Source organism: Diuraphis noxia, unplaced genomic scaffold, assembly GCF_037042655.1.
Source record: "Diuraphis noxia isolate RWA-SAM2 unplaced genomic scaffold, SU_Dnox_SAM2 contig0004, whole genome shotgun sequence".
In the NCBI taxonomy this organism is placed as follows: domain Eukaryota; kingdom Metazoa; phylum Arthropoda; class Insecta; order Hemiptera; family Aphididae; genus Diuraphis; species Diuraphis noxia.
The window spans coordinates 74,202,438-74,274,526 of NW_028301714.1; positions in this window are offsets into that span (position 1 = coordinate 74,202,438).

Consider the following 72,089-nt stretch of genomic DNA (forward strand, 5'->3'; position numbering starts at 1 on the left):
ATACTTTTTATATTTTTATCGTTAAGTTCACATTATTTTACATCTAAAACACGTCTTTACAATACATTTGGGTGAATATAAAAGGTCGTAAAAAAATTTTGAAATACAGTTGATGAATCCGCTAAATATCGTCTTAAGTCATTGCTATTAAACTAATCATACTTTTTATATTTTTAACGTTAAGTTCACATTATATTACATCTAAAACACGTGTTTACAATACATTTGGGTGAATACAAAAAATAGAAAAAATATTTGGTAAAAAATGGTGATAATTCCGCTAAATATCGTTTAAAGTCATTTGTATTGAACTAATCATACTTTTTATATTTTTATTGTTAAGTTCACATTATTTTACATCTAAAACACGTATTTACAATACATTTGGGTGAATACAAAAAATAGAAAAAAAATTTGGGAAAAAATTTGGTAAAAAATGGTGATAATTCCGCTAAATATCGTTTAAAGTCATTTGTATTGAACTAATCATACTTTTTATATTTTTATCGTTAAGTTCACATTATTTTACATCTAAAACACTTCTTTACAATACATTTGGGTGAATATAAAAGGTCGTAAAAAAATTTTGAAATACAGGTGATGAATCCGCTAAATATCGTCTTAAGTCATTTCTATTAAACTAATCATACTTTTTATATTTTTAACGTTAAGTTCACATTATTTTACATCTAAAACACGTATTTACAATACATTTGGGTGAATATAAAAGGTCGTAAAAAAATTTTGAAATACAGGTGATGAATCCGCTAAATAACGTCTTAAGTCATTTCTATTAAACTAATCATACATTTTATATTTTTAACGTTAAGTTCACATTATTTTACATCTAAAACACGTGTTTACAATACATTTGGGTGAATACAAAAAATAGAAAAAAAATTTGGTAAAAAATGGTGATAATTCCGCTTAATATCGTTTAAAGTCATTTGTATTGAACTAATCATACTTTTTATATTTTTATCGTTAAGTTCACATTATTTTACATCTAAAACACGTATTTACAATACGTTTGGGTGAATACAAAAAATAGAAAATAAATTTGGGAAAAAATTTGGGAAAAAATTTGGTAAAAAATGGTGATAATTCCGCTAAATATCGTTCAAAGTCATTTGTATTGAACTAATCATACTTTTTATATTTTTATCGTTAAGTTCACATTATTTTACATCTAAAACACGTCTTTACAATACATTTGGGTGAATATAAAAGGTCGTAAAAAAATTTTGAAATACAGTTGATGAATCCGCTAAATATCGTCTTAAGTCATTTCTATTAAACTAATCATACTTTTTATATTTTTAACGTTAATTTCACATTATTTTACATCTAAAACACGTGTTTACAATACATTTGGGTGAATACAAAAAATAGAAAAAATATTTGGTAAAAAATGGTGATAATTCCGCTAAATATCGTTTAAAGTCATTTGTATTGAACTAATCATACTTTTTATATTTTTATCGTTAAGTTCACATTATTTTACATCTAAAACACGTATTTACAATACATTTGGGTGAATACAAAAAATAGAAAAAAAATTTGGGAAAAAATTTGGTAAAAAATGGTGATAATTCCGCTAAATATCGTTTAAAGTCATTTGTATTGAACTAATCATACTTTTTATATTTTTATCGTTAAGTTCACATTATTTTACATCTAAAACACTTCTTTACAATACATTTGGGTGAATATAAAAGGTCGTAAAAAAATTTTGAAATACAGGTGATGAATCCGCTAAATATCGTCTTAAGTCATTTCTATTAAACTAATCATACTTTTTATATTTTTAACGTTAAGTTCACATTATTTTACATCTAAAACACGTGTTTACAATACATTTGGGTGAATACAAAAAATAGAAAAAAAATTTGGTAAAAAATGGTGATAATTCCACTAAATATCGTTTAAAGTCATTTGTATTGAACTAATCATACTTTTTTATATTTTTATCGTTAAGTTCACATTATTTTACATCTAAAACACGTATTTACAATACATTTGGGTGAATACAAAAAATAGAAAAAAAATTTTGGAAAAAATTTGGTAAAAAATGGTGATAATTCCGCTAAATATCGTTTAAAGTCATTTGTATTGAACTAATCATACTTTTTATATTTTTATCGTTAAGTTCACATTATTTTACATCTAAAACACGTCTTTACAATACATTTGGGTGAATATAAAAGGTCGTAAAAAAATTTTGAAATACAGGTGATGAATCCGCTAAATATCGTCTTAAGTCATTTCTATTAAACTAATCATACTTTTTATATTTTTAAAGTTAAGTTCACATTATTTTACATCTAAAACACGTGTTTACAATACATTTGGGTGAATACAAAAAATAGAAAAAAAATTTGGGAAAAAATTGGGTAAAAAATGGTGATAATTCCGCTAAATATCGTATAAAGTCATTTGTATTGAACTAATCATACTTTTTATATTTTTAAAGTTAAGTTCACATTATTTTACATCTAAAACACGTGTTTACAATACATTTGGGTGAATACAAAAAATAGAAAAAAAATTTGGGAAAAAATTGGGTAAAAAATGGTGATAATTCCGCTAAATATCGTATAAAGTCATTTGTATTGAACTAATCATACTTTTTATATTTTTATCGTTAAGTTCACATTATTTTACATCTAAAACACGTATTTACAATACATTTGGGTGAATACAAAAAATAGAAAAAAAATTTGGGAAAAAATTTGGTAAAAAATGGTGATAATTCCGCTAAATGTCGTTTAAAGTCATTTGTATTGAACTAATCATACTTTTTATATTTTTATCGTTAAGTTCACATTATTTTACATCTAAAACACGTCTTTACAATACATTTGGGTGAATATAAAAGGTCGTAAAAAAACTTTGAAATTCAGGTGATGAATCCGCTAAATATCGTCTTAAGTCATTTCTATTAAACTAATCATACTTTTTATATTTTTAACGTTAAGTTCACATTATTTTACATCTAAAACACGTGTTTACAATACATTTGGGTGAATACAAAAAATAGAAAAAAAATTTGGTAAAAAATGGTGATAATTCCGCTAAATATCGTTTAAAGTCATTTGTATTGAACTAATCATACTTTTTATATTTTTATCGTTAAGTTCACATTATTTTACATCTAAAACACGTCTTTACAATACATTTGGGTGAATATAAAAGGTCGTAAAAAAATTTTGAAATACAGGTGATGAATCCGCTAAATATCGTCTTAAGTCATTTCTATTAAACTAATCATACTTTTTATATTTTTAACGTTAAGTTCACATTATCTTACATCTAAAACACGTCTTTACAATACATTTGGGTGAATATAAAAGGTCGTAAAAAATTTTTGAAATACAGGTGATGAATCCGCTAAATATCGTCTTAAGTCATTTCTATTAAACTAATCATACTTTTTATATTTTTAACGTTAAGTTCACATTATTTTACATCTAAAACACGTATTTACAATACATTTGGGTGAATACAAAAAATAGAAAAAAAATTTGGGAAAAAATTGGGTAAAAAATGGTGATAATTCCGCTAAATATCGTTTAAAGTCATTTGTATTGAACTAATCATACTTTTTATATTTTTATCGTTAAGTTCACATAATTTTACATCTAAAACACGTCTTTACAATACATTTGGGTGAATATAAAAGGTCGTAAAAAAATTTTGAAATACAGGTGATGAATCCGCTAAATATCGTCTTAAGTCATTTCTATTAAACTAATCATACTTTTTATATTTTTAACGTTAAGTTCACATTATTTTACATCTAAAACACGTGTTTACAATACATTTTGGTGAATACAAAAAATAGAAAAAAAATTTGGGAAAAAATTTGGTAAAAAATGGTGATAATTCCGCTAAATATCGTTTAAAGTCATTTGTATTGAACTAATCATACTTTTTATATTTTTATCGTTAAGTTCACATAATTTTACATCTAAAACACGTCTTTACAATACATTTGGGTGAATATAAAAGGTCGTAAAAAAATTTTGAAATACAGGTGATGAATCCGCTAAATATCGTCTTAAGTCATTTCTATTAAACTAATCATACTTTTTATATTTTTAACGTTAAGTTCACATTATTTTACATCTAAAACACGTGTTTACAATACATTTGGGTGAATACAAAAAATAGAAAAAATATTTGGTAAAAAATGGTGATAATTCCGCTAAATATCGTTTAAAGTCATTTGTATTGAACTAATCATACTTTTTATATTTTTATCGTTAAGTTAACATTATTTTACATCTAAAACACGTATTTACAATACATTTGGGTGAATATAAAAGGTCGTAAAAAAATTTTGAAATACAGGTGATGAATCCGCTAAATATCGTCTTAAGTCATTTCTATTAAACTAATCATACTTTTTATATTTTTATCGTTATGTTCACAAAATTTTACATCTAAAACACGTCTTTACTATACATTTGGGTGAATATAAAAGGTCGTAAAAAAATTTTGAAATACAGGTGATGAATCCGCTAAATATCGTCTTAAGTCTTTTCTATTAAACTAATCATACTTTTTATATTTTTAACGTTAAGTTCACATTATTTTACATCTAATACACGTATTTACAATACATTTGGGTGAATACAAAAAATAGAAAAAAAATTTGGGAAAAAATTTGGTAAAAAATGGTGATAATTCCGCTAAATATCGTTTAAAGTCATTTGTATTGAACTAATCATACTTTTTATATTTTTATCGTTAAGTTCACATTATTTTACATCTAAAACACGTCTTTACAATACATTTGGGTGAATATAAAAGGTCGTAAAAAAATTTTGAAATACAGGTGATGAATCCGCTAAATATCGTCTTAAGTCATTTCTATTAAACTAATCATACTTTTTATATTTTTAACGTTAAGTTCACATTATTTTACATCTAAAACACGTGTTTACAATACATTTGGGTGAATACAAAAAATAGAAAAAATATTTGGTAAAAAATGGTGATAATTCCGCTAAATATCGTTTAAAGTCATTTGTATTGAACTAATCATACTTTTTATATTTTTATCGTTAAGTTAACATTATTTTACATCTAAAACACGTATTTACAATACATTTGGGTGAATATAAAAGGTCGTAAAAAAATTTTGAAATACAGGTGATGAATCCGCTAAATATCGTCTTAAGTCATTTCTATTAAACTAATCATACTTTTTATATTTTTATCGTTATGTTCACAAAATTTTACATCTAAAACACGTCTTTACTATACATTTGGGTGAATATAAAAGGTCGTAAAAAAATTTTGAAATACAGGTGATGAATCCGCTAAATATCGTCTTAAGTCTTTTCTATTAAACTAATCATACTTTTTATATTTTTAACGTTAAGTTCACATTATTTTACATCTAATACACGTATTTACAATACATTTGGGTGAATACAAAAAATAGAAAAAAAATTTGGGAAAAAATTTGGTAAAAAATGGTGATAATTCCGCTAAATATCGTTTAAAGTCATTTGTATTGAACTAATCATACTTTTTATATTTTTATCGTTAAGTTCACATTATTTTACATCTAAAACACGTCTTTACAATACATTTGGGTGAATATAAAAGGTCGTAAAAAAATTTTGAAATACAGGTGATGAATCCGCTAAATATCGTCTTAAGTCATTTCTATTAAACTAATCATACTTTTTATATTTTTAACGTTAAGTTCACATTATTTTACATCTAAAACACGTGTTTACAATACATTTGGGTGAATACAAAAAATAGAAAAAAAATTTGGTAAAAAATGGTGATAATTCCGCTAAATATCGTATAAAGTCATTTGTATTGAACTAATCATACTTTTTATATTTTTATCGTTAAGTTCACATTATTTTACATCTAAAACACGTATTTACAATACATTTGGGTGAATACAAAAAATAGAAAAAAAATTTGGGAAAAAATTTGGTAAAAAATGGTGATAATTCCGCTAAATGTCGTTTAAAGTCATTTGTATTGAACTAATCATACTTTTTATATTTTTATCGTTAAGTTCACATTATTTTACATCTAAAACACGTCTTTACAATACATTTGGGTGAATATAAAAGGTCGTAAAAAAACTTTGAAATACAGGTGATGAATCCGCTAAATATCGTCTTAAGTCATTTCTATTAAACTAATCATACTTTTTATATTTTTAACGTTAAGTTCACATTATTTTACATCTAAAACACGTGTTTACAATACATTTGGGTGAATACAAAAAATAGAAAAAAAATTTGGTAAAAAATGGTGATAATTCCGCTAAATATCGTTTAAAGTCATTTGTATTGAACTAATCATACTTTTTATATTTTTATCGTTAAGTTCACATTATTTTACATCTAAAACACGTCTTTACAATACATTTGGGTGAATATAAAAGGTCGTAAAAAAATTTTGAAATACAGGTGATGAATCCGCTAAATATCGTCTTAAGTCATTTCTATTAAACTAATCATACTTTTTATATTTTTAACGTTAAGTTCACATTATTTTACATCTAAAACACGTCTTTACAATACATTTGGGTGAATATAAAAGGTCGTAAAAAATTTTTGAAATACAGGTGATGAATCCGCTAAATATCGTCTTAAGTCATTTCTATTAAACTAATCATACATTTTATATTTTTAACGTTAAGTTCACATTATTTTACATCTAAAACACGTATTTACAATACATTTGGGTGAATACAAAAAATAGAAAAAAAATTTGGGAAAAAATTGGGTAAAAAATGGTGATAATTCCGCTAAATATCGTTTAAAGTCATTTGTATTGAACTAATCATACTTTTTATATTTTTATCGTTAAGTTCACATAATTTTACATCTAAAACACGTCTTTACAATACATTTGGGTGAATATAAAAGGTCGTAAAAAAATTTTGAAATACAGGTGATGAATCCGCTAAATATCGTCTTAAGTCATTTCTATTAAACTAATCATACTTTTTATATTTTTAACGTTAAGTTCACATTATTTTACATCTAAAACACGTGTTTACAATACATTTTGGTGAATACAAAAAATAGAAAAAAAATTTGGGAAAAAATTTGGTAAAAAATGGTGATAATTCCGCTAAATATCGTTTAAAGTCATTTGTATTGAACTAATCATACTTTTTATATTTTTATCGTTAAGTTCACATAATTTTACATCTAAAACACGTCTTTACAATACATTTGGGTGAATATAAAAGGTCGTAAAAAAATTTTGAAATACAGGTGATGAATCCGCTAAATATCGTCTTAAGTCATTTCTATTAAACTAATCATACTTTTTATATTTTTAACGTTAAGTTCACATTATTTTACATCTAAAACACGTGTTTACAATACATTTGGGTGAATACAAAAAATAGAAAAAATATTTGGTAAAAAATGGTGATAATTCCGCTAAATATCGTTTAAAGTCATTTGTATTGAACTAATCATACTTTTTATATTTTTATCGTTAAGTTAACATTATTTTACATCTAAAACACGTATTTACAATACATTTGGGTGAATATAAAAGGTCGTAAAAAAATTTTGAAATACAGGTGATGAATCCGCTAAATATCGTCTTAAGTCATTTCTATTAAACTAATCATACTTTTTATATTTTTATCGTTATGTTCACAAAATTTTACATCTAAAACACGTCTTTACTATACATTTGGGTGAATATAAAAGGTCGTAAAAAAATTTTGAAATACAGGTGATGAATCCACTAAATATCGTCTTAAGTCTTTTCTATTAAACTAATCATACTTTTTATATTTTTAACGTTAAGTTCACATTATTTTACATCTAATACACGTATTTACAATACATTTGGGTGAATACAAAAAATAGAAAAAAAATTTGGGAAAAAATTTGGTAAAAAATGGTGATAATTCCGCTAAATATCATTTAAAGTCATTTGTATTGAACTAATCATACTTTTTATATTTTTATCGTTAAGTTCACATTATTTTACATCTAAAACACGTGTTTACAATACATTTGGGTGAATACAAAAAATAGAAAAAAAATTTGGTAAAAAATGGTGATAATTCCGCTAAATATCGTTTAAAGTCATTTGTATTGAACTAATCATACTTTTTATATTTTTATCGTTAAGTTCACATTATTTTACATCTAAAACACGTCTTTACAATACATTTGGGTGAATATAAAAGGTCGTAAAAAAATTTTGAAATACAGGTGATGAATCCGCTAAATATCGTCTTAAGTCATTTCTATTAAACTAATCATACTTTTTATATTTTTAACGTTAAGTTCACATTATTTTACATCTAAAACACGTGTTTACAATACATTTGGGTGAATACAAAAAATAGAAAAAAAATTTGGTAAAAAATGGTGATAATTCCGCTAAATATCGTTTAAAGTCATTTGTATTGAACTAATCATACTTTTTATATTTTTATCGTTAAGTTCACATTATTTTACATCTAAAACACGTCTTTACAATACATTTGGGTGAATATAAAAGGTCGTAAAAAAACTTTGAAATACAGGTGATGAATCCGCTAAATATCGTCTTAAGTCATTTCTATTAAACTAATCATACTTTTTATATTTTTAACGTTAAGTTCACATTATTTTACATCTAAAACACGTATTTACAATACATTTGGGTGAATACAAAAAATAGAAAAAAAATTTGGGAAAAAATTGGGTAAAAAATGGTGATAATTCCGCTAAATATCGTTTAAAGTCATTTGTATTGAACTAATCATACTTTTTATATTTTTATCGTTAAGTTCACATAATTTTACATCTAAAACACGTCTTTACAATACATTTGGGGGAATATAAAAGGTCGTAAAAAAATTTTTAAATACAGGTGATGAATCCGCTAAATATCGTCTTAAGTCATTTCTATTAAACTAATCATACTTTTTATATTTTTAACGTTAAGTTCACATTATTTTACATCTAAAACACGTGTTTACAATACATTTGGGTGAATACAAAAAATAGAAAAAATATTTGGTAAAAAATGGTGATAATTCCGCTAAATATCGTTTAAAGTCATTTGTATTGAACTAATCATACTTTTTATATTTTTATCGTTAAGTTAACATTATTTTACATCTAAAACACGTATTTACAATACATTTGGGTGAATATAAAAGGTCGTAAAAAAATTTTGAAATACAGGTGATGAATCCGCTAAATATCGTCTTAAGTCATTTCTATTAAACTAATCATACTTTTTATATTTTTATCGTTATGTTCACAAAATTTTACATCTAAAACACGTCTTTACTATACATTTGGGTGAATATAAAAGGTCGTAAAAAAATTTTGAAATACAGGTGATGAATCCACTAAATATCGTCTTAAGTCTTTTCTATTAAACTAATCATACTTTTTATATTTTTAACGTTAAGTTCACATTATTTTACATCTAATACACGTATTTACAATACATTTGGGTGAATACAAAAAATAGAAAAAAAATTTGGGAAAAAATTTGGTAAAAAATGGTGATAATTCCGCTAAATATCATTTAAAGTCATTTGTATTGAACTAATCATACTTTTTATATTTTTATCGTTAAGTTCACATTATTTTACATCTAAAACACGTGTTTACAATACATTTGGGTGAATACAAAAAATAGAAAAAAAATTTGGTAAAAAATGGTGATAATTCCGCTAAATATCGTTTAAAGTCATTTGTATTGAACTAATCATACTTTTTATATTTTTATCGTTAAGTTCACATTATTTTACATCTAAAACACGTCTTTACAATACATTTGGGTGAATATAAAAGGTCGTAACAAAATTTTGAAATACAGGTGATGAATCCGCTAAATATCGTCTTAAGTCATTTCTATTAAACTAATCATACTTTTTATATTTTTAACGTTAAGTTCACATTATTTTACATCTAAAACACGTGTTTACAATACATTTGGGTGAATACAAAAAATAGAAAAAAAATTTGGTAAAAAATGGTGATAATTCCGCTAAATATCGTTTAAAGTCATTTGTATTGAACTAATCATACTTTTTATATTTTTATCGTTAAGTTCACATTATTTTACATCTAAAACACGTCTTTACAATACATTTGGGTGAATATAAAAGGTCGTAAAAAAACTTTGAAATACAGGTGATGAATCCGCTAAATATCGTCTTAAGTCATTTCTATTAAACTAATCATACTTTTTATATTTTTAACGTTAAGTTCACATTATTTTACATCTAAAACACGTATTTACAATACATTTGGGTGAATACAAAAAATAGAAAAAAAATTTGGGAAAAAATTGGGTAAAAAATGGTGATAATTCCGCTAAATATCGTTTAAAGTCATTTGTATTGAACTAATCATACTTTTTATATTTTTATCGTTAAGTTCACATAATTTTACATCTAAAACACGTCTTTACAATACATTTGGGGGAATATAAAAGGTCGTAAAAAAATTTTTAAATACAGGTGATGAATCCGCTAAATATCGTCTTAAGTCATTTCTATTAAACTAATCATACTTTTTATATTTTTAACGTTAAGTTCACATTATTCTACATCTAAAACACGTGTTTACAATACATTTGGGTGAATACAAAAAATAGAAAAAAAATTTGGGAAAAAATTTGGTAAAAAATGGTGATAATTCCGCTAAATATCGTTTAAAGTCATTTGTATTGAACTAATCATACTTTTTATATTTTTATCATTAAGTTCACATAATTTTACATCTAAAACACGTCTTTACAATACATTTGGGTGAATATAAAAGGTCGTAAAAAAATTTTGAAACACAGGTGATGAATCCGCTAAATATCGTCTTAAGTCATTTCTATTAAACTAATCATACTTTTTATATTTTTAACGTTAAGTTCACATTATTTTACATCTAAAACACGTGTTTACAATACATTTGGGTGAATATAAAAGGTCGTAAAAAAATTTTGAAATACAGGTGATGAATCCGCTAAATATCGTCTTAAGTCATTTCTATTAAACTAATCATACTTTTTATATTTTTAACGTTAAGTTCACATTATTTTACATCTAAAACACGTGTTTACAATACATTTGGGTGAATACAAAAAATAGAAAAAATATTTGGTAAAAAATGGTGATAATTCCGCTAAATATCGTTTAAAGTCATTTGTATTGAACTAATCATACTTTTTATATTTTTATCGTTAAGTTCACATTATTTTACATCTAAAACACGTATTTACAATACATTTGGGTGAATACAAAAAATAGAAAAAAAATTTGGGAAAAAATTTGGTAAAAAATGGTGATAATTCCGCTAAATATCGTTTAAAGTCATTTGTATTGAACTAATCATACTTTTTATATTTTTATCGTTAAGTTCACATTATTTTACATCTAAAACACGTCTTTACAATACATTTGGGTGAATATAAAAGGTCGTAAAAAAATTTTGAAATACAGGTGATGAATCCGCTAAATATCGTCTTAAGTCATTTCTATTAAACTAATCATACTTTTTATATTTTTAACGTTAAGTTCACATTATTTTACATCTAAAACACGTATTTACAATACATTTGGGTGAATATAAAAGGTCGTAAAAAAATTTTGAAATACAGGTGATGAATCCGCTAAATAACGTCTTAAGTCATTTCTATTAAACTAATCATACATTTTATATTTTTAACGTTAAGTTCACATTATTTTACATCTAAAACACGTGTTTACAATACATTTGGGTGAATACAAAAAATAGAAAAAAAATTTGGTAAAAAATGGTGATAATTCCGCTAAATATCGTTTAAAGTCATTTGTATTGAACTAATCATACTTTTTATATTTTTATCGTTAAGTTCACATTATTTTACATCTAAAACACGTATTTACAATACGTTTGGGTGAATACAAAAAATAGAAAAAAAATTTGGGAAAAAATTTGGGAAAAAATTTGGTAAAAAATGGTGATAATTCCGCTAAATATCGTTCAAAGTCATTTGTATTGAACTAATCATACTTTTTATATTTTTATCGTTAAGTTCACATTATTTTACATCTAAAACACGTCTTTACAATACATTTGGGTGAATATAAAAGGTCGTAAAAAAATTTTGAAATACAGTTGATGAATCCGCTAAATATCGTCTTAAGTCATTTCTATTAAACTAATCATACTTTTTATATTTTTAACGTTAAGTTCACATTATATTACATCTAAAACACGTGTTTACAATACATTTGGGTGAATACAAAAAATAGAAAAAATATTTGGTAAAAAATGGTGATAATTCCGCTAAATATCGTTTAAAGTCATTTGTATTGAACTAATCATACTTTTTATATTTTTATTGTTAAGTTCACATTATTTTACATCTAAAACACGTATTTACAATACATTTGGGTGAATACAAAAAATAGAAAAAAAATTTGGGAAAAAATTTGGTAAAAAATGGTGATAATTCCGCTAAATATCGTTTAAAGTCATTTGTATTGAACTAATCATACTTTTTATATTTTTATCGTTAAGTTCACATTATTTTACATCTAAAACACTTCTTTACAATACATTTGGGTGAATATAAAAGGTCGTAAAAAAATTTTGAAATACAGGTGATGAATCCGCTAAATATCGTCTTAAGTCATTTCTATTAAACTAATCATACTTTTTATATTTTTAACGTTAAGTTCACATTATTTTACATCTAAAACACGTGTTTACAATACATTTGGGTGAATACAAAAAATAGAAAAAAAATTTGGTAAAAAATGGTGATAATTCCACTAAATATCGTTTAAAGTCATTTGTATTGAACTAATCATACTTTTTATATTTTTATCGTTAAGTTCACATTATTTTACATCTAAAACACGTATTTACAATACATTTGGGTGAATACAAAAAATAGAAAAAAAATTTTGGAAAAAATTTGGTAAAAAATGGTGATAATTCCGCTAAATATCGTTTAAAGTCATTTGTATTGAACTAATCATACTTTTTATATTTTTATCGTTAAGTTCACATTATTTTACATCTAAAACACGTCTTTACAATACATTTGGGTGAATATAAAAGGTCGTAAAAAAATTTTGAAATACAGGTGATGAATCCGCTAAATATCGTCTTAAGTCATTTCTATTAAACTAATCATACTTTTTATATTTTTAAAGTTAAGTTCACATTATTTTACATCTAAAACACGTGTTTACAATACATTTGGGTGAATACAAAAAATAGAAAAAAAATTTGGGAAAAAATTGGGTAAAAAATGGTGATAATTCCGCTAAATATCGTATAAAGTCATTTGTATTGAACTAATCATACTTTTTATATTTTTAAAGTTAAGTTCACATTATTTTACATCTAAAACACGTGTTTACAATACATTTGGGTGAATACAAAAAATAGAAAAAAAATTTGGGAAAAAATTGGGTAAAAAATGGTGATAATTCCGCTAAATATCGTATAAAGTCATTTGTATTGAACTAATCATACTTTTTATATTTTTATCGTTAAGTTCACATTATTTTACATCTAAAACACGTATTTACAATACATTTGGGTGAATACAAAAAATAGAAAAAAAATTTGGGAAAAAATTTGGTAAAAAATGGTGATAATTCCGCTAAATGTCGTTTAAAGTCATTTGTATTGAACTAATCATACTTTTTATATTTTTATCGTTAAGTTCACATTATTTTACATCTAAAACACGTCTTTACAATACATTTGGGTGAATATAAAAGGTCGTAAAAAAACTTTGAAATACAGGTGATGAATCCGCTAAATATCGTCTTAAGTCATTTCTATTAAACTAATCATACTTTTTATATTTTTAACGTTAAGTTCACATTATTTTACATCTAAAACACGTGTTTACAATACATTTGGGTGAATACAAAAAATAGAAAAAAAATTTGGTAAAAAATGGTGATAATTCCGCTAAATATCGTTTAAAGTCATTTGTATTGAACTAATCATACTTTTTATATTTTTATCGTTAAGTTCACATTATTTTACATCTAAAACACGTCTTTACAATACATTTGGGTGAATATAAAAGGTCGTAAAAAAATTTTGAAATACAGGTGATGAATCCGCTAAATATCGTCTTAAGTCATTTCTATTAAACTAATCATACTTTTTATATTTTTAACGTTAAGTTCACATTATTTTACATCTAAAACACGTCTTTACAATACATTTGGGTGAATATAAAAGGTCGTAAAAAATTTTTGAAGTACAGGTGATGAATCCGCTAAATATCGTCTTAAGTCATTTCTATTAAACTAATCATACTTTTTATATTTTTAACGTTAAGTTCACATTATTTTACATCTAAAACACGTAATTACAATACATTTGGGTGAATACAAAAAATAGAAAAAAAATTTGGGAAAAAATTGGGTAAAAAATGGTGATAATTCCGCTAAATATCGTTTAAAGTCATTTATATTGAACTAATCATACTTTTTATATTTTTATCGTTAAGTTCACATAATTTTACATCTAAAACACGTCTTTACAATACATTTGGGTGAATATAAAAGGTCGTAAAAAAATTTTGAAATACAGGTGATGAATCCGCTAAATATCGTCTTAAGTCATTTCTATTAAACTAATCATACTTTTTATATTTTTAACGTTAAGTTCACATTATTTTACATCTAAAACACGTGTTTACAATACATTTGGGTGAATACAAAAAATAGAAAAAAAATTTGGGAAAAAATTTGGTAAAAAATGGTGATAATTCCGCTAAATATCATTTAAAGTCATTTGTATTGAACTAATCATACTTTTTATATTTTTATCGTTAAGTTCACATTATTTTACATCTAAAACACGTGTTTACAATACATTTGGGTGAATACAAAAAATAGAAAAAAAATTTGGTAAAAAATGGTGATAATTCCGCTAAATATCGTTTAAAGTCATTTGTATTGAACTAATCATACTTTTTATATTTTTATCGTTAAGTTCACATTATTTTACATCTAAAACACGTCTTTACAATACATTTGGGTGAATATAAAAGGTCGTAAAAAAATTTTGAAATACAGGTGATGAATCCGCTAAATATCGTCTTAAGTCATTTCTATTAAACTAATCATACTTTTTATATTTTTAACGTTAAGTTCACATTATTTTACATCTAAAACACGTGTTTACAATACATTTGGGTGAATACAAAAAATAGAAAAAATATTTGGTAAAAAATGGTGATAATTCCGCTAAATATCGTTTAAAGTCATTTGTATTGAACTAATCATACTTTTTATATTTTTATCGTTAAGTTCACATTATTTTACATCTAAAACACGTATTTACAATACATTTGGGTGAATACAAAAAATAGAAAAAAAATTTGGGAAAAAATTTGGTAAAAAATGGTGATAATTCCGCTAAATATCGTTTAAAGTCATTTGTATTGAACTAATCATACTTTTTATATTTTTATCGTTAAGTTCACATTATTTTACATCTAAAACACTTCTTTACAATACATTTGGGTGAATATAAAAGGTCGTAAAAAAATTTTGAAATACAGGTGATGAATCCGCTAAATATCGTCTTAAGTCATTTCTATTAAACTAATCATACTTTTTATATTTTTAACGTTAAGTTCACATTATTTTACATCTAAAACACGTGTTTACAATACATTTGGGTGAATACAAAAAATAGAAAAAAAATTTGGTAAAAAATGGTGATAATTCCACTAAATATCGTTTAAAGTCATTTGTATTGAACTAATCATACTTTTTATATTTTTATCGTTAAGTTCACATTATTTTACATCTAAAACACGTATTTACAATACATTTGGGTGAATACAAAAAATAGAAAAAAAATTTTGGAAAAAATTTGGTAAAAAATGGTGATAATTCCGCTAAATATCGTTTAAAGTCATTTGTATTGAACTAATCATACTTTTTATATTTTTATCGTTAAGTTCACATTATTTTACATCTAAAACACGTCTTTACAATACATTTGGGTGAATATAAAAGGTCGTAAAAAAATTTTGAAATACAGGTGATGAATCCGCTAAATATCGTCTTAAGTCATTTCTATTAAACTAATCATACTTTTTATATTTTTAAAGTTAAGTTCACATTATTTTACATCTAAAACACGTGTTTACAATACATTTGGGTGAATACAAAAAATAGAAAAAAAATTTGGGAAAAAATTGGGTAAAAAATGGTGATAATTCCGCTAAATATCGTATAAAGTCATTTGTATTGAACTAATCATACTTTTTATATTTTTAAAGTTAAGTTCACATTATTTTACATCTAAAACACGTGTTTACAATACATTTGGGTGAATACAAAAAATAGAAAAAAAATTTGGGAAAAAATTGGGTAAAAAATGGTGATAATTCCGCTAAATATCGTATAAAGTCATTTGTATTGAACTAATCATACTTTTTATATTTTTATCGTTAAGTTCACATTATTTTACATCTAAAACACGTATTTACAATACATTTGGGTGAATACAAAAAATAGAAAAAAAATTTGGGAAAAAATTTGGTAAAAAATGGTGATAATTCCGCTAAATGTCGTTTAAAGTCATTTGTATTGAACTAATCATACTTTTTATATTTTTATCGTTAAGTTCACATTATTTTACATCTAAAACACGTCTTTACAATACATTTGGGTGAATATAAAAGGTCGTAAAAAAACTTTGAAATACAGGTGATGAATCCGCTAAATATCGTCTTAAGTCATTTCTATTAAACTAATCATACTTTTTATATTTTTAACGTTAAGTTCACATTATTTTACATCTAAAACACGTGTTTACAATACATTTGGGTGAATACAAAAAATAGAAAAAAAATTTGGTAAAAAATGGTGATAATTCCGCTAAATATCGTTTAAAGTCATTTGTATTGAACTAATCATACTTTTTATATTTTTATCGTTAAGTTCACATTATTTTACATCTAAAACACGTCTTTACAATACATTTGGGTGAATATAAAAGGTCGTAAAAAAATTTTGAAATACAGGTGATGAATCCGCTAAATATCGTCTTAAGTCATTTCTATTAAACTAATCATACTTTTTATATTTTTAACGTTAAGTTCACATTATTTTACATCTAAAACACGTCTTTACAATACATTTGGGTGAATATAAAAGGTCGTAAAAAATTTTTGAAGTACAGGTGATGAATCCGCTAAATATCGTCTTAAGTCATTTCTATTAAACTAATCATACTTTTTATATTTTTAACGTTAAGTTCACATTATTTTACATCTAAAACACGTAATTACAATACATTTGGGTGAATACAAAAAATAGAAAAAAAATTTGGGAAAAAATTGGGTAAAAAATGGTGATAATTCCGCTAAATATCGTTTAAAGTCATTTATATTGAACTAATCATACTTTTTATATTTTTATCGTTAAGTTCACATAATTTTACATCTAAAACACGTCTTTACAATACATTTGGGTGAATATAAAAGGTCGTAAAAAAATTTTGAAATACAGGTGATGAATCCGCTAAATATCGTCTTAAGTCATTTCTATTAAACTAATCATACTTTTTATATTTTTAACGTTAAGTTCACATTATTTTACATCTAAAACACGTGTTTACAATACATTTGGGTGAATACAAAAAATAGAAAAAAAATTTGGGAAAAAATTTGGTAAAAAATGGTGATAATTCCGCTAAATATCATTTAAAGTCATTTGTATTGAACTAATCATACTTTTTATATTTTTATCGTTAAGTTCACATTATTTTACATCTAAAACACGTGTTTACAATACATTTGGGTGAATACAAAAAATAGAAAAAAAATTTGGTAAAAAATGGTGATAATTCCGCTAAATATCGTTTAAAGTCATTTGTATTGAACTAATCATACTTTTTATATTTTTATCGTTAAGTTCACATTATTTTACATCTAAAACACGTCTTTACAATACATTTGGGTGAATATAAAAGGTCGTAAAAAAATTTTGAAATACAGGTGATGAATCCGCTAAATATCGTCTTAAGTCATTTCTATTAAACTAATCATACTTTTTATATTTTTATCGTTAAGTTCACATTATTTTACATCTAAAACACGTATTTACAATACATTTGGGTGAATACAAAAAATAGAAAAAAAATTTGGGAAAAAATTTGGTAAAAAATGGTGATAATTCCGCTAAATATCGTTTAAAGTCATTTGTATTGAACTAATCATACTTTTTATATTTTTATCGTTAAGTTCACATTATTTTACATCTAAAACACGTCTTTACAATACATTTGGGTGAATATAAAAGGTCGTAAAAAAAATTTTGAAATACAGGTGATGAATCCGCTAAATATCGTCTTAAGTCATTTCTATTAAACTAATCATACTTTTTATATTTTTAACGTTAAGTTCACATTATATTACATCTAAAACACGTGTTTACAATACATTTGGGTGAATACAAAAAATAGAAAAAAAATTTGGTAAAAAATGGTGATAATTCCGCTAAATATCGTTTAAAGTCATTTGTATTGAACTAATCATACTTTTTATATTTTTATCGTTAAGTTCACATTATTTTACATCTAAAACACGTATTTACAATACATTTGGGTGAATACAAAAAATAGAAAAAAAATTTTGGAAAAAATTTGGTAAAAAATGGTGATAATTCCGCTAAATATCGTTTAAAGTCATTTGTATTGAACTAATCATACTTTTTATATTTTTATCGTTAAGTTCACATTATTTTACATCTAAAACACGTATTTACAATACATTTGGGTGAATACAAAAGGTCGTAAAAAAATTTTGAAATACAGGTGATGAATCCGCTAAATATCGTCTTAAGTCATTTCTATTAAACTAATCATACTTTTTATATTTTTAACGTTAAGTTCACATTATTTTACATCTAAAACACGTGTTTACAATACATTTGGGTGAATACAAAAAATAGAAAAAAAATTTGGGAAAAAATTTGGTAAAAAATGGTGATAATTCCGCTAAATATCATTTAAAGTCATTTGTATTGAACTAATCATACTTTTTATATTTTTATCGTTAAGTTCACATTATTTTACATCTAAAACACGTGTTTACAATACATTTGGGTGAATACAAAAAATAGAAAAAAAATTTGGTAAAAAATGGTGATAATTCCGCTAAATATCGTTTAAAGTCATTTGTATTGAACTAATCATACTTTTTATATTTTTATCGTTAAGTTCACATTATTTTACATCTAAAACACGTCTTTACAATACATTTGGGTGAATATAAAAGGTCGTAAAAAAATTTTGAAATACAGGTGATGAATCCGCTAAATATCGTCTTAAGTCATTTCTATTAAACTAATCATACTTTTTATATTTTTAACGTTAAGTTCACATTATTTTACATCTAAAACACGTGTTTACAATACATTTGGGTGAATACAAAAAATAGAAAAAATATTTGGTAAAAAATGGTGATAATTCCGCTAAATATCGTTTAAAGTCATTTGTATTGAACTAATCATACTTTTTATATTTTTATCGTTAAGTTCACATTATTTTACATCTAAAACACGTCTTTACAATACATTTGGGTGAATATAAAAGGTCGTAAAAAAATTTTGAAATACAGGTGATGAATCCGCTAAATATCGTCTTAAGTCATTTGTATTGAACTAATCATACTTTTTATATTTTTATCGTTAAGTTCACATTATTTTACATCTAAAACACGTATTTACAATACATTTGGGTGAATACAAAAAATAGAAAAAAAATTTGGGAAAAAATTTGGTAAAAAATGGTGATAATTCCGCTAAATATCGTTTAAAGTCATTTGTATTGAACTAATCATACTTTTTATATTTTTATCGTTAAGTTCACATTATTTTACATCTAAAACACGTATTTACAATACATTTGGGTGAATACAAAAAATAGAAAAAAAATTTTGGAAAAAATTTGGTAAAAAATGGTGATAATTCCGCTAAATATCGTTTAAAGTCATTTGTATTGAACTAATCATACTTTTTATATTTTTATCGTTAAGTTCACATTATTTTACATCTAAAACACGTATTTACAATACATTTGGGTGAATACAAAAAATAGAAAAAAAATTTGGGAAAAAATTTGGTAAAAAATGGTGATAATTCCGCTAAATATCGTTTAAAGTCATTTGTATTGAACTAATCATACTTTTTATATTTTTATCGTTAAGTTCACAATATTTTACATCTAAAACACGTCTTTACAATACATTTGGGTGAATATAAAAGGTCGTAAAAAAATTTTGAAATACAGGTGATGAATCCGCTAAATATCGTCTTAAGTCATTTCTATTAAACTAATCATACTTTTTATATTTTTAACGTTAAGTTCACATTATTTTACATCTAAAACACGTGTTTACAATACATTTGGGTGAATACAAAAAATAGAAAAAAAATTTGGTAAAAAATGGTGATAATTCCGCTAAATATCGTTTAAAGTCATTTGTATTGAACTAATCATACTTTTTATATTTTTATCGTTAAGTTCACATTATTTTACATCTAAAACACGTATTTACAATACATTTGGGTGAATACAAAAAATAGAAAAAAAATTTGGGAAAAAATTTGGTAAAAAATGGTGATAATTCCGCTAAATATCGTTTAAAGTCATTTGTATTGAACTAATCATACTTTTTATATTTTTATCGTTAAGTTCACATTATTTTACATCTAAAACACGTCTTTACAATACATTTGGGTGAATATAAAAGGTCGTAAAAAAACTTTGAAATACAGGTGATGAATCCGCTAAATATCGTCTTAAGTCATTTCTATTAAACTAATCATACTTTTTATATTTTTAACGTTAAGTTCACATTATTTTACATCTAAAACACGTATTTACAATACATTTGGGTGAATACAAAAAATAGAAAAAAAATTAGGGAAAAAATTGGGTAAAAAATGGTGATAATTCCGCTAAATATCGTTTAAAGTCATTTGTATTGAACTAATCATACTTTTTATATTTTTATCGTTAAGTTCACATAATTTTACATCTAAAACACGTCTTTACAATACATTTGGGTAAATATAAAAGGTCGTAAAAAAATTTTGAAATACAGGTGATGAATCCGCTAAATATCGTCTTAAGTCATTTCTATTAAACTAATCATACTTTTTATATTTTTAAAGTTAAGTTCACATTATTCTACATCTAAAACACGTGTTTACAATAAATTTGGGTGAATACAAAAAATAGAAAAAAAATTTGGGAAAAAATTTGGTAAAAAATGGTGATAATTCCGCTAAATATCGTTTAAAGTCATTTGTATTGAACTAATCATACTTTTTATATTTTTATCATTAAGTTCACATAATTTTACATCTAAAACACGTCTTTACAATACATTTGGGTGAATATAAAAGGTCGTAAAAAAATTTTGAAATACAGGTGATGAATCCGCTAAATATCGTCTTAAGTCATTTCTATTAAACTAATCATACTTTTTATATTTTTAACGTTAAGTTCACATTATTTTACATCTAAAACACGTGTTTACAATACATTTGGGTGAATACAAAAAATAGAAAAAATATTTGGTAAAAAATGGTGATAATTCCGCTAAATATCGTTTAAAGTCATTTGTATTGAACTAATCATACTTTTTATATTTTTATCGTTAAGTTCACATTATTTTACATCTAAAACACGTCTTTACAATACATTTGGGTGAATATAAAAGGTCGTAAAAAAATTTTGAAATACAGGTGATGAATCCGCTAAATATCGTCTTAAGTCATTTCTATTAAACTAATCATACTTTTTATATTTTTAACGTTAAGTTCACATTATTTTACATCTAAAACACGTGTTTACAATACATTTGGGTGAATACAAAAAATAGAAAAAAAATTTGGGAAAAAATTGGGTAAAAAATGGAGATAATTCCGCTAAATATCGTTTAAAGTCATTTGTATTGAACTAATCATACTTTTTATATTTTTATCGTTAAGTTCACATTATTTTACATCTAAAACACGTATTTACAATACATTTGGGTGAATACAAAAAATAGAAAAAAAATTTGGGAAAAAATTTGGTAAAAAATGGTGATAATTCCGCTAAATATCGTTTAAAGTCATTTGTATTGAACTAATCATACTTTTTATATTTTTATCGTTAAGTTCACATTATTTTACATCTAAAACACGTCTTTACAATACATTTGGGTGAATATAAAAGGTCGTAAAAAAACTTTGAAATACAGGTGATGAATCCGCTAAATATCGTCTTAAGTCATTTCTATTAAACTAATCATACTTTTTATATTTTTAACGTTAAGTTCACATTATTTTACATCTAAAACACGTGTTTACAATACATTTGGGTGAATACAAAAAATAGAAAAAATATTTGGTAAAAAATGGTGATAATTCCGCTAAATATCGTTTAAAGTCATTTGTATTGAACTAATCATACTTTTTATATTTTTATCGTTAAGTTAACATTATTTTACATCTAAAACACGTATTTACAATACATTTGGGTGAATACAAAAAATAGAAAAAAAATTTGGGAAAAAATTGGGTAAAAAATGGTGATAATTCCGCTAAATATCGTTTAAAGTCATTTGTATTGAACTAATCATACTTTTTATATTTTTATCGTTAAGTTAACATTATTTTACATCTAAAACACGTATTTACAATACATTTGGGTGAATACAAAAAATAGAAAAAAAATTTGGGAAAAAATTGGGTAAAAAATGGTGATAATTCCGCTAAATATCGTTTAAAGTCATTTGTATTGAACTAATCATACTTTTTATATTTTTATCGTTAAGTTCACATTATTTTACATCTAAAACACGTATTTACAATACATTTGGGTGAATACAAAAAATAGAAAAAAAATTTGGGAAAAAATTTGGTAAAAAATGGTGATAATTCCGCTAAATATCGTTTAAAGTCATTTGTATTGAACTAATCATACTTTTTATATTTTTATCGTTAAGTTCACATTATTTTACATCTAAAACACGTCTTTACAATACATTTGGGTGAATATAAAAGGTCGTAAAAAAAATTTTGAAATACAGGTGATGAATCCGCTAAATATCGTCTTAAGTCATTTCTATTAAACTAATCATACTTTTTATATTTTTAACGTTAAGTTCACATTATATTACATCTAAAACACGTGTTTACAATACATTTGGGTGAATACAAAAAATAGAAAAAAAATTTGGTAAAAAATGGTGATAATTCCGCTAAATATCGTTTAAAGTCATTTGTATTGAACTAATCATACTTTTTATATTTTTATCGTTAAGTTCACATTATTTTACATCTAAAACACGTATTTACAATACATTTGGGTGAATACAAAAAATAGAAAAAAAATTTTGGAAAAAATTTGGTAAAAAATGGTGATAATTCCGCTAAATATCGTTTAAAGTCATTTGTATTGAACTAATCATACTTTTTATATTTTTATCGTTAAGTTCACATTATTTTACATCTAAAACACGTATTTACAATACATTTGGGTGAATACAAAAAATAGAAAAAAAATTTGGGAAAAAGTTTGGTAAAAAATGGTGATAATTCCGCTAAATATCGTTTAAAGTCATTTGTATTGAACTAATCATACTTTTTATATTTTTATCGTTAAGTTCACATTATTTTACATCTAAAACACGTCTTTACAATACATTTGGGTGAATATAAAAGGTCGTAAAAAAACTTTGAAATACAGGTGATGAATCCGCTAAATATCGTCTTAAGTCATTTCTATTAAACTAATCATACTTTTTATATTTTTAACGTTAAGTTCACATTATTTTACATCTAAAACACGTATTTACAATACATTTGGGTGAATACAAAAAATAGAAAAAAAATTTGGGAAAAAATTGGGTAAAAAATGGTGATAATTCCGCTAAATATCGTTTAAAGTCATTTGTATTGATCTAATCATACTTTTTATATTTTTATCGTTAAGTTCACATAATTTTACATCTAAAACACGTCTTTACAATACATTTGGGGGAATATAAAAGGTCGTAAAAAAATTTTGAAATACAGGTGATGAATCCGCTAAATATCGTCTTAAGTCATTTCTATTAAACTAATCATACTTTTTATATTTTTAACGTTAAGTTCACATTATTCTACATCTAAAACACGTGTTTACAATACATTTGGGTGAATACAAAAAATAGAAAAAAAATTTGGGAAAAAATTTGGTAAAAAATGGTGATAATTCCGCTAAATATCGTTTAAAGTCATTTGTATTGAACTAATCATACTTTTTATATTTTTATCATTAAGTTCACATAATTTTACATCTAAAACACGTCTTTACAATACATTTGGGTGAATATAAAAGGTCGTAAAAAAATTTTGAAATACAGGTGATGAATCCGCTAAATATCGTCTTAAGTCATTTCTATTAAACTAATCATACTTTTTATATTTTTAACGTTAAGTTCACATTATTTTACATCTAAAACACGTGTTTACAATACATTTGGGTGAATACAAAAAATAGAAAAAATATTTGGTAAAAAATGGTGATAATTCCGCTAAATATCGTTTAAAGTCATTTGTATTGAACTAATCATACTTTTTATATTTTAATCGTTAAGTTCACATTATTTTACATCTAAAACACGTCTTTACAATACATTTGGGTGAATATAAAAGGTCGTAAAAAAATTTTGAAATACAGGTGATGAATCCGCTAAATATCGTCTTAAGTCATTTCTATTAAACTAATCATACTTTTTATATTTTTAACGTTAAGTTCACATTATTTTACATCTAAAACACGTGTTTACAATACATTTGGGTGAATACAAAAAATAGAAAAAAAATTTGGGAAAAAATTGGGTAAAAAATGGAGATAATTCCGCTAAATATCGTTTAAAGTCATTTGTATTGAACTAATCATACTTTTTATATTTTTATCGTTAAGTTCACATTATTTTACATCTAAAACACGTATTTACAATACATTTGGGTGAATACAAAAAATAGAAAAAAAATTTGGGAAAAAATTTGGTAAATAATGGTGATAATTCCGCTAAATATTGTTTAAAGTCATTTGTATTGAACTAATCATACTTTTTATATTTTTATCGTTAAGTTCACATTATTTTACATCTAAAACACGTCTTTACAATACATTTGGGTGAATATAAAAGGTCGTAAAAAAATTTTGAAATACAGGTGATGAATCCGCTAAATATCGTCTTAAGTCATTTCTATTAAACTAATCATACTTTTTATATTTTTAACGTTAAGTTCACATTATTTTACATCTAAAACACGTGTTTACAATACGTTTGGGTGAATATAAAAGGTCGTAAAAAAATTTTGAAATACAGGTGATGAATCCGCTAAATATCGTCTTAAGTCATTTCTATTAAACTAATCATACTTTTTATATTTTTAACGTTAAGTTCACATTATTTTACATCTAAAACACGTGTTTACAATACATTTGGTTGAATACAAAAAATAGAAAAAATATTTGGTAAAAAATGGTGATAATTCCGCTAAATATCGTTTAAAGTCATTTGTATTGAACTAATCATACTTTTTATATTTTTATCGTTAAGTTCACATTATTTTACATCTAAAACACGTCTTTACAATACATTTGGGTGAATATAAAAGGTCGTAAAAAAATTTTGAAATACAGGTGATGAATCCGCTAAATATCGTCTTAAGTCATTTCTATTAAACTAATCATACTTTTTATATTTTTAACGTTAAGTTCACATTATTTTACATCTAAAACACGTGTTTACAATACATTTGGGTGAATACAAAAAATAGAAAAAAAATTTGGGAAAAAATTGGGTAAAAAATGGAGATAATTCCGCTAAATATCGTTTAAAGTCATTTGTATTGAACTAATCATACTTTTTATATTTTTATCGTTAAGTTCACATTATTTTACATCTAAAACACGTATTTACAATACATTTGGGTGAATACAAAAAATAGAAAAAAAATTTGGGAAAAAATTTGGTAAAAAATGGTGATAATTCCGCTAAATATTGTTTAAAGTCATTTGTATTGAACTAATCATACTTTTTATATTTTTATCGTTAAGTTCACATTATTTTACATCTAAAACACGTCTTTACAATACATTTGGGTGAATATAAAAGGTCGTAAAAAAACTTTGAAATACAGGTGATGAATCCGCTAAATATCGTCTTAAGTCATTTCTCTTAAACTAATCATACTTTTTATATTTTTAACGTTAAGTTCACATTATTTTACATCTAAAACACGTGTTTACAATACATTTGGGTGAATACAAAAAATAGAAAAAAAATTTGGTAAAAAATGGTGATAATTCCGCTAAATATCGTTTAAAGTCATTTGTATTGAACTAATCATACTTTTTATATTTTTATCGTTAAGTTCACATTATTTTACATCTAAAACACGTATATACAATACATTTGGGTGAATACAAAAAATAGAAAAAAAATTTGGGAAAAAATTTGGTAAAAAATGGTGATAATTCCGCTAAATATCGTTTAAAGTCATTTGTATTGAACTAATCATACTTTTTATATTTTTATCGTTAAGTTCACATTATTTTACATCTAAAACACGTCTTTAAAATACATTTGGGTGAATATAAAAGGTCGTAAAAAAATTTTGAAATACAGGTGATGAATCCGCTAAATATCGTCTTAAGTCATTTCTATTAAACTAATCATACTTTTTATATTTTTAACGTTAAGTTCACATTATTTTACATCTAAAACACGTCTTTACAATACATTTGGGTGAATATAAAAGGTCGTAAAAAATTTTTGAAATACAGGTGATGAATCCGCTAAATATCGTCTTAAGTCATTTCTATTAAACTAATCATACTTTTTATATTTTTAACGTTAAGTTCACATTATTTTACATCTAAAACACGTATTTACAATACATTTGGGTGAATACAAAAAATAGAAAAAAAATTTGGGAAAAAATTGGGTAAAAAATGGTGATAATTCCGCTAAATATCGTTTAAAGTCATTTGTATTGAACTAATCATACTTTTTATATTTTTATCGTTAAGTTCACATAATTTTACATCTAAAACACGTCTTTACAATACATTTGGGTGAATATAAAAGGTCGTAAAAAAATTTTGAAATACAGGTGATGAATCCGCTAAATATCGTCTTAAGTCATTTCTATTAAACTAATCATACTTTTTATATTTTTAACGTTAAGTTCACATTATTTTACATCTAAAACACGTGTTTACAATACATTTGGGTGAATACAAAAAATAGAAAAAATATTTGGTAAAAAATGGTGATAATTCCGCTAAATATCGTTTAAAGTCATTTTTATTGAACTAATCATACTTTTTATATTTTTATCGTTAAGTTCACATTATTTTACATCTAAAACACGTATTTACAATAAATTTGGGTGAATACAAAAAATAGAAAAAAAATTTGGGAAAAAATTGGGTAAAAAATGGTGATAATTCCGCTAAATATCGTTTAAAGTCATTTGTATTGAACTAATCATACTTTTTATATTTTTATCGTTAAGTTCCCATTATTTTACATCTAAAACACGTATTTACAATACATTTGGGTGAATACAAAAAATAGAAAAAAAATTTGGGAAAAAATTTGGTAAAAAATGGTGATAATTCCGCTAAATATCGTTTAAAGTCATTTGTATTGAACTAATCATACTTTTTATATTTTTATCGTTAAGTTCACATTATTTTACATCTAAAACACGTCTTTACAATACATTTGGGTGAATATAAAAGGTCGTAAAAAAACTTTGAAATACAGGTGATGAATCCGCTAAATATCGTCTTAAGTCATTTCTATTAAACTAATCATACTTTTTATATTTTTAACGTTAAGTTCACATTATTTTACATCTAAAACACGTGTTTACAATACATTTGGGTGAATACAAAAAATAGAAAAAAAATTTGGTAAAAAATGGTGATAATTCCGCTAAATATCGTGTAAAGTCATTTGTATTGAACTAATCATACTTTTTATATTTTTATCGTTAAGTTCACATTATTTTACATCTAAAACACGTATTTACAATACATTTGGGTGAATACAAAAAATAGAAAAAAAATTTGGGAAAAAATTTGGTAAAAAATGGTGATAATTCCGCTAAATATCGTTTAAAGTCATTTGTATTGAACTAATCATACTTTTTATATTTTTATCGTTAAGTTCACATTATTTTACATCTAAAACACGTATTTACAATACATTTGGGTGAATACAAAAAATAGAAAAAAAATTTGGGAAAAAATTTGGTAAATAATGGTGATAATTCCGCTAAATATTGTTTAAAGTCATTTGTATTGAACTAATCATACTTTTTATATTTTTATCGTTAAGTTCACATTATTTTACATCTAAAACACGTCTTTACAATACATTTGGGTGAATATAAAAGGTCGTAAAAAAATTTTGAAATACAGGTGATGAATCCGCTAAATATCGTCTTAAGTCATTTCTATTAAACTAATCATACTTTTTATATTTTTAACGTTAAGTTCACATTATTTTACATCTAAAACACGTGTTTACAATACATTTGGGTGAATATAAAAGGTCGTAAAAAAATTTTGAAATACAGGTGATGAATCCGCTAAATATCGTCTTAAGTCATTTCTATTAAACTAATCATACTTTTTATATTTTTAACGTTAAGTTCACATTATTTTACATCTAAAACACGTGTTTACAATACATTTGGGTGAATACAAAAAATAGAAAAAATATTTGGTAAAAAATGGTGATAATTCCGCTAAATATCGTTTAAAGTCATTTGTATTGAACTAATCATACTTTTTATATTTTTATCGTTAAGTTCACATTATTTTACATCTAAAACACGTCTTTACAATACATTTGGGTGAATATAAAAGGTCGTAAAAAAATTTTGAAATACAGGTGATGAATCCGCTAAATATCGTCTTAAGTCATTTCTATTAAACTAATCATACTTTTTATATTTTTAACGTTAAGTTCACATTATTTTACATCTAAAACACGTGTTTACAATACATTTGGGTGAATACAAAAAATAGAAAAAAAATTTGGGAAAAAATTGGGTAAAAAATGGTGATAATTCCGCTAAATATCGTTTAAAGTCATTTTTATTGAACTAATCATACTTTTTATATTTTTATCGTTAAGTTCACATTATTTTACATCTAAAACACGTCTTTACAATACATTTGGGTGAATATAAAAGGTCGTAAAAAAACTTTGAAATACAGGTGATGAATCCGCTAAATATCGTCTTAAGTCATTTCTATTAAACTAATCATACTTTTTATATTTTTAACGTTAAGTTCACATTATTTTACATCTAAAACACGTATTTACAATAAATTTGGGTGAATACAAAAAATAGAAAAAAAATTTGGGAAAAAATTGGGTAAAAAATGGTGATAATTCCGCTAAATATCGTTTAAAGTCATTTGTATTGATCTAATCATACTTTTTATATTTTTATCGTTAAGTTCACATAATTTTACATCTAAAACACGTCTTTACAATACATTTGGGGGAATATAAAAGGTCGTAAAAAAATTTTGAAATACAGGTGATGAATCCGCTAAATATCGTCTTAAGTCATTTCTATTAAACTAATCATACTTTTTATATTTTTAACGTTAAGTTCACATTATTCTACATCTAAAACACGTGTTTACAATACATTTGGGTGAATACAAAAAATAGAAAAAAAATTTGGGAAAAAATTTGGTAAAAAATGGTGATAATTCCGCTAAATATCGTTTAAAGTCATTTGTATTGAACTAATCATACTTTTTATATTTTTATCATTAAGTTCACATAATTTTACATCTAAAACACGTCTTTACAATACATTTGGGTGAATATAAAAGGTCGTAAAAAAATTTTGAAATACAGGTGATGAATCCGCTAAATATCGTCTTAAGTCATTTCTATTAAACTAATCATACTTTTTATATTTTTAACGTTAAGTTCACATTATTTTACATCTAAAACACGTGTTTACAATACATTTGGGTGAATACAAAAAATAGAAAAAATATTTGGTAAAAAATGGTGATAATTCCGCTAAATATCGTTTAAAGTCATTTGTATTGAACTAATCATACTTTTTATATTTTAATCGTTAAGTTCACATTATTTTACATCTAAAACACGTCTTTACAATACATTTGGGTGAATATAAAAGGTCGTAAAAAAATTTTGAAATACAGGTGATGAATCCGCTAAATATCGTCTTAAGTCATTTCTATTAAACTAATCATACTTTTTATATTTTTAACGTTAAGTTCACATTATTTTACATCTAAAACACGTGTTTACAATACATTTGGGTGAATACAAAAAATAGAAAAAAAATTTGGGAAAAAATTGGGTAAAAAATGGAGATAATTCCGCTAAATATCGTTTAAAGTCATTTGTATTGAACTAATCATACTTTTTATATTTTTATCGTTAAGTTCACATTATTTTACATCTAAAACACGTATTTACAATACATTTGGGTGAATACAAAAAATAGAAAAAAAATTTGGGAAAAAATTTGGTAAATAATGGTGATAATTCCGCTAAATATTGTTTAAAGTCATTTGTATTGAACTAATCATACTTTTTATATTTTTATCGTTAAGTTCACATTATTTTACATCTAAAACACGTCTTTACAATACATTTGGGTGAATATAAAAGGTCGTAAAAAAATTTTGAAATACAGGTGATGAATCCGCTAAATATCGTCTTAAGTCATTTCTATTAAACTAATCATACTTTTTATATTTTTAACGTTAAGTTCACATTATTTTACATCTAAAACACGTGTTTACAATACATTTGGGTGAATATAAAAGGTCGTAAAAAAATTTTGAAATACAGGTGATGAATCCGCTAAATATCGTCTTAAGTCATTTCTATTAAACTAATCATACTTTTTATATTTTTAACGTTAAGTTCACATTATTTTACATCTAAAACACGTGTTTACAATACATTTGGGTGAATACAAAAAATAGAAAAAATATTTGGTAAAAAATGGTGATAATTCCGCTAAATATCGTTTAAAGTCATTTGTATTGAACTAATCATACTTTTTATATTTTTATCGTTAAGTTCACATTATTTTACATCTAAAACACGTCTTTACAATACATTTGGGTGAATATAAAAGGTCGTAAAAAAATTTTGAAATACAGGTGATGAATCCGCTAAATATCGTCTTAAGTCATTTCTATTAAACTAATCATACTTTTTATATTTTTAACGTTAAGTTCACATTATTTTACATCTAAAACACGTGTTTACAATACATTTGGGTGAATACAAAAAATAGAAAAAAAATTTGGGAAAAAATTGGGTAAAAAATGGAGAAAATTCCGCTAAATATCGTTTAAAGTCATTTGTATTGAACTAATCATACTTTTTATATTTTTATCGTTAAGTTCACATTATTTTACATCTAAAACACGTATTTACAATACATTTGGGTGAATACAAAAAATAGAAAAAAAATTTGGGAAAAAATTTGGTAAAAAATGGTGATAATTCCGCTAAATATTGTTTAAAGTCATTTGTATTGAACTAATCATACTTTTTATATTTTTATCGTTAAGTTCACATTATTTTACATCTAAAACACGTCTTTACAATACATTTGGGTGAATATAAAAGGTCGTAAAAAAACTTTGAAATACAGGTGATGAATCCGCTAAATATCGTCTTAAGTCATTTCTATTAAACTAATCATACTTTTTATATTTTTAACGTTAAGTTCACATTATTTTACATCTAAAACACGTGTTTACAATACATTTGGGTGAATACAAAAAATAGAAAAAAAATTTGGTAAAAAATGGTGATAATTCCGCTAAATATCGTGTAAAGTCATTTGTATTGAACTAATCATACTTTTTATATTTTTATCGTTAAGTTCACATTATTTTACATCTAAAACACGTATTTACAATACATTTGGGTGAATACAAAAAATAGAAAAAAAATTTGGGAAAAAATTTGGTAAAAAATGGTGATAATTCCGCTAAATATCGTTTAAAGTCATTTGTATTGAACTAATCATACTTTTTATATTTTTATCGTTAAGTTCACATTATTTTACATCTAAAACACGTATTTACAATACATTTGGGTGAATACAAAAAATAGAAAAAAAATTTGGGAAAAAATTTGGTAAATAATGGTGATAATTCCGCTAAATATTGTTTAAAGTCATTTGTATTGAACTAATCATACTTTTTATATTTTTATCGTTAAGTTCACATTATTTTACATCTAAAACACGTCTTTACAATACATTTGGGTGAATATAAAAGGTCGTAAAAAAATTTTGAAATACAGGTGATGAATCCGCTAAATATCGTCTTAAGTCATTTCTATTAAACTAATCATACTTTTTATATTTTTAACGTTAAGTTCACATTATTTTACATCTAAAACACGTGTTTACAATACATTTGGGTGAATATAAAAGGTCGTAAAAAAATTTTGAAATACAGGTGATGAATCCGCTAAATATCGTCTTAAGTCATTTCTATTAAACTAATCATACTTTTTATATTTTTAACGTTAAGTTCACATTATTTTACATCTAAAACACGTGTTTACAATACATTTGGGTGAATACAAAAAATAGAAAAAATATTTGGTAAAAAATGGTGATAATTCCGCTAAATATCGTTTAAAGTCATTTGTATTGAACTAATCATACTTTTTATATTTTTATCGTTAAGTTCACATTATTTTACATCTAAAACACGTCTTTACAATACATTTGGGTGAATATAAAAGGTCGTAAAAAAACTTTGAAATACAGGTGATGAATCCGCTAAATATCGTCTTAAGTCATTTCTATTAAACTAATCATACTTTTTATATTTTTAACGTTAAGTTCACATTATTTTACATCTAAAACACGTATTTACAATACATTTGGGTGAATACAAAAAATAGAAAAAAAATTTGGGAAAAAATTGGGTAAAAAATGGTGATAATTCCGCTAAATATCGTTTAAAGTCATTTGTATTGATCTAATCATACTTTTTATATTTTTATCGTTAAGTTCACATAATTTTACATCTAAAACACGTCTTTACAATACATTTGGGGGAATATAAAAGGTCGTAAAAAAATTTTGAAATACAGGTGATGAATCCGCTAAATATCGTCTTAAGTCATTTCTATTAAACTAATCATACTTTTTATATTTTTAACGTTAAGTTCACATTATTCTACATCTAAAACACGTGTTTACAATACATTTGGGTGAATACAAAAAATAGAAAAAAAATTTGGGAAAAAATTTGGTAAAAAATGGTGATAATTCCGCTAAATATCGTTTAAAGTCATTTGTATTGAACTAATCATACTTTTTATATTTTTATCATTAAGTTCACATAATTTTACATCTAAAACACGTCTTTACAATACATTTGGGTGAATATAAAAGGTCGTAAAAAAATTTTGAAATACAGGTGATGAATCCGCTAAATATCGTCTTAAGTCATTTCTATTAAACTAATCATACTTTTTATATTTTTAACGTTAAGTTCACATTATTTTACATCTAAAACACGTGTTTACAATACATTTGGGTGAATACAAAAAATAGAAAAAATATTTGGTAAAAAATGGTGATAATTCCGCTAAATATCGTTTAAAGTCATTTGTATTGAACTAATCATACTTTTTATATTTTAATCGTTAAGTTCACATTATTTTACATCTAAAACACGTCTTTACAATACATTTGGGTGAATATAAAAGGTCGTAAAAAAATTTTGAAATACAGGTGATGAATCCGCTAAATATCGTCTTAAGTCATTTCTATTAAACTAATCATACTTTTTATATTTTTAACGTTAAGTTCACATTATTTTACATCTAAAACACGTGTTTACAATACATTTGGGTGAATACAAAAAATAGAAAAAAAATTTGGGAAAAAATTGGGTAAAAAATGGAGATAATTCCGCTAAATATCGTTTAAAGTCATTTGTATTGAACTAATCATACTTTTTATATTTTTATCGTTAAGTTCACATTATTTTACATCTAAAACACGTATTTACAATACATTTGGGTGAATACAAAAAATAGAAAAAAAATTTGGGAAAAAATTTGGTAAAAAATGGTGATAATTCCGCTAAATATTGTTTAAAGTCATTTGTATTGAACTAATCATACTTTTTATATTTTTATCGTTAAGTTCACATTATTTTACATCTAAAACACGTCTTTACAATACATTTGGGTGAATATAAAAGGTCGTAAAAAAACTTTGAAATACAGGTGATGAATCCGCTAAATATCGTCTTAAGTCATTTCTATTAAACTAATCATACTTTTTATATTTTTAACGTTAAGTTCACATTATTTTACATCTAAAACACGTGTTTACAATACATTTGGGTGAATACAAAAAATAGAAAAAAAATTTGGTAAAAAATGGTGATAATTCCGCTAAATATCGTGTAAAGTCATTTGTATTGAACTAATCATACTTTTTATATTTTTATCGTTAAGTTCACATTATTTTACATCTAAAACACGTATTTACAATACATTTGGGTGAATACAAAAAATAGAAAAAAAATTTGGGAAAAAATTTGGTAAAAAATGGTGATAATTCCGCTAAATATCGTTTAAAGTCATTTGTATTGAACTAATCATACTTTTTATATTTTTATCGTTAAGTTCACATTATTTTACATCTAAAACACGTATTTACAATACATTTGGGTGAATACAAAAAATAGAAAAAAAATTTGGGAAAAAATTTGGTAAATAATGGTGATAATTCCGCTAAATATTGTTTAAAGTCATTTGTATTGAACTAATCATACTTTTTATATTTTTATCGTTAAGTTCACATTATTTTACATCTAAAACACGTCTTTACAATACATTTGGGTGAATATAAAAGGTCGTAAAAAAATTTTGAAATACAGGTGATGAATCCGCTAAATATCGTCTTAAGTCATTTCTATTAAACTAATCATACTTTTTATATTTTTAACGTTAAGTTCACATTATTTTACATCTAAAACACGTGTTTACAATACATTTGGGTGAATATAAAAGGTCGTAAAAAAATTTTGAAATACAGGTGATGAATCCGCTAAATATCGTCTTAAGTCATTTCTATTAAACTAATCATACTTTTTATATTTTTAACGTTAAGTTCACATTATTTTACATCTAAAACACGTGTTTACAATACATTTGGGTGAATACAAAAAATAGAAAAAATATTTGGTAAAAAATGGTGATAATTCCGCTAAATATCGTTTAAAGTCATTTGTATTGAACTAATCATACTTTTTATATTTTTATCGTTAAGTTCACATTATTTTACATCTAAAACACGTCTTTACAATACATTTGGGTGAATATAAAAGGTCGTAAAAAAACTTTGAAATACAGGTGATGAATCCGCTAAATATCGTCTTAAGTCATTTCTATTAAACTAATCATACTTTTTATATTTTTAACGTTAAGTTCACATTATTTTACATCTAAAACACGTATTTACAATACATTTGGGTGAATACAAAAAATAGAAAAAAAATTTGGGAAAAAATTGGGTAAAAAATGGTGATAATTCCGCTAAATATCGTTTAAAGTCATTTGTATTGATCTAATCATACTTTTTATATTTTTATCGTTAAGTTCACATAATTTTACATCTAAAACACGTCTTTACAATACATTTGGGGGAATATAAAAGGTCGTAAAAAAATTTTGAAATACAGGTGATGAATCCGCTAAATATCGTCTTAAGTCATTTCTATTAAACTAATCATACTTTTTATATTTTTAACGTTAAGTTCACATTATTCTACATCTAAAACACGTGTTTACAATACATTTGGGTGAATACAAAAAATAGAAAAAAAATTTGGGAAAAAATTTGGTAAAAAATGGTGATAATTCCGCTAAATATCGTTTAAAGTCATTTGTATTGAACTAATCATACTTTTTATATTTTTATCATTAAGTTCACATAATTTTACATCTAAAACACGTCTTTACAATACATTTGGGTGAATATAAAAGGTCGTAAAAAAATTTTGAAATACAGGTGATGAATCCGCTAAATATCGTCTTAAGTCATTTCTATTAAACTAATCATACTTTTTATATTTTTAACGTTAAGTTCACATTATTTTACATCTAAAACACGTGTTTACAATACATTTGGGTGAATACAAAAAATAGAAAAAATATTTGGTAAAAAATGGTGATAATTCCGCTAAATATCGTTTAAAGTCATTTGTATTGAACTAATCATACTTTTTATATTTTAATCGTTAAGTTCACATTATTTTACATCTAAAACACGTCTTTACAATACATTTGGGTGAATATAAAAGGTCGTAAAAAAATTTTGAAATACAGGTGATGAATCCGCTAAATATCGTCTTAAGTCATTTCTATTAAACTAATCATACTTTTTATATTTTTAACGTTAAGTTCACATTATTTTACATCTAAAACACGTGTTTACAATACATTTGGGTGAATACAAAAAATAGAAAAAAAATTTGGGAAAAAATTGGGTAAAAAATGGAGATAATTCCGCTAAATATCGTTTAAAGTCATTTGTATTGAACTAATCATACTTTTTATATTTTTATCGTTAAGTTCACATTATTTTACATCTAAAACACGTATTTACAATACATTTGGGTGAATACAAAAAATAGAAAAAAAATTTGGGAAAAAATTTGGTAAATAATGGTGATAATTCCGCTAAATATTGTTTAAAGTCATTTGTATTGAACTAATCATACTTTTTATATTTTTATCGTTAAGTTCACATTATTTTACATCTAAAACACGTCTTTACAATACATTTGGGTGAATATAAAAGGTCGTAAAACAATTTTGAAATACAGGTGATGAATCCGCTAAATATCGTCTTAAGTCATTTCTATTAAACTAATCATACTTTTTATATTTTTAACGTTAAGTTCACATTATTTTACATCTAAAACACGTGTTTACAATACATTTGGGTGAATATAAAAGGTCGTAAAAAAATTTTGAAATACAGGTGATGAATCCGCTAAATATCGTCTTAAGTCATTTCTATTAAACTAATCATACTTTTTATATTTTTAACGTTAAGTTCACATTATTTTACATCTAAAACACGTGTTTACAATACATTTGGGTGAATACAAAAAATAGAAAAAATATTTGGTAAAAAATGGTGATAATTCAGCTAAATATCGTTTAAAGTCATTTGTATTGAACTAATCATACTTTTTATATTTTTATCGTTAAGTTCACATTATTTTACATCTAAAACACGTCTTTACAATACATTTGGGTGAATATAAAAGGTCGTAAAAAAATTTTGAAATACAGGTGATGAATCCGCTAAATATCGTCTTAAGTCATTTCTATTAAACTAATCATACTTTTTATATTTTTAACGTTAAGTTCACATTATTTTACATCTAAAACACGTGTTTACAATACATTTGGGTGAATACAAAAAATAGAAAAAAAATTTGGGAAAAAATTGGGTAAAAAATGGAGATAATTCCGCTAAATATCGTTTAAAGTCATTTGTATTGAACTAATCATACTTTTTATATTTTTATCGTTAAGTTCACATTATTTTACATCTAAAACACGTATTTACAATACATTTGGGTGAATACAAAAAATAGAAAAAAAATTTGGGAAAAAATTTGGTAAAAAATGGTGATAATTCCGCTAAATATTGTTTAAAGTCATTTGTATTGAACTAATCATACTTTTTATATTTTTATCGTTAAGTTCACATTATTTTACATCTAAAACACGTCTTTACAATACATTTGGGTGAATATAAAAGGTCGTAAAAAAACTTTGAAATACAGGTGATGAATCCGCTAAATATCGTCTTAAGTCATTTCTATTAAACTAATCATACTTTTTATATTTTTAACGTTAAGTTCACATTATTTTACATCTAAAACACGTGTTTACAATACATTTGGGTGAATACAAAAAATAGAAAAAAAATTTGGTAAAAAATGGTGATAATTCCGCTAAATATCGTTTAAAGTCATTTGTATTGAACTAATCATACTTTTTATATTTTTATCGTTAAGTTCACATTATTTTACATCTAAAACACGTATATACAATACATTTGGGTGAATACAAAAAATAGAAAAAAAATTTGGGAAAAAATTTGGTAAAAAATGGTGATAATTCCGCTAAATATCGTTTAAAGTCATTTGTATTGAACTAATCATACTTTTTATATTTTTATCGTTAAGTTCACATTATTTTACATCTAAAACACGTCTTTAAAATACATTTGGGTGAATATAAAAGGTCGTAAAAAAATTTTGAAATACAGGTGATGAATCCGCTAAATATCGTCTTAAGTCATTTCTATTAAACTAATCATACTTTTTATATTTTTAACGTTAAGTTCACATTATTTTACATCTAAAACACGTCTTTACAATACATTTGGGTGAATATAAAAGGTCGTAAAAAATTTTTGAAATACAGGTGATGAATCCGCTAAATATCGTCTTAAGTCATTTCTATTAAACTAATCATACTTTTTATATTTTTAACGTTAAGTTCACATTATTTTACATCTAAAACACGTATTTACAATACATTTGGGTGAATACAAAAAATAGAAAAAAAATTTGGGAAAAAATTGGGTAAAAAATGGTGATAATTCCGCTAAATATCGTTTAAAGTCATTTGTATTGAACTAATCATACTTTTTATATTTTTATCGTTAAGTTCACATAATTTTACATCTAAAACACGTCTTTACAATACATTTGGGTGAATATAAAAGGTCGTAAAAAAATTTTGAAATACAGGTGATGAATCCGCTAAATATCGTCTTAAGTCATTTCTATTAAACTAATCATACTTTTTATATTTTTAACGTTAAGTTCACATTATTTTACATCTAAAACACGTGTTTACAATACATTTGGGTGAATACAAAAAATAGAAAAAATATTTGGTAAAAAATGGTGATAATTCCGCTAAATATCGTTTAAAGTCATTTGTATTGAACTAATCATACTTTTTATATTTTTATCGTTAAGTTCACATTATTTTACATCTAAAACACGTATTTACAATAAATTTGGGTGAATACAAAAAATAGAAAAAAAATTTGGGAAAAAATTGGGTAAAAAATGGTGATAATTCCGCTAAATATCGTTTAAAGTCATTTGTATTGAACTAATCATACTTTTTATATTTTTATCGTTAAGTTCCCATTATTTTACATCTAAAACACGTATTTACAATACATTTGGGTGAATACAAAAAATAGAAAAAAAATTTGGGAAAAAATTTGGTAAAAAATGGTGATAATTCCGCTAAATATCGTTTAAAGTCATTTGTATTGAACTAATCATACTTTTTATATTTTTATCGTTAAGTTCACATTATTTTACATCTAAAACACGTCTTTACAATACATTTGGGTGAATATAAAAGGTCGTAAAAAAATTTTGAAATACAGGTGATGAATCCGCTAAATATCGTACTAAGTCATTTCTATTAAACTAATCATACTTTTTATATTTTTAACGTTAAGTTCACATTATTTTACATCTAAAACACGTGTTTACAATACATTTGGGTGAATACAAAAAATAGAAAAAAAATTTGGTAAAAAATGGTGATAATTCCGCTAAATATCGTGTAAAGTCATTTGTATTGAACTAATCATACTTTTTATATTTTTATCGTTAAGTTCACATTATTTTACATCTAAAACACGTATTTACAATACATTTGGGTGAATACAAAAAATAGAAAAAAAATTTGGGAAAAAATTTGGTAAAAAATGGTGATAATTCCGCTAAATATCGTTTAAAGTCATTTGTATTGAACTAATCATACTTTTTATATTTTTATCGTTAAGTTCACATTATTTTACATCTAAAACACGTATTTACAATACATTTGGGTGAATACAAAAAATAGAAAAAAAATTTGGGAAAAAATTTGGTAAATAATGGTGATAATTCCGCTAAATATTGTTTAAAGTCATTTGTATTGAACTAATCATACTTTTTATATTTTTATCGTTAAGTTCACATTATTTTACATCTAAAACACGTCTTTACAATACATTTGGGTGAATATAAAAGGTCGTAAAAAAATTTTGAAATACAGGTGATGAATCCGCTAAATATCGTCTTAAGTCATTTCTATTAAACTAATCATACTTTTTATATTTTTAACGTTAAGTTCACATTATTTTACATCTAAAACACGTGTTTACAATACATTTGGGTGAATATAAAAGGTCGTAAAAAAATTTTGAAATACAGGTGATGAATCCGCTAAATATCGTCTTAAGTCATTTCTATTAAACTAATCATACTTTTTATATTTTTAACGTTAAGTTCACATTATTTTACATCTAAAACACGTGTTTACAATACATTTGGGTGAATACAAAAAATAGAAAAAATATTTGGTAAAAAATGGTGATAATTCCGCTAAATATCGTTTAAAGTCATTTGTATTGAACTAATCATACTCTTTATATTTTTATCGTTAAGTTCACATTATTTTACATCTAAAACACGTCTTTACAATACATTTGGGTGAATATAAAAGGTCGTAAAAAAATTTTGAAATACAGGTGATGAATCCGCTAAATATCGTCTTAAGTCATTTCTATTAAACTAATCATACTTTTTATATTTTTAACGTTAAGTTCACATTATTTTACATCTAAAACACGTGTTTACAATACATTTGGGTGAATACAAAAAATAGAAAAAAAATTTGGGAAAAAATTGGGTAAAAAATGGAGATAATTCCGCTAAATATCGTTTAAAGTCATTTGTATTGAACTAATCATACTTTTTATATTTTTATCGTTAAGTTCACATTATTTTACATCTAAAACACGTATTTACAATACATTTGGGTGAATACAAAAAATAGAAAAAAAATTTGGGAAAAAATTTGGTAAAAAATGGTGATAATTCCGCTAAATATTGTTTAAAGTCATTTGTATTGAACTAATCATACTTTTTATATTTTTATCGTTAAGTTCACATTATTTTACATCTAAAACACGTCTTTACAATACATTTGGGTGAATATAAAAGGTCGTAAAAAAACTTTGAAATACAGGTGATGAATCCGCTAAATATCGTCTTAAGTCATTTCTATTAAACTAATCATACTTTTTATATTTTTAACGTTAAGTTCACATTATTTTACATCTAAAACACGTGTTTACAATACATTTGGGTGAATACAAAAAATAGAAAAAAAATTTGGTAAAAAATGGTGATAATTCCGCTAAATATCGTTTAAAGTCATTTGTATTGAACTAATCATACTTTTTATATTTTTATCGTTAAGTTCACATTATTTTACATCTAAAACACGTATATACAATACATTTGGGTGAATACAAAAAATAGAAAAAAAATTTGGGAAAAAATTTGGTAAAAAATGGTGATAATTCCGCTAAATATCGTTTAAAGTCATTTGTATTGAACTAATCATACTTTTTATATTTTTATCGTTAAGTTCACATTATTTTACATCTAAAACACGTCTTTAAAATACATTTGGGTGAATATAAAAGGTCGTAAAAAAATTTTGAAATACAGGTGATGAATCCGCTAAATATCGTCTTAAGTCATTTCTATTAAACTAATCATACTTTTTATATTTTTAACGTTAAGTTCACATTATTTTACATCTAAAACACGTCTTTACAATACATTTGGGTGAATATAAAAGGTCGTAAAAAATTTTTGAAATACAGGTGATGAATCCGCTAAATATCGTCTTAAGTCATTTCTATTAAACTAATCATACTTTTTATATTTTTAACGTTAAGTTCACATTATTTTACATCTAAAACACGTATTTACAATACATTTGGGTGAATACAAAAAATAGAAAAAAAATTTGGGAAAAAATTGGGTAAAAAATGGTGATAATTCCGCTAAATATCGTTTAAAGTCATTTGTATTGAACTAATCATACTTTTTATATTTTTATCGTTAAGTTCACATAATTTTACATCTAAAACACGTCTTTACAATACATTTGGGTGAATATAAAAGGTCGTAAAAAAATTTTGAAATACAGGTGATGAATCCGCTAAATATCGTCTTAAGTCATTTCTATTAAACTAATCATACTTTTTATATTTTTAACGTTAAGTTCACATTATTTTACATCTAAAACACGTGTTTACAATACATTTGGGTGAATACAAAAAATAGAAAAAATATTTGGTAAAAAATGGTGATAATTCCGCTAAATATCGTTTAAAGTCATTTGTATTGAACTAATCATACTTTTTATATTTTTATCGTTAAGTTCACATTATTTTACATCTAAAACACGTATTTACAATAAATTTGGGTGAATACAAAAAATAGAAAAAAAATTTGGGAAAAAATTGGGTAAAAAATGGTGATAATTCCGCTAAATATCGTTTAAAGTCATTTGTATTGAACTAATCATACTTTTTATATTTTTATCGTTAAGTTCCCATTATTTTACATCTAAAACACGTATTTACAATACATTTGGGTGAATACAAAAAATAGAAAAAAAATTTGGGAAAAAATTTGGTAAAAAATGGTGATAATTCCGCTAAATATCGTTTAAAGTCATTTGTATTGAACTAATCATACTTTTTATATTTTTATCGTTAAGTTCACATTATTTTACATCTAAAACACGTCTTTACAATACATTTGGGTGAATATAAAAGGTCGTAAAAAAATTTTGAAATACAGGTGATGAATCCGCTAAATATCGTATTAAGTCATTTCTATTAAACTAATCATACTTTTTATATTTTTAACGTTAAGTTCACATTATTTTACATCTAAAACACGTGTTTACAATACATTTGGGTGAATACAAAAAATAGAAAAAAAATTTGGTAAAAAATGGTGATAATTCCGCTAAATATCGTGTAAAGTCATTTGTATTGAACTAATCATACTTTTTATATTTTTATCGTTAAGTTCACATTATTTTACATCTAAAACACGTATTTACAATACATTTGGGTGAATACAAAAAATAGAAAAAAAATTTGGGAAAAAATTTGGTAAAAAATGGTGATAATTCCGCTAAATATCGTTTAAAGTCATTTGTATTGAACTAATCATACTTTTTATATTTTTATCGTTAAGTTCACATTATTTTACATCTAATACACGTCTTTACAATACATTTGGGTGAATATAAAAGGTCGTAAAAAAATTTTGAAATACAGGTGATGAATCCGCTAAATATCGTCTTAAGTCATTTCTATTAAACTAATCATACTTTTTATATTTTTAACGTTAAGTTCACATTATTTTACATCTAAAACACGTCTTTACAATACATTTGGGTGAATATAAAAGGTCGTAAAAAATTTTTGAAATACAGGTGATGAATCCGCTAAATATCGTCTTAAGTCATTTCTATTAAACTAATCATACTTTTTATATTTTTAACGTTAAGTTCACATTATTTTACATCTAAAACACGTATTTACAATACATTTGGGTGAATACAAAAAATAGAAAAAAAATTTGGGAAAAAATTGGGTAAAAAATGGTGATAATTCCGCTAAATATCGTTTAAAGTCATTTGTATTGAACTAATCATACTTTTTATATTTTTATCGTTAAGTTCACATAATTTTACATCTAAAACACGTCTTTACAATACATTTGGGTGAATATAAAAGGTCGTAAAAAAATTTTGAAATACAGGTGATGAATCCGCTAAATATCGTCTTAAGTCATTTCTATTAAACTAATCATACTTTTTATATTTTTAACGTTAAGTTCACATTATTTTACATCTAAAACACGTGTTTACAATACATTTGGGTGAATACAAAAAATAGAAAAAAAATTTGGGAAAAAATTGGGTAAAAAATGGTGATAATTCCGCTAAATATCGTTTAAAGTCATTTGTATTGAACTAATCATACTTTTTATATTTTTATCGTTAAGTTCACATAATTTTACATCTAAAACACGTCTTTACAATACATTTGGGTGAATATAAAAGGTCGTAAAAAAATTTTGAAATACAGGTGATGAATCCGCTAAATATCGTCTTAAGTCATTTCTATTAAACTAATCATACTTTTTATATTTTTAACGTTAAGTTCACATTATTTTACATCTAAAACACGTGTTTACAATACATTTGGGTGAATACAAAAAATAGAAAAAATATTTGGTAAAAAATGGTGATAATTCCGCTAAATATCGTTTAAAGTCATTTGTATTGAACTAATCATACTTTTTATATTTTTATCGTTAAGTTCACATTATTTTACATCTAAAACACGTATTTACAATAAATTTGGGTGAATACAAAAAATAGAAAAAAAATTTGGGAAAAAATTGGGTAAAAAATGGTGATAATTCCGCTAAATATCGTTTAAAGTCATTTGTATTGAACTAATCATACTTTTTATATTTTTATCGTTAAGTTCCCATTATTTTACATCTAAAACACGTATTTACAATACATTTGGGTGAATACAAAAAATAGAAAAAAAATTTGGGAAAAAATTTGGTAAAAAATGGTGATAATTCCGCTAAATATCGTTTAAAGTCATTTGTATTGAACTAATCATACTTTTTATATTTTTATCGTTAAGTTCACATTATTTTACATCTAAAACACGTCTTTACAATACATTTGGGTGAATATAAAAGGTCGTAAAAAAATTTTGAAATACAGGTGATGAATCCGCTAAATATCGTATTAAGTCATTTCTATTAAACTAATCATACTTTTTATATTTTTAACGTTAAGTTCACATTATTTTACATCTAAAACACGTGTTTACAATACATTTGGGTGAATACAAAAAATAGAAAAAAAATTTGGTAAAAAATGGTGATAATTCCGCTAAATATCGTGTAAAGTCATTTGTATTGAACTAATCATACTTTTTATATTTTTATCGTTAAGTTCACATTATTTTACATCTAAAACACGTATTTACAATACATTTGGGTGAATACAAAAAATAGAAAAAAAATTTGGGAAAAAATTTGGTAAAAAATGGTGATAATTCCGCTAAATATCGTTTAAAGTCATTTGTATTGAACTAATCATACTTTTTATATTTTTATCGTTAAGTTCACATTATTTTACATCTAATACACGTCTTTACAATACATTTGGGTGAATATAAAAGGTCGTAAAAAAATTTTGAAATACAGGTGATGAATCCGCTAAATATCGTCTTAAGTCATTTCTATTAAACTAATCATACTTTTTATATTTTTAACGTTAAGTTCACATTATTTTACATCTAAAACACGTCTTTACAATACATTTGGGTGAATATAAAAGGTCGTAAAAAATTTTTGAAATACAGGTGATGAATCCGCTAAATATCGTCTTAAGTCATTTCTATTAAACTAATCATACTTTTTATATTTTTAACGTTAAGTTCACATTATTTTACATCTAAAACACGTATTTACAATACATTTGGGTGAATACAAAAAATAGAAAAAAAATTTGGGAAAAAATTGGGTAAAAAATGGTGATAATTCCGCTAAATATCGTTTAAAGTCATTTGTATTGAACTAATCATACTTTTTATATTTTTATCGTTAAGTTCACATAATTTTACATCTAAAACACGTCTTTACAATACATTTGGGTGAATATAAAAGGTCGTAAAAAAATTTTGAAATACAGGTGATGAATCCGCTAAATATCGTCTTAAGTCATTTCTATTAAACTAATCATACTTTTTATATTTTTAACGTTAAGTTCACATTATTTTACATCTAAAACACGTGTTTACAATACATTTGGGTGAATACAAAAAATAGAAAAAATATTTGGTAAAAAATGGTGATAATTCCGCTAAATATCGTTTAAAGTCATTTGTATTGAACTAATCATACTTTTTATATTTTTATCGTTAAGTTCACATTATTTTACATCTAAAACACGTATTTACAATAAATTTGGGTGAATACAAAAAATAGAAAAAAAATTTGGGAAAAAATTGGGTAAAAAATGGTGATAATTCCGCTAAATATCGTTTAAAGTCATTTGTATTGAACTAATCATACTTTTTATATTTTTATCGTTAAGTTCCCATTATTTTACATCTAAAACACGTATTTACAATACATTTGGGTGAATACAAAAAATAGAAAAAAAATTTGGGAAAAAATTTGGTAAAAAATGGTGATAATTCCGCTAAATATCGTTTAAAGTCATTTGTATTGAACTAATCATACTTTTTATATTTTTATCGTTAAGTTCACATTATTTTACATCTAAAACACGTCTTTACAATACATTTGGGTGAATATAAAAGGTCGTAAAAAAATTTTGAAATACAGGTGATGAATCCGCTAAATATCGTATTAAGTCATTTCTATTAAACTAATCATACTTTTTATATTTTTAACGTTAAGCTCACATTATTTTACATCTAAAACACGTGTTTACAATACATTTGGGTGAATACAAAAAATAGAAAAAAAATTTGGTAAAAAATGGTGATAATTCCGCTAAATATCGTTTAAAGTCATTTGTATTGAACTAATCATACTTTTTATATTTTTATCGTTAAGTTCACATTATTTTACATCTAAAACACGTATTTACAATACATTTTGGTGAATACAAAAAATAGAAAAAAAATTTGGGAAAAAATTTGGTAAAAAATGGTGATAATTCCGCTAAATATCGTTTAAAGTCATTTGTATTGAACTAATCATACTTTTTATATTTTTATCGTTAAGTTCACATTATTTTACATCTAAAACACGTCTTTACAATACATTTGGGTGAATATAAAAGGTCGTAAAAAAACTTTGAAATACAGGTGATGAATCCGCTAAATATCGTCTTAAGTCATTTCTATTAAACTAATCATACTTTTTATATTTTTAACGTTAAGTTCACATTATTTTACATCTAAAACACGTATTTACAATACATTTGGGTGAATACAAAAAATAGAAAAAAAATTTGGGAAAAAATTGGGTAAAAAATGGTGATAATTCCGCTAAATATCGTTTAAAGTCATTTGTATTGAACTAATCATACTTTTTATATTTTTATCGTTAAGTTCACATAATTTTACATCTAAAACACGTCTTTACAATACATTTGGGTGAATATAAAAGGTCGTAAAAAAATTTTGAAATACAGGTGATGAATCCGCTAAATATCGTCTTAAGTCATTTCTATTAAACTAATCATACTTTTTATATTTTTAACGTTAAGTTCACATTATTCTACATCTAAAACACGTGTTTACAATACATTTGGGTGAATACAAAAAATAGAAAAAAAATTTGGGAAAAAATTTGGTAAAAAATGGTGATAATTCCGCTAAATATCGTTTAAAGTCATTTGTATTGAACTAATCATACTTTTTATATTTTTATCATTAAGTTCACATAATTTTACATCTAAAACACGTCTTTACAATACATTTGGGTGAATATAAAAGGTCGTAAAAAAATTTTGAAATACAGGTGATGAATCCGCTAAATATCGTCTTAAGTCATTTCTATTAAACTAATCATACTTTTTATATTTTTAACGTTAAGTTCACATTATTTTACATCTAAAACACGTGTTTACAATACATTTGGGTGAATACAAAAAATAGAAAAAAAATTTGGTAAAAAATGGTGATAATTCCGCTAAATATCGTTTAAAGTCATTTGTATTGAACTAATCATACTTTTTATATTTTTATCGTTAAGTTCACATTATTTTACATCTAAAACACGTATTTACAATACATTTGGGTGAATACAAAAAATAGAAAAAAAATTTGGGAAAAAATTTGGTAAAAAATGGTGATAATTCCGCTAAATATCGTTTAAAGTCATTTGTATTGAACTAATCATACTTTTTATATTTTTATCGTTAAGTTCACATTATTTTACATCTAAAACACGTCTTTACAATACATTTGGGTGAATATAAAAGGTCGTAAAAAAATTTTGAAATACAGGTGATGAATCCGCTAAATATCGTCTTAAGTCATTTCTATTAAACTAATCATACTTTTTATATTTTTAACGTTAAGTTCACATTATTTTACATCTAAAACACGTCTTTACAATACATTTGGGTGAATATAAAAGGTCGTAAAAAATTTTTGAAATACAGGTGATGAATCCGCTAAATATCGTCTTAAGTCATTTCTATTAAACTAATCATACTTTTTATATTTTTAACGTTAAGTTCACATTATTTTACATCTAAAACACGTATTTACAATACATTTGGGTGAATACAAAAAATAGAAAAAAAATTTGGGAAAAAATTGGGTAAAAAATGGTGATAATTCCGCTAAATATCGTTTAAAGTCATTTGTATTGAACTAATCATACTTTTTATATTTTTATCGTTAAGTTCACATAATTTTACATCTAAAACACGTCTTTACAATACATTTGGGTGAATATAAAAGGTCGTAAAAAATTTTGAAATACAGGTGATGAATCCGCTAAATATCGTCTTAAGTCATTTCTATTAAACTAATCATACTTTTTATATTTTTAACGTTAAGTTCACATTATTTTACATCTAAAACACGTGTTTACAATACATTTGGGTGAATACAAAAAATAGAAAAAAAATTTGGGAAAAAATTTGGTAAAAAATGGTGATAATTCCGCTAAATATCGTTTAAAGTCATTTGTATTGAACTAATCATACTTTTTATATTTTTATCGTTAAGTTCACATAACTTTACATCTAAAACACGTATTTACAATACATTTGGGTGAATATAAAAGGTCGTAAAAAAATTTTGAAATACAGGTGATGAATCCGCTAAATATCGTCTTAAGTCATTTCTATTAAACTAATCATACTTTTTATATTTTTAACGTTAAGTTCACATTATTTTACATCTAAAACACGTGTTTACAATACATTTGGGTGAATACAAAAAATAGAAAAAAAATTTGGGAAAAAATTGGGTAAAAAATGGTGATAATTCCGCTAAATATCGTTTAAAGTCATTTGTATTGAACTAATCATACTTTTTATATTTTTATCGTTAAGTTCACATAATTTTACATCTAAAACACGTCTTTACAATACATTTGGGTGAATATAAAAGGTCGTAAAAAAATTTTGAAATACAGGTGATGAATCCGCTAAATATCGTCTTAAGTCATTTCTATTAAACTAATCATACTTTTTATATTTTTAACGTTAAGTTCACATTATTTTACATCTAAAACACGTGTTTACAATACATTTGGGTGAATACAAAAAATAGAAAAAAAATTTGGTAAAAAATGGTGATAATTCCGCTAAATATCGTTTAAAGTCATTTGTATTGAACTAATCATACTTTTTATATTTTTATCGTTAAGTTCACATTATTTTACATCTAAAACACGTATTTACAATACATTTGGGTGAATACAAAAAATAGAAAAAAAATTTGGGAAAAAATTTGGTAAAAAATGGTGATAATTCCGCTAAATATCGTTTAAAGTCATTTGTATTGAACTAATCATACTTTTTATATTTTTATCGTTAAGTTCACATTATTTTACATCTAAAACACGTCTTTACAATACATTTGGGTGAATATAAAAGGTCGTAAAAAAATTTTGAAATACAGGTGATGAATCCGCTAAATATCGTCTTAAGTCATTTCTATTAAACTAATCATACTTTTTATATTTTTAACGTTAAGTTCACATTATTTTACATCTAAAACACGTCTTTACAATACATTTGGGTGAATATAAAAGGTCGTAAAAAATTTTTGAAATACAGGTGATGAATCCGCTAAATATCGTCTTAAGTGATGTCTATTAAACTAATCATACTTTTTATATTTTTAACGTTAAGTTCACATTATTTTACATCTAAAACACGTATTTACAATACATTTGGGTGAATACAAAAAATAGAAAAAAAATTTGGGAAAAAATTGGGTAAAAAATGGTGATAATTCCGCTAAATATCGTTTAAAGTCATTTGTATTGAACTAATCATACTTTTTATATTTTTATCGTTAAGTTCACATAATTTTACATCTAAAACACGTCTTTACAATACATTTGGGTGAATATAAAAGGTCGTAAAAAATTTTGAAATACAGGTGATGAATCCGCTAAATATCGTCTTAAGTCATTTCTATTAAACTAATCATACTTTTTATATTTTTAACGTTAAGTTCACATTATTTTACATCTAAAACACGTGTTTACAATACATTTGGGTGAATACAAAAAATAGAAAAAAAATTTGGGAAAAAATTTGGTAAAAAATGGTGATAATTCCGCTAAATATCGTTTAAAGTCATTTGTATTGAACTAATCATACTTTTTATATTTTTATCGTTAAGTTCACATAACTTTACATCTAAAACACGTATTTACAATACATTTGGGTGAATATAAAAGGTCGTAAAAAAATTTTGAAATACAGGTGATGAATCCGCTAAATATCGTCTTAAGTCATTTCTATTAAACTAATCATACTTTTTATATTTTTAACGTTAAGTTCACATTATTTTACATCTAAAACACGTGTTTACAATACATTTGGGTGAATACAAAAAATAGAAAAAAAATTTGGGAAAAAATTTGGTAAAAAATGGTGATAATTCCGCTAAATATCGTTTAAAGTCATTTGTATTGAACTAATCATACTTTTTATATTTTTATCATTAAGTTCACATAATTTTACATCTAAAACACGTCTTTACAATACATTTGGGTGAATATAAAAGGTCGTAAAAAAATTTTGAAATACAGGTGATGAATCCGCTAAATATCGTCTTAAGTCATTTCTATTAAACTAATCATACTTTTTATATTTTTAACGTTAAGTTCACATTATTTTACATCTAAAACACGTGTTTACAATACATTTGGGTGAATACAAAAAATAGAAAAAAAATTTGGTAAAAAATGGTGATAATTCCGCTAAATATCGTTTAAAGTCATTTGTATTGAACTAATCATACTTTTTATATTTTTATCGTTAAGTTCACATTATTTTACATCTAAAACACGTATTTACAATACATTTGGGTGAATACAAAAAATAGAAAAAAAATTTGGGAAAAAATTTGGTAAAAAATGGTGATAATTCCGCTAAATATCGTTTAAAGTCATTTGTATTGAACTAATCATACTTTTTATATTTTTATCGTTAAGTTCACATTATTTTACATCTAAAACACGTCTTTACAATACATTTGGGTGAATATAAAAGGTCGTAAAAAAATTTTGAAATACAGGTGATGAATCCGCTAAATATCGTCTTAAGTCATTTCTATTAAACTAATCATACTTTTTATATTTTTAACGTTAAGTTCACATTATTTTACATCTAAAACACGTCTTTACAATACATTTGGGTGAATATAAAAGGTCGTAAAAAATTTTTGAAATACAGGTGATGAATCCGCTAAATATCGTCTTAAGTCATTTCTATTAAACTAATCATACTTTTTATATTTTTAACGTTAAGTTCACATTATTTTACATCTAAAACACGTATTTACAATACATTTGGGTGAATACAAAAAATAGAAAAAAAATTTGGGAAAAAATTGGGTAAAAAATGGTGATAATTCCGCTAAATATCGTTTAAAGTCATTTGTATTGAACTAATCATACTTTTTATATTTTTATCGTTAAGTTCACATAATTTTACATCTAAAACACGTCTTTACAATACATTTGGGTGAATATAAAAGGTCGTAAAAAATTTTGAAATACAGGTGATGAATCCGCTAAATATCGTCTTAAGTCATTTCTATTAAACTAATCATACTTTTTATATTTTTAACGTTAAGTTCACATTATTTTACATCTAAAACACGTGTTTACAATACATTTGGGTGAATACAAAAAATAGAAAAAAAATTTGGGAAAAAATTTGGTAAAAAATGGTGATAATTCCGCTAAATATCGTTTAAAGTCATTTGTATTGAACTAATCATACTTTTTATATTTTTATCGTTAAGTTCACATAACTTTACATCTAAAACACGTATTTACAATACATTTGGGTGAATATAAAAGGTCGTAAAAAAATTTTGAAATACAGGTGATGAATCCGCTAAATATCGTCTTAAGTCATTTCTATTAAACTAATCATACTTTTTATATTTTTAACGTTAAGTTCACATTATTTTACATCTAAAACACGTGTTTACAATACATTTGGGTGAATACAAAAAATAGAAAAAATATTTGGTAAAAAATGGTGATAATTCCGCTAAATATCGTTTAAAGTCATTTGTATTGAACTAATCATACTTTTTATATTTTTATCGCTAAGTTAACATTATTTTACATCTAAAACACGTATTTACAATACATTTGGGTGAATACAAAAAATAGAAAAAAAATTTGGGAAAAAATTGGGTAAAAAATGGTGATAATTCCGCTAAATATCGTTTAAAGTCATTTGTATTGAACTAATCATACTTTTTATATTTTTATCGTTAAGTTCACATTATTTTACATCTAAAACACGTATTTACAATACATTTGGGTGAATACAAAAAATAGAAAAAAAATTTGGGAAAAAATTTGGTAAAAAATGGAGATAATTCCGCTAAATATCGTTTAAAGTCATTTGTATTGAACTAATCATACTTTTTATATTTTTATCGTTAAGTTCACATTATTTTACATCTAAAACACGTCTTTACAATACATTTGGGTGAATACAAAAAATAGAAAAAAAATTTGGTAAAAAATGGTGATAATTCCGCTAAATATCGTTTAAAGTCATTTGTATTGAACTAATCATACTTTTTATATTTTTATCGTTAAGTTCACATTATTTTACATCTAAAACACGTCTTTACAATACATTTGGGTGAATATAAAAGGTCGTAAAAAAATTTTGAAATACAGGTGATGAATCCGCTAAATATCGTCTTAAGTCATTTGTATTGAACTAATCATACTTTTTATATTTTTATCGTTAAGTTCACATTATTTTACATCTAAAACACGTCTTTACAATACATTTGGGTGAATATAAAAGGTCGTAAAAAAACTTTGAAATACAGGTGATGAATCCGCTAAATATCGTCTTAAGTCATTTCTATTAAACTAATCATACTTTTTATATTTTTAACGTTAAGTTCACATTATTTTACATCTAAAACACGTATTTACAATACATTTGGGTGAATACAAAAAATAGAAAAAAAATTTGGGAAAAAATTGGGTAAAAAATGGTGATAATTCCGCTAAATATCGTTTAAAGTCATTTGTATTGAACTAATCATACTTTTTATATTTTTATCGTTAAGTTCACATAATTTTACATCTAAAACACGTCTTTACAATACATTTGGGTGAATATAAAAGGTCGTAAAAAAATTTTGAAATACAGGTGATGAATCCGCTAAATATCGTCTTAAGTCATTTCTATTAAACTAATCATACTTTTTATATTTTTAACGTTAAGTTCACATTATTTTACATCTAAAACACGTGTTTACAATACATTTGGGTGAATACAAAAAATAGAAAAAATATTTGGTAAAAAATGGTGATAATTCCGCTAAATATCGTTTAAAGTCATTTGTATTGAACTAATCATACTTTTTATATTTTTATCGTTAAGTTCACATTATTTTACATCTAAAACACGTATTTACAATAAATTTGGGTGAATACAAAAAATAGAAAAAAAATTTGGGAAAAAATTGGGTAAAAAATGGTGATAATTCCGCTAAATATCGTTTAAAGTCATTTGTATTGAACTAATCATACTTTTTATATTTTTATCGTTAAGTTCCCATTATTTTACATCTAAAACACGTATTTACAATACATTTGGGTGAATACAAAAAATAGAAAAAAAATTTGGGAAAAAATTTGGTAAAAAATGGTGATAATTCCGCTAAATATCGTTTAAAGTCATTTGTATTGAACTAATCATACTTTTTATATTTTTATCGTTAAGTTCACATTATTTTACATCTAAAACACGTCTTTACAATACATTTGGGTGAATATAAAAGGTCGTAAAAAAACTTTGAAATACAGGTGATGAATCCGCTAAATATCGTCTTAAGTCATTTCTATTAAACTAATCATACTTTTTATATTTTTAACGTTAAGTTCACATTATTTTACATCTAAAACACGTATTTACAATACATTTGGGTGAATACAAAAAATAGAAAAAAAATTTGGGAAAAAATTGGGTAAAAAATGGTGATAATTCCGCTAAATATCGTTTAAAGTCATTTGTATTGAACTAATCATACTTTTTATATTTTTATCGTTAAGTTCACATAATTTTACATCTAAAACACGTCTTTACAATACATTTGGGTGAATATAAAAGGTCGTAAAAAAATTTTGAAATACAGGTGATGAATCCGCTAAATATCGTCTTAAGTCATTTCTATTAAACTAATCATACTTTTTATATTTTTAACGTTAAGTTCACATTATTCTACATCTAAAACACGTGTTTACAATACATTTGGGTGAATACAAAAAATAGAAAAAAAATTTGGGAAAAAATTTGGTAAAAAATGGTGATAATTCCGCTAAATATCGTTTAAAGTCATTTGTATTGAACTAATCATACTTTTTATATTTTTATCATTAAGTTCACATAATTTTACATCTAAAACACGTCTTTACAATACATTTGGGTGAATATAAAAGGTCGTAAAAAAATTTTGAAATACAGGTGATGAATCCGCTAAATATCGTCTTAAGTCATTTCTATTAAACTAATCATACTTTTTATATTTTTAACGTTAAGTTCACATTATTTTACATCTAAAACACGTGTTTACAATACATTTGGGTGAATACAAAAAATAGAAAAAAAATTTGGTAAAAAATGGTGATAATTCCGCTAAATATCGTTTAAAGTCATTTGTATTGAACTAATCATACTTTTTATATTTTTATCGTTAAGTTCACATTATTTTACATCTAAAACACGTATTTACAATACATTTGGGTGAATACAAAAAATAGAAAAAAAATTTGGGAAAAAATTTGGTAAAAAATGGTGATAATTCCGCTAAATATCGTTTAAAGTCATTTGTATTGAACTAATCATACTTTTTATATTTTTATCGTTAAGTTCACATTATTTTACATCTAAAACACGTCTTTACAATACATTTGGGTGAATATAAAAGGTCGTAAAAAAATTTTGAAATACAGGTGATGAATCCGCTAAATATCGTCTTAAGTCATTTCTATTAAACTAATCATACTTTTTATATTTTTAACGTTAAGTTCACATTATTTTACATCTAAAACACGTCTTTACAATACATTTGGGTGAATATAAAAGGTCGTAAAAAATTTTTGAAATACAGGTGATGAATCCGCTAAATATCGTCTTAAGTCATTTCTATTAAACTAATCATACTTTTTATATTTTTAACGTTAAGTTCACATTATTTTACATCTAAAACACGTATTTACAATACATTTGGGTGAATACAAAAAATAGAAAAAAAATTTGGGAAAAAATTGGGTAAAAAATGGTGATAATTCCGCTAAATATCGTTTAAAGTCATTTGTATTGAACTAATCATACTTTTTATATTTTTATCGTTAAGTTCACATAATTTTACATCTAAAACACGTCTTTACAATACATTTGGGTGAATATAAAAGGTCGTAAAAAATTTTGAAATACAGGTGATGAATCCGCTAAATATCGTCTTAAGTCATTTCTATTAAACTAATCATACTTTTTATATTTTTAACGTTAAGTTCACATTATTTTACATCTAAAACACGTGTTTACAATACATTTGGGTGAATACAAAAAATAGAAAAAAAATTTGGGAAAAAATTTGGTAAAAAATGGTGATAATTCCGCTAAATATCGTTTAAAGTCATTTGTATTGAACTAATCATACTTTTTATATTTTTATCGTTAAGTTCACATAACTTTACATCTAAAACACGTATTTACAATACATTTGGGTGAATATAAAAGGTCGTAAAAAAATTTTGAAATACAGGTGATGAATCCGCTAAATATCGTCTTAAGTCATTTCTATTAAACTAATCATACTTTTTATATTTTTAACGTTAAGTTCACATTATTTTACATCTAAAACACGTGTTTACAATACATTTGGGTGAATACAAAAAATAGAAAAAATATTTGGTAAAAAATGGTGATAATTCCGCTAAATATCGTTTAAAGTCATTTGTATTGAACTAATCATACTTTTTATATTTTTATCGCTAAGTTAACATTATTTTACATCTAAAACACGTATTTACAATACATTTGGGTGAATACAAAAAATAGAAAAAAAATTTGGGAAAAAATTGGGTAAAAAATGGTGATAATTCCGCTAAATATCGTTTAAAGTCATTTGTATTGAACTAATCATACTTTTTATATTTTTATCGTTAAGTTCACATTATTTTACATCTAAAACACGTATTTACAATACATTTGGGTGAATACAAAAAATAGAAAAAAAATTTGGGAAAAAATTTGGTAAAAAATGGAGATAATTCCGCTAAATATCGTTTAAAGTCATTTGTATTGAACTAATCATACTTTTTATATTTTTATCGTTAAGTTCACATTATTTTACATCTAAAACACGTCTTTACAATACATTTGGGTGAATACAAAAAATAGAAAAAAAATTTGGTAAAAAATGGTGATAATTCCGCTAAATATCGTTTAAAGTCATTTGTATTGAACTAATCATACTTTTTATATTTTTATCGTTAAGTTCACATTATTTTACATCTAAAACACGTCTTTACAATACATTTGGGTGAATATAAAAGGTCGTAAAAAAATTTTGAAATACAGGTGATGAATCCGCTAAATATCGTCTTAAGTCATTTGTATTGAACTAATCATACTTTTTATATTTTTATCGTTAAGTTCACATTATTTTACATCTAAAACACGTCTTTACAATACATTTGGGTGAATATAAAAGGTCGTAAAAAAACTTTGAAATACAGGTGATGAATCCGCTAAATATCGTCTTAAGTCATTTCTATTAAACTAATCATACTTTTTATATTTTTAACGTTAAGTTCACATTATTTTACATCTAAAACACGTATTTACAATACATTTGGGTGAATACAAAAAATAGAAAAAAAATTTGGGAAAAAATTGGGTAAAAAATGGTGATAATTCCGCTAAATATCGTTTAAAGTCATTTGTATTGAACTAATCATACTTTTTATATTTTTATCGTTAAGTTCACATAATTTTACATCTAAAACACGTCTTTACAATACATTTGGGTGAATATAAAAGGTCGTAAAAAAATTTTGAAATACAGGTGATGAATCCGCTAAATATCGTCTTAAGTCATTTCTATTAAACTAATCATACTTTTTATATATTTAACGTTAAGTTCACATTATTTTACATCTAAAACACGTGTTTACAATACATTTGGGTGAATACAAAAAATAGAAAAAAAATTTGGTAAAAAATGGTGATAATTCCGCTAAATATCGTTTAAAGTCATTTGTATTGAACTAATCATACTTTTTATATTTTTATCGTTAAGTTCACATTATTTTACATCTAAAACACGTATTTACAATACATTTGGGTGAATACAAAAAATAGAAAAAAAATTTGGGAAAAAATTTGGTAAAAAATGGTGATAATTCCGCTAAATATCGTTTAAAGTCATTTGTATTGAACTAATCATACTTTTTATATTTTTATCGTTAAGTTCACATAATTTTACATCTAAAACACGTCTTTACAATACATTTGGGTGAATATAAAAGGTCGTAAAAAAATTTTGAAATACAGGTGATGAATCCGCTAAATATCGTCTTAAGTCATTTCTATTAAACTAATCATACTTTTTATATTTTTAACGTTAAGTTCACATTATTTTACATCTAAAACACGTATTTACATTACATTTGGGTGAATATAAAAAATAGAAAAAAAATTTGGGAAAAAATTGGGTAAAAATTGGTGATAATTCCGCTAAATATCGTTTAAAGTCATTTGTATTGAACTAATCATACTTTTTATATTTTTATCGTTAAGTTCACATAATTTTACATCTAAAACACGTCTTTACAATACATTTGGGTGAATATAAAAGGTCGTACAAAATTTTGAAATACAGGTGATGAATCCGCTAAATATCGTCTTAAGTCATTTCTATTAAACTAATCATACTTTTTATATTTTTAACGTTAAGTTCACATTATTTTACATCTAAAACACGTGTTTACAATACATTTGGGTGAATACAAAAAATAGAAAAAAAATTTGGGAAAAAATTTGGTAAAAAATGGTGATAATTCCGCTAAATATCGTTTAAAGTCATTTGTATTGAACTAATCATACTTTTTATATTTTTATCGTTAAGTTCACATAATTTTACATCTAAAACACGTCTTTACAATACATTTGGGTGAATATAAAAGGTCGTAAAAAAATTTTGAAATACAGGTGATGAATCCGCTAAATATCGTCTTAAGTCATTTCTATTAAACTAATCATACTTTTTATATTTTTAACGTTAAGTTCACATTATTTTACATCTAAAACACGTGTTTACAATACATTTGGGTGAATACAAAAAATAGAAAAAAAATTTGGGAAAAAATTTGGTAAAAAATGGAGATAATTCCGCTAAATATCGTTTAAAGTCATTTGTATTGAACTAATCATACTTTTTATATTTTTATCGTTAAGTTCACATTATTTTACATCTAAAACACGTCTTTACAATACATTTGGGTGAATACAAAAAATAGAAAAAAAATTTGGTAAAAAATGGTGATAATTCCGCTAAATATCGTTTAAAGTCATTTGTATTGAACTAATCATACTTTTTATATTTTTATCGTTAAGTTCACATTATTTTACATCTAAAACACGTCTTTACAATACATTTGGGTGAATATAAAAGGTCGTAAAAAAATTTTGAAATACAGGTGATGAATCCGCTAAATATCGTCTTAAGTCATTTGTATTGAACTAATCATACTTTTTATATTTTTATCGTTAAGTTCACATTATTTTACATCTAAAACACGTCTTTACAATACATTTGGGTGAATATAAAAGGTCGTAAAAAATTTTTGAAATACAGGTGATGAATCCGCTAAATATCGTCTTAAGTCATTTCTATTAAACTAATCATACTTTTTATATTTTTAACGTTAAGTTCACATTATTTTACATCTAAAACACGTGTTTACAATACATTTGGGTGAATACAAAAAATAGAAAAAAAATTTGGTAAAAAATGGTGATAATTCCGCTAAATATCGTTTAAAGTCATTTGTATTGAACTAATCATACTTTTTATATTTTTATCGTTAAGTTCACATTATTTTACATCTAAAACACGTATTTACAATACATTTGGGTGAATACAAAAAATAGAAAAAAAATTTGGGAAAAAATTTGGTAAAAAATGGTGATAATTCCGCTAAATATCGTTTAAAGTCATTTGTATTGAACTAATCATACTTTTTATATTTTTATCGTTAAGTTCACATTATTTTACATCTAAAACACGTCTTTACAATACATTTGGGTGAATATAAAAGGTCGTAAAAAAATTTTGAAATACAGGTGATGAATCCGCTAAATATCGTCTTAAGTCATTTCTATTAAACTAATCATACTTTTTATATTTTTAACGTTAAGTTCACATTATTTTACATCTAAAACACGTCTTTACAATACATTTGGGTGAATATAAAAGGTCGTAAAAAATTTTTGAAATACAGGTGATGAATCCGCTAAATATCGTCTTAAGTCATTTCTATTAAACTAATCATACTTTTTATATTTTTAACGTTAAGTTCACATTATTTTACATCTAAAACACGTATTTACAATACATTTGGGTGAATACAAAAAATAGAAAAAAAATTTGGGAAAAAATTGGGTAAAAAATGGTGATAATTCCGCTAAATATCGTTTAAAGTCATTTGTATTGAACTAATCATACTTTTTATATTTTTATCGTTAAGTTCACATAATTTTACATCTAAAACACGTCTTTACAATACATTTGGGTGAATATAAAAGGTCGTAAAAAATTTTGAAATACAGGTGATGAATCCGCTAAATATCGTCTTAAGTCATTTCTATTAAACTAATCATACTTTTTATATTTTTAACGTTAAGTTCACATTATTTTACATCTAAAACACGTGTTTACAATACATTTGGGTGAATACAAAAAATAGAAAAAAAATTTGGGAAAAAATTTGGTAAAAAATGGTGATAATTCCGCTAAATATCGTTTAAAGTCATTTGTATTGAACTAATCATACTTTTTATATTTTTATCGTTAAGTTCACATAACTTTACATCTAAAACACGTATTTACAATACATTTGGGTGAATATAAAAGGTCGTAAAAAAATTTTGAAATACAGGTGATGAATCCGCTAAATATCGTCTTAAGTCATTTCTATTAAACTAATCATACTTTTTATATTTTTAACGTTAAGTTCACATTATTTTACATCTAAAACACGTGTTTACAATACATTTGGGTGAATACAAAAAATAGAAAAAATATTTGGTAAAAAATGGTGATAATTCCGCTAAATATCGTTTAAAGTCATTTGTATTGAACTAATCATACTTTTTATATTTTTATCGCTAAGTTAACATTATTTTACATCTAAAACACGTATTTACAATACATTTGGGTGAATACAAAAAATAGAAAAAAAATTTGGGAAAAAATTGGGTAAAAAATGGTGATAATTCCGCTAAATATCGTTTAAAGTCATTTGTATTGAACTAATCATACTTTTTATATTTTTATCGTTAAGTTCACATTATTTTACATCTAAAACACGTATTTACAATACATTTGGGTGAATACAAAAAATAGAAAAAAAATTTGGGAAAAAATTTGGTAAAAAATGGAGATAATTCCGCTAAATATCGTTTAAAGTCATTTGTATTGAACTAATCATACTTTTTATATTTTTATCGTTAAGTTCACATTATTTTACATCTAAAACACGTCTTTACAATACATTTGGGTGAATACAAAAAATAGAAAAAAAATTTGGTAAAAAATGGTGATAATTCCGCTAAATATCGTTTAAAGTCATTTGTATTGAACTAATCATACTTTTTATATTTTTATCGTTAAGTTCACATTATTTTACATCTAAAACACGTCTTTACAATACATTTGGGTGAATATAAAAGGTCGTAAAAAAATTTTGAAATACAGGTGATGAATCCGCTAAATATCGTCTTAAGTCATTTGTATTGAACTAATCATACTTTTTATATTTTTATCGTTAAGTTCACATTATTTTACATCTAAAACACGTCTTTACAATACATTTGGGTGAATATAAAAGGTCGTAAAAAAACTTTGAAATACAGGTGATGAATCCGCTAAATATCGTCTTAAGTCATTTCTATTAAACTAATCATACTTTTTATATTTTTAACGTTAAGTTCACATTATTTTACATCTAAAACACGTATTTACAATACATTTGGGTGAATACAAAAAATAGAAAAAAAATTTGGGAAAAAATTGGGTAAAAAATGGTGATAATTCCGCTAAATATCGTTTAAAGTCATTTGTATTGAACTAATCATACTTTTTATATTTTTATCGTTAAGTTCACATAATTTTACATCTAAAACACGTCTTTACAATACATTTGGGTGAATATAAAAGGTCGTAAAAAAATTTTGAAATACAGGTGATGAATCCGCTAAATATCGTCTTAAGTCATTTCTATTAAACTAATCATACTTTTTATATATTTAACGTTAAGTTCACATTATTTTACATCTAAAACACGTGTTTACAATACATTTGGGTGAATACAAAAAATAGAAAAAAAATTTGGTAAAAAATGGTGATAATTCCGCTAAATATCGTTTAAAGTCATTTGTATTGAACTAATCATACTTTTTATATTTTTATCGTTAAGTTCACATTATTTTACATCTAAAACACGTATTTACAATACATTTGGGTGAATACAAAAAATAGAAAAAAAATTTGGGAAAAAATTTGGTAAAAAATGGTGATAATTCCGCTAAATATCGTTTAAAGTCATTTGTATTGAACTAATCATACTTTTTATATTTTTATCGTTAAGTTCACATTATTTTACATCTAAAACACGTCTTTACAATACATTTGGGTGAATATAAAAGGTCGTAAAAAAATTTTGAAATACAGGTGATGAATCCGCTAAATATCGTCTTAAGTCATTTCTTTTAAACTAATCATACTTTTTATATTTTTAACGTTAAGTTCACATTATTTTACATCTAAAACACGTCTTTACAATACATTTGGGTGAATATAAAAGGTCGTAAAAAATTTTTGAAATACAGGTGATGAATCCGCTAAATATCGTCTTAAGTCATTTCTATTAAACTAATCATACTTTTTATATTTTTAACGTTAAGTTCACATTATTTTACATCTAAAACACGTATTTACATTACATTTGGGTGAATATAAAAAATAGAAAAAAAATTTGGGAAAAAATTGGGTAAAAATTGGTGATAATTCCGCTAAATATCGTTTAAAGTCATTTGTATTGAACTAATCATACTTTTTATATTTTTATCGTTAAGTTCACATAATTTTACATCTAAAACACGTCTTTACAATACATTTGGGTGAATATAAAAGGTCGTACAAAATTTTGAAATACAGGTGATGAATCCGCTAAATATCGTCTTAAGTCATTTCTATTAAACTAATCATACTTTTTATATTTTTAACGTTAAGTTCACATTATTTTACATCTAAAACACGTGTTTACAATACATTTGGGTGAATACAAAAAATAGAAAAAAAATTTGGGAAAAAATTTGGTAAAAAATGGTGATAATTCCGCTAAATATCGTTTAAAGTCATTTGTATTGAACTAATCATACTTTTTATATTTTTATCGTTAAGTTCACATAATTTTACATCTAAAACACGTCTTTACAATACATTTGGGTGAATATAAAAGGTCGTAAAAAAATTTTGAAATACAGGTGATGAATCCGCTAAATATCGTCTTAAGTCATTTCTATTAAACTAATCATACTTTTTATATTTTTAACGTTAAGTTCACATTATTTTACATCTAAAACACGTGTTTACAATACATTTGGGTGAATACAAAAAATAGAAAAAAAATTTGGGAAAAAATTTGGTAAAAAATGGAGATAATTCCGCTAAATATCGTTTAAAGTCATTTGTATTGAACTAATCATACTTTTTATATTTTTATCGTTAAGTTCACATTATTTTACATCTAAAACACGTCTTTACAATACATTTGGGTGAATACAAAAAATAGAAAAAAAATTTGGTAAAAAATGGTGATAATTCCGCTAAATATCGTTTAAAGTCATTTGTATTGAACTAATCATACTTTTTATATTTTTATCGTTAAGTTCACATTATTTTACATCTAAAACACGTCTTTACAATACATTTGGGTGAATATAAAAGGTCGTAAAAAAATTTTGAAATACAGGTGATGAATCCGCTAAATATCGTCTTAAGTCATTTGTATTGAACTAATCATACTTTTTATATTTTTATCGTTAAGTTCACATTATTTTACATCTAAAACACGTCTTTACAATACATTTGGGTGAATATAAAAGGTCGTAAAAAATTTTTGAAATACAGGTGATGAATCCGCTAAATATCGTCTTAAGTCATTTCTATTAAACTAATCATACTTTTTATATTTTTAACGTTAAGTTCACATTATTTTACATCTAAAACACGTGTTTACAATACATTTGGGTGAATACAAAAAATAGAAAAAAAATTTGGTAAAAAATGGTGATAATTCCGCTAAATATCGTTTAAAGTCATTTGTATTGAACTAATCATACTTTTTATATTTTTATCGTTAAGTTCACATTATTTTACATCTAAAACACGTATTTACAATACATTTGGGTGAATACAAAAAATAGAAAAAAAATTTGGGAAAAAATTTGGTAAAAAATGGTGATAATTCCGCTAAATATCGTTTAAAGTCATTTGTATTGAACTAATCATACTTTTTATATTTTTATCGTTAAGTTCACATTATTTTACATCTAAAACACGTCTTTACAATACATTTGGGTGAATATAAAAGGTCGTAAAAAAATTTTGAAATACAGGTGATGAATCCGCTAAATATCGTCTTAAGTCATTTCTATTAAACTAATCATACTTTTTATATTTTTAACGTTAAGTTCACATTATTTTACATCTAAAACACGTCTTTACAATACATTTGGGTGAATATAAAAGGTCGTAAAAAATTTTTGAAATACAGGTGATGAATCCGCTAAATATCGTCTTAAGTCATTTCTATTAAACTAATCATACTTTTTATATTTTTAACGTTAAGTTCACATTATTTTACATCTAAAACACGTATTTACAATACATTTGGGTGAATACAAAAAATAGAAAAAAAATTTGGGAAAAAATTGGGTAAAAAATGGTGATAATTCCGCTAAATATCGTTTAAAGTCATTTGTATTGAACTAATCATACTTTTTATATTTTTATCGTTAAGTTCACATAATTTTACATCTAAAACACGTCTTTACAATACATTTGGGTGAATATAAAAGGTCGTAAAAAATTTTGAAATACAGGTGATGAATCCGCTAAATATCGTCTTAAGTCATTTCTATTAAACTAATCATACTTTTTATATTTTTAACGTTAAGTTCACATTATTTTACATCTAAAACACGTGTTTACAATACATTTGGGTGAATACAAAAAATAGAAAAAAAATTTGGGAAAAAATTTGGTAAAAAATGGTGATAATTCCGCTAAATATCGTTTAAAGTCATTTGTATTGAACTAATCATACTTTTTATATTTTTATCGTTAAGTTCACATAACTTTACATCTAAAACACGTATTTACAATACATTTGGGTGAATATAAAAGGTCGTAAAAAAATTTTGAAATACAGGTGATGAATCCGCTAAATATCGTCTTAAGTCATTTCTATTAAACTAATCATACTTTTTATATTTTTAACGTTAAGTTCACATTATTTTACATCTAAAACACGTGTTTACAATACATTTGGGTGAATACAAAAAATAGAAAAAATATTTGGTAAAAAATGGTGATAATTCCGCTAAATATCGTTTAAAGTCATTTGTATTGAACTAATCATACTTTTTATATTTTTATCGCTAAGTTAACATTATTTTACATCTAAAACACGTATTTACAATACATTTGGGTGAATACAAAAAATAGAAAAAAAATTTGGGAAAAAATTGGGTAAAAAATGGTGATAATTCCGCTAAATATCGTTTAAAGTCATTTGTATTGAACTAATCATACTTTTTATATTTTTATCGTTAAGTTCACATTATTTTACATCTAAAACACGTATTTACAATACATTTGGGTGAATACAAAAAATAGAAAAAAAATTTGGGAAAAAATTTGGTAAAAAATGGAGATAATTCCGCTAAATATCGTTTAAAGTCATTTGTATTGAACTAATCATACTTTTTATATTTTTATCGTTAAGTTCACATTATTTTACATCTAAAACACGTCTTTACAATACATTTGGGTGAATACAAAAAATAGAAAAAAAATTTGGTAAAAAATGGTGATAATTCCGCTAAATATCGTTTAAAGTCATTTGTATTGAACTAATCATACTTTTTATATTTTTATCGTTAAGTTCACATTATTTTACATCTAAAACACGTCTTTACAATACATTTGGGTGAATATAAAAGGTCGTAAAAAAATTTTGAAATACAGGTGATGAATCCGCTAAATATCGTCTTAAGTCATTTGTATTGAACTAATCATACTTTTTATATTTTTATCGTTAAGTTCACATTATTTTACATCTAAAACACGTCTTTACAATACATTTGGGTGAATATAAAAGGTCGTAAAAAAACTTTGAAATACAGGTGATGAATCCGCTAAATATCGTCTTAAGTCATTTGTATTGAACTAATCATACTTTTTATATTTTTATCGTTAAGTTCACATTATTTTACATCTAAAACACGTATTTACAATACATTTGGGTGAATACAAAAAATAGAAAAAAAATTTGGGAAAAAATTTGGTAAAAAATGGTGATAATTCCGCTAAATATCGTTTAAAGTCATTTGTATTGAACTAATCATACTTTTTATATTTTTATCGTTAAGTTCACATTATTTTACATCTAAAACACGTCTTTACAATACATTTGGGTGAATATAAAAGGTCGTAAAAAAATTTTGAAATACAGGTGATGAATCCGCTAAATATCGTCTTAAGTCATTTCTTTTAAACTAATCATACTTTTTATATTTTTAACGTTAAGTTCACATTATTTTACATCTAAAACACGTCTTTACAATACATTTGGGTGAATATAAAAGGTCGTAAAAAATTTTTGAAATACAGGTGATGAATCCGCTAAATATCGTCTTAAGTCATTTCTATTAAACTAATCATACTTTTTATATTTTTAACGTTAAGTTCACATTATTTTACATCTAAAACACGTATTTACATTACATTTGGGTGAATATAAAAAATAGAAAAAAAATTTGGGAAAAAATTGGGTAAAAATTGGTGATAATTCCGCTAAATATCGTTTAAAGTCATTTGTATTGAACTAATCATACTTTTTATATTTTTATCGTTAAGTTCACATAATTTTACATCTAAAACACGTCTTTACAATACATTTGGGTGAATATAAAAGGTCGTACAAAATTTTGAAATACAGGTGATGAATCCGCTAAATATCGTCTTAAGTCATTTCTATTAAACTAATCATACTTTTTATATTTTTAACGTTAAGTTCACATTATTTTACATCTAAAACACGTGTTTACAATACATTTGGGTGAATACAAAAAATAGAAAAAAAATTTGGGAAAAAATTTGGTAAAAAATGGTGATAATTCCGCTAAATATCGTTTAAAGTCATTTGTATTGAACTAATCATACTTTTTATATTTTTATCGTTAAGTTCACATAATTTTACATCTAAAACACGTCTTTACAATACATTTGGGTGAATATAAAAGGTCGTAAAAAAATTTTGAAATACAGGTGATGAATCCGCTAAATATCGTCTTAAGTCATTTCTATTAAACTAATCATACTTTTTATATTTTTAACGTTAAGTTCACATTATTTTACATCTAAAACACGTGTTTACAATACATTTGGGTGAATACAAAAAATAGAAAAAAAATTTGGGAAAAAATTTGGTAAAAAATGGAGATAATTCCGCTAAATATCGTTTAAAGTCATTTGTATTGAACTAATCATACTTTTTATATTTTTATCGTTAAGTTCACATTATTTTACATCTAAAACACGTCTTTACAATACATTTGGGTGAATACAAAAAATAGAAAAAAAATTTGGTAAAAAATGGTGATAATTCCGCTAAATATCGTTTAAAGTCATTTGTATTGAACTAATCATACTTTTTATATTTTTATCGTTAAGTTCACATTATTTTACATCTAAAACACGTCTTTACAATACATTTGGGTGAATATAAAAGGTCGTAAAAAAATTTTGAAATACAGGTGATGAATCCGCTAAATATCGTCTTAAGTCATTTGTATTGAACTAATCATACTTTTTATATTTTTATCGTTAAGTTCACATTATTTTACATCTAAAACACGTCTTTACAATACATTTGGGTGAATATAAAAGGTCGTAAAAAAACTTTGAAATACAGGTGATGAATCCGCTAAATATCGTCTTAAGTCATTTCTATTAAACTAATCATACTTTTTATATTTTTAACGTTAAGTTCACATTATTTTACATCTAAAACACGTATTTACAATACATTTGGGTGAATACAAAAAATAGAAAAAAAATTTGGGAAAAAATTGGGTAAAAAATGGTGATAATTCCGCTAAATATCGTTTAAAGTCATTTGTATTGAACTAATCATACTTTTTATATTTTTATCGTTAAGTTCACATAATTTTACATCTAAAACACGTCTTTACAATACATTTGGGTGAATATAAAAGGTCGTAAAAAAATTTTGAAATACAGGTGATGAATCCGCTAAATATCGTCTTAAGTCATTTCTATTAAACTAATCATACTTTTTATATATTTAACGTTAAGTTCACATTATTTTACATCTAAAACACGTGTTTACAATACATTTGGGTGAATACAAAAAATAGAAAAAAAATTTGGTAAAAAATGGTGATAATTCCGCTAAATATCGTTTAAAGTCATTTGTATTGAACTAATCATACTTTTTATATTTTTATCGTTAAGTTCACATTATTTTACATCTAAAACACGTATTTACAATACATTTGGGTGAATACAAAAAATAGAAAAAAAATTTGGGAAAAAATTTGGTAAAAAATGGTGATAATTCCGCTAAATATCGTTTAAAGTCATTTGTATTGAACTAATCATACTTTTTATATTTTTATCGTTAAGTTCACATTATTTTACATCTAAAACACGTCTTTACAATACATTTGGGTGAATATAAAAGGTCGTAAAAAAATTTTGAAATACAGGTGATGAATCCGCTAAATATCGTCTTAAGTCATTTCTTTTAAACTAATCATACTTTTTATATTTTTAACGTTAAGTTCACATTATTTTACATCTAAAACACGTCTTTACAATACATTTGGGTGAATATAAAAGGTCGTAAAAAATTTTTGAAATACAGGTGATGAATCCGCTAAATATCGTCTTAAGTCATTTCTATTAAACTAATCATACTTTTTATATTTTTAACGTTAAGTTCACATTATTTTACATCTAAAACACGTATTTACATTACATTTGGGTGAATATAAAAAATAGAAAAAAAATTTGGGAAAAAATTGGGTAAAAATTGGTGATAATTCCGCTAAATATCGTTTAAAGTCATTTGTATTGAACTAATCATACTTTTTATATTTTTATCGTTAAGTTCACATAATTTTACATCTAAAACACGTCTTTACAATACATTTGGGTGAATATAAAAGGTCGTACAAAATTTTGAAATACAGGTGATGAATCCGCTAAATATCGTCTTAAGTCATTTCTATTAAACTAATCATACTTTTTATATTTTTAACGTTAAGTTCACATTATTTTACATCTAAAACACGTGTTTACAATACATTTGGGTGAATACAAAAAATAGAAAAAAAATTTGGGAAAAAATTTGGTAAAAAATGGTGATAATTCCGCTAAATATCGTTTAAAGTCATTTGTATTGAACTAATCATACTTTTTATATTTTTATCGTTAAGTTCACATAATTTTACATCTAAAACACGTCTTTACAATACATTTGGGTGAATATAAAAGGTCGTAAAAAAATTTTGAAATACAGGTGATGAATCCGCTAAATATCGTCTTAAGTCATTTCTATTAAACTAATCATACTTTTTATATTTTTAACGTTAAGTTCACATTATTTTACATCTAAAACACGTGTTTACAATACATTTGGGTGAATACAAAAAATAGAAAAAAAATTTGGGAAAAAATTTGGTAAAAAATGGAGATAATTCCGCTAAATATCGTTTAAAGTCATTTGTATTGAACTAATCATACTTTTTATATTTTTATCGTTAAGTTCACATTATTTTACATCTAAAACACGTCTTTACAATACATTTGGGTGAATACAAAAAATAGAAAAAAAATTTGGTAAAAAATGGTGATAATTCCGCTAAATATCGTTTAAAGTCATTTGTATTGAACTAATCATACTTTTTATATTTTTATCGTTAAGTTCACATTATTTTACATCTAAAACACGTCTTTACAATACATTTGGGTGAATATAAAAGGTCGTAAAAAAATTTTGAAATACAGGTGATGAATCCGCTAAATATCGTCTTAAGTCATTTGTATTGAACTAATCATACTTTTTATATTTTTATCGTTAAGTTCACATTATTTTACATCTAAAACACGTCTTTACAATACATTTGGGTGAATATAAAAGGTCGTAAAAAAACATTGAAATACAGGTGATGAATCCGCTAAATATCGTCTTAAGTCATTTCTATTAAACTAATCATACTTTTTATATTTTTAACGTTAAGTTCACATTATTTTACATCTAAAACACGTATTTACAATACATTTGGGTGAATACAAAAAATAGAAAAAAAATTTGGGAAAAAATTGGGTAAAAAATGGTGATAATTCCGCTAAATATCGTTTAAAGTCATTTGTATTGAACTAATCATACTTTTTATATTTTTATCGTTAAGTTCACATAATTTTACATCTAAAACACGTCTTTACAATACATTTGGGTGAATATAAAAGGTCGTAAAAAAATTTTGAAATACAGGTGATGAATCCGCTAAATATCGTCTTAAGTCATTTCTATTAAACTAATCATACTTTTTATATATTTAACGTTAAGTTCACATTATTTTACATCTAAAACACGTGTTTACAATACATTTGGGTGAATACAAAAAATAGAAAAAAAATTTGGTAAAAAATGGTGATAATTCCGCTAAATATCGTTTAAAGTCATTTGTATTGAACTAATCATACTTTTTATATTTTTATCGTTAAGTTCACATTATTTTACATCTAAAACACGTATTTACAATACATTTGGGTGAATACAAAAAATAGAAAAAAAATTTGGGAAAAAATTTGGTAAAAAATGGTGATAATTCCGCTAAATATCGTTTAAAGTCATTTGTATTGAACTAATCATACTTTTTATATTTTTATCGTTAAGTTCACATTATTTTACATCTAAAACACGTCTTTACAATACATTTGGGTGAATATAAAAGGTCGTAAAAAAATTTTGAAATACAGGTGATGAATCCGCTAAATATCGTCTTAAGTCATTTCTATTAAACTAATCATACTTTTTATATTTTTAACGTTAAGTTCACATTATTTTACATCTAAAACACGTCTTTACAATACATTTGGGTGAATATAAAAGGTCGTAAAAAATTTTTGAAATACAGGTGATGAATCCGCTAAATATCGTCTTAAGTCATTTCTATTAAACTAATCATACTTTTTATATTTTTAACGTTAAGTTCACATTATTTTACATCTAAAACACGTATTTACATTACATTTGGGTGAATACAAAAAATAGAAAAAAAATTTGGGAAAAAATTGGGTAAAAATTGGTGATAATTCCGCTAAATATCGTTTAAAGTCATTTGTATTGAACTAATCATACTTTTTATATTTTTATCGTTAAGTTCACATAATTTTACATCTAAAACACGTCTTTACAATACATTTGGGTGAATATAAAAGGTCGTAAAAAATTTTGAAATACAGGTGATGAATCCGCTAAATATCGTCTTAAGTCATTTCTATTAAACTAATCATACTTTTTATATTTTTAACGTTAAGTTCACATTATTTTACATCTAAAACACGTGTTTACAATACATTTGGGTGAATACAAAAAATAGAAAAAAAATTTGGGAAAAAATTTGGTAAAAAATGGTGATAATTCCGCTAAATATCGTTTAAAGTCATTTGTATTGAACTAATCATACTTTTTATATTTTTATCGTTAAGTTCACATAATTTTACATCTAAAACACGTCTTTACAATACATTTGGGTGAATATAAAAGGTCGTAAAAAAATTTTGAAATACAGGTGATGAATCCGCTAAATATCGTCTTAAGTCATTTCTATTAAACTAATCATACTTTTTATATTTTTAACGTTAAGTTCACATTATTTTACATCTAAAACACGTGTTTACAATACATTTGGGTGAATACAAAAAATAGAAAAAATATTTGGTAAAAAATGGTGATAATTCCGCTAAATATCGTTTAAAGTCATTTGTATTGAACTAATCATACTTTTTATATTTTTATCGTTAAGTTAACATTATTTTACATCTAAAACACGTATTTACAATACATTTGGGTGAATACAAAAAATAGAAAAAAAATTTGGGAAAAAATTGGGTAAAAAATGGTGATAATTCCGCTAAATATCGTTTAAAGTCATTTGTATTGAACTAATCATACTTTTTA